Genomic DNA, 60,948 nt, shown 5'->3' with positions numbered 1-60,948 from the left:
AGTTGCTACAATAGAGGCATAATTCTTTAAAATCTTCCGTTCTGCCTGGTTGGAAGTGGTGCCAATGACTCAAGAGCATCAATAGGCAATGATTGCAAAACTTATGTAAACAAGTAATCATAGCCATTCATGCATTTGCATAGTGGGGGAAATATAATTGGGGGCATATTTTTGGGTCTAAAATCTTTGATGAGCTTTTGAAAAAAGCCTCTACTGTGAAAAAACCTTTCACAACTATTTTCCACCCAGAAACCTTTTTAAAACAGACATAATGCCTTGCAACTTGTAGATCCTGTCATACTATGAATCATTATTGTATAAAACTATAACACTTTATTTTAGGGACCAGAAATTAGACAGTAATTAATGGCTAATAAGTGCAACTACTTATTAAATCTTTGGCATTATAAGGCATTTATTAAACCTTTATTTGCTTAATTCTTATTCTTGCCTTGTAGCCCCTTTACATATGTTTTCTTAATAATGAACTTATTAAGTTAAAAACATAAGACACCAATAGCCAGTATTGTGCAAATTACATCCTTTACAGGTTCTCAGTACACTGTGCGGCTAATAAGTGTAAATAAATATGAAGTGCATATTTCAACAAAGGCATTCAGAAAAGCTGAAGAGCAAACTCGGCTTCAACACAATACAAAAACAAAGACAGTAGTTATTCTAGATGTTTAGTCTTTACATATTGATCAGTAATAGCAAAAAATTATTATTATTATTATTATAATGGATTGCTTTATAAATACACAGCTCCATTAAACATCTAGAATAGCTAATGTCTCCAATTCTGTATAACAGCACTGTGTTTTTTTCAGCTCATTTAAATGGCTTAAAGGAATATTGCGGGTTCAATACAAGTTAAGCTCAATCGACAGCATTTTTGGAGGGTTTAAAAGCTGAAATGTGAAGCTTATAATTGAAGCCTATAATGAAACCAGAATATTCCTTTAAACTGTTGAAATACCAAAGCTATATTTATTTTACACCTATAATCCACACAGTGTACTGAGAACCTATAAACCTATGTTTTTTGGACAATGCTATCCACTGATATCTTTTGTTTTAGCTAATCAGTTCGTTAGGAGAAAAAATAAAAATGTTGAAGGGTTATAAGGCTTGAATAAGAAATCAGTCAATAATAAATGCCTTATAATGAAAAACAAGTCCATAGCTAGTGCAATTATTAATCATTAATTACTGTCTAATTTCTGATACCTAAAATAAAGTGTTACCAAACCATATTATTATGTTCAACTATTGGCACAGGGAGAATGGATGTCAGTGAGAAACGTTCAAATCGGTTGCACTTCGTAAAAATAAATAAATAAAAACTTTTGTATCCAAAAACTTTTTTACTGTCACGGTCCTGTCAATCTGTCAGTCTGGGTTTTTGTCTGACAGGACCGTGGCATCATTGTCCCATGTCTGTCTTGCGTTTCATGTGCTGTCTTTGTGCGAGCACACAGGTCCACTTGTGATTTCCCGACGAGCGCTATTTGGTCTGTCTTGTTTCATGTCTGGAGCATGGTGTCTGGATCCTGACTTCATGTCTGGTTCGGTTTTCGGTCTGTGTCAGGATCAGGACACTCATGCATCATGTTCTGTCTGTCTTTGTTTGAGCGCAGGGCTTCGGGTTTGTATTTTTCTGCTGTGCGCTCTACAGTCGGTCTCGTTTCTCATGTCCGGAGCATGATGTCTGGATCCTGACCCTTCTGTCTGGTTCGGTTTCGGTCTGTGTCGGGATCCGTACACTCATGCTCCATGTTCTGTCTGTCTTTCTTTGAGCGCACGGTTTCGGGTTTGTATTTCTCTGCCGTGCACTCTTCAGTCGGTCTCGTTTCTCATGTCCGGAGCATGGTGTCTGGTTCGGTTTCAGGATCCAGACACTCATGTTCCATGTCTTGTCTTGTATTGGTGTGAGTGCATTGCGCTTATCATCTTGGCGGCATGCACTTGCGTCAATAATCTATGTCTGTCTCTCATGACCGCGCGTTGCGCTCGCTTTGTGCTGCGCGCCTGGGTCTTGAGCTGTATTCACATTGTGCTGAGGTTCGATCACTTCAGTCTGAGGTGTCGGGTGTGTGTGGCCGAACTCTCGCAAAGGTGTCCTGTCATTTGTCGCCTGTCGCTCAGGTTTTGTCTAGTGTGGGAATGCGTGGCATCGCTTTGTTTGGCGTTGCTGTGCTTACTCTAGTCTGTTCTGTCGGTTGGCATGAGCGTATATTGCCTTATTGTCTTGGCGATGTGCACTCATGCCATTTGGGTGTTTTGTTGTCTTGTGAGAACACGTGGCTTTGTTGTGTGTCTGATGTCAGTTGGCCCATTGTTTGCCCATTATTAGTTTATTAGTCTCACCTGCCGTCTAGTTCACCTGTTGATTTCTCTCCCTATTTTAGTCTCCTCGTGTGTGCTGTCCAGTGCCAGTTCGTCTTGTGCACTTATGTTTACAGTCGGCGTTGGTTCGTGTTTTTGTTATTCCCTTTTCCCGTTTCCAGTCCAGTCGGTCCTGTTATTCCCCTTTACTCTCTGCCCCAGCCTGGATACCTTTTTCCCCTAAGTGGTAGTTTATGTTTGTTTTTCCCCCTTGTGGGAGTTTTGGTTTGATATTTGCCCTTTTGCTTGTATTAATAAATTCCTTCATTTTTAACTCTGCTTTTGGGTCATGAGCCTCTGTTAATCTCTGCAAAATCGTGACATTTGCAATATTCTTGTCAAGACCTTCAGCTGTAAATGAAAGATCTATTGGCAAAATAAAGTTTGCCATTCTTAAAAGTATATTGTTTTATTTAATTTACGCAAGCAAACACTTCCCGAACAGCATTTTTCAAAAAGGACACCGGAATAAATATAACAATGAACTGTGGGTAATGCAATCCATTGCAAGGAGTTTGGGATCAAACCTTTATTGTTTTGAAAACTCTAAATTCTTTTATAATACAGTCATTTTTTTTGTTACCGGTGTGGTTTGATGAATAATATACAATGTCATCATTTAATTCAATAAAGACACACATTCACAAACATGAAATATTACTTTCTATATCTCAACATCCTACAACAGCTTGTTTTTGACAGCACAAATGCCTCCCTTTTGAATCAACAAAAGCATCGTCTTTTTTTTTTGAAAGTGCATCTGAAGGATTGTGAAGCCTGTCGTCTGTCAGGCCATCCAAATGTACTTCATAATAAACAGGTGGGTCATACTGTGCCATGAGTAACAATCAGCAGTTTTTTTTACCAATACCTCCAACTACAATGCATATCCAGACAAGTAAATCAAAGAAAATATATCTATATGCATGCCATGACCATTCCTCTGGTAACATTTACAATAAATGCATATTTTCATATCCCTCTGAAGTAATTAAGCTGATCGTGATAGTGTTTTATTTGTCAACCATAATATTGATAAAGATGATGCACTAATATGTAACATCCAAATACATTTTGTTAATTTTACAGACTTCTTGTAATGGCTTTGGAGCCATCATACACGGAGCAATGTCCCAATAAAGTTATTATCATTTGGTCCACATATACAAATCCTCTGCATATAAAAAAATGAGATAACATGAGTTGCAACAAGGCAAAAAAAAATAAAAATAAAAAATAAGGGGAGAAATGGTTTTGTCCTCTGATATTGACAAAATGATAAAGGTTGAGTGAGATTGCTTTAAAAAACAAAAAGGAATAAAAACATAGTGAGCTAATTACAATATGATAATTATACAAGGTTACACTTTCTTATTCCATGGCACGGCTTTTACTCTGTAGAATTTGGTGCCGAGAGGAACTTTGAACCGGTTTTGGGCCTGCAGATAAACAATAACAAAAGAGACACGTTCAAAGCTATGTAATAGGATATCACATGAAATCTGAATGTAACCGTACTGCCTGCAGTAATGATTAATAGTTAAACATACATTGTTTTCTACTCTAAATTTACCCTAAGAATAAAACTATTTAGTGCACAATGTTTAATCAACCCCATAAAGAAAATAGTGAAGTTGTTATTTGTGCACTCTTCCACGCGTGCTTAAAGTTTGCATAAAAAGAACTTAAGTTTAACTAACTGGATTAATGATAATTATCTTAAAAAATAATGTGTTTTATAGTGGGCACCAAACATGATAAACATCACTAAAACAAATGATCATAAACAGAAAATAGCAACAATTTTAGGATTTTGTCAGAAAGTATGCAATCTATTAAGAGTGCAAAAAAAGTGAATGATTTACCACACAAGTCCAAATTAAACGTAATTTGATTTGATTCTGAAGTAAAATTGGTCAAACTTTACAATACTATTGTATTCTATACCATTAGTTAATGCATTTTTAAAAACACAAATAATTAACAATAAACTACACATTTACTACTGTATTTATTAATCTTGTTTAATGTTAATGCTAATGTTAAATATTTTTTTTTACATTAAAAGTTGTATAAGCTAACATTAAAGCAATATAAACTAACATGAACAAACAATGAGCGATAATATTTTGACCAATTAACATTAATGAAGATTACAAATTCTGATGAAAAATAATTGTTCATTGTTAGTTCATGATACCTAATGCATTAACTAATGCTATAATAAAGAATCTTATTGTAAAGTGTTACTGTACAATTTTTAGTAATTAGGTAGAATTAAAGAATTATTATTTTTTTATTTATTTATTTATTTATTTATTTTTTTAAGTAAAATCAAATCAAATGTATATTTGACAAAAACCTTGTAAAAAAAATAAATAAAAAAAATAAAAAGCACTGCATAGGCAGCAGTCGCATCCAGGAAAAATTGTATATTACCGTTTACCTTTTTGGCTTGGCAATATTCCTTCTCCATGACTTTTCCTAGAACCCAAGGCCGCCGTGTGGCTCCTGTCGCTAAAGAATTTGAGAATTTAGTTATGACAACATTGTTTTCACCATATAACATAGTACTTCTAAATACTTTATCAGAAGCCTCTAGATGTCATTATCTATGTTATCTGAAAAAAAAAAAAAAAAAATCACAACAGCAAACATTTAGAAAAATCATTCCAGCCTGTTATGATAACGATACCTCTACTTAATATCTTTATTATTATTATATAAATAATTACGTAGAATCTGTACTTTGGGCATGATTAATTATAGAACACGGTACGAGCAAAACTATTATGTTGAAGCAAAAATTGTGAATTAAATACATTAGATATATTTGAAAAATGTATCCCTAACTGGTGTGTGTGTGTGTGTGTAACTGACCTGGTTTGAGGTCCAGTGCAGTAAGGGACTCTGAATGCAGGAAATAAAGAGTGGGACCAACAGTGAAGAGAACGTAATTATCGTGCCTCTCGTCCAGAATTATGAGAACCAAGTCACCCACCTGAAAACTAGAGTACAGGGCTTTGAAACAATGCAACTGGGAAAAATAGCAGATTAGATCATTAACATTACTATGTAAGGATGCTTACTCTCGGATGGCGATTTTCTCAGTGTGCCTTGATGACACGGACGACATACTCTGTGACATCTGTTAAAAAAAGTTATAAGGTTATGATGTTTATTCTTACACTTGCAAATGTTTGAGTTATGTTGCTTGCGAACACTCTCAAACCATTTTAAGATAAAAGTGAATGCAACATATTGCAAGAAAAAAAAACATTGTGGTCATTACATGTAACATTCTTGCATCAAATAAATGCTTGAGTGCGCACATGAGAGAGGTTCGTACTTAATACAAATGTGATATGTCTGCCATCTAGTGGCAGGGAGTACAACAGCTCATTTAATTGTATGCATTGACAGCAAATAGTCTACACACACTAGGGACAGAGAAAAATGTGTTTCTAAAAATGCACCGTAAGTGCATGAGATAATACATGAGGTCTTGTGGATTTTATTTAAAGCATGTCTGTAGTCATTTCCATTTCATTTCAGGCAATTTGGAAACGAGGTGAAATTCAGTCCTTGTCCAAATACACTGGTAGATTTCAGAGCAGGTTTTTTCAGATTACAGAATTTCAGCTCAGGAATCTCCACATAAGTCTCACCCCCATTAAGAAGCGGTTTGTAATTTTCATAAAGAGATTAAACCTATTTGCAGCAATAGTCTCAGGGGAAATGTAATTAAATTACATGAAAGAGTCTCATGTTTCAATTAACTACTGATAATGAGCCATTTGTTATTGCCATAACAACAGTAAAGTAATGCGGTCGTGATTACTTAAAACTGCGAACTATACAGTAATACCAAAATAACTACATGGACACTACTTGTATATTGCTTATAGTTTATATAAAAGACATTCATTTGGGTATTACAATGCATTTTCAAAACAACATAAATATATTTTTGATCGTTCCTGTGCCAATCACTAATTACTGTGTCACTTGTTCAAGTGGTTGATTATAAATAAAGACCAAGCACAAGGGGCACAAATATTAATGAACAATTTAAATGTTGTTTAATAATGTTCCCAAACAATTAGCATATTTTGATTCAAAGCAATAAAGCCAAAACAAGCACTGAAATGTGTAAACGAGCATAAACACACAACAAGAAACATATTTACCAGTCTCTGACTAAGTCTTTTGTTCTCTTCTTCCTTCATATGTAAGGTCTGTAACACAATACAAATAATTACATATAATAACATTTAAAAAATTAAAATAAAACACATCAGCAAAAATAAACTATATGAAATACAAAAACATAAAAGTTTGTCCATGAAAGTGATTTACCCTTTCCAAAATCAGTATGCGCTGTTTCTCTTCAGATAGCATAGTGTGGTCACTGCAACAAAATACGCAAAATAAATGTCAGAAACTATGCAGATCATACACACCAATTTCCCACAGACAAAACCATTATAGAGTACTCCATTAATAGTACTGACCAATTTTGAGGACCTTTACAGATTATTTTTTGCTGTAAAAAGCACAAAAACGTTTCTTGCTCATTAAAGAGAACTCCGCTGTAAGAGTTCTTACCTGCAGCCAATGCACGGCTCATCTCTTCTCTTCTGTCTGATCTACACTGCTGTCCTGTCTCATCCACATTCATTACAAAGCAACTCTTTTAATCATGCAAAGTTCTCCTTCGTCTTGCCGCTGTCTATCTGTCTTGAGTAATTCAATCGTAAATTGTAGCACAGTTGCTCAGGTTGGTCAACAGAATCTGGTTTATTGTTTGGCACCATGTTACGATTATCGTCCATGGGGTGTAAATCGTTATGGCGTTGTATCTCCAGAACTGAAAATGTCAAAACCTCGAATTTGTAATATTTCCTTATTCTCAATAAAATCTCATTTAAAAGTTCACATTTTGGGGGCCTGGGTAGCTCAACGAGTAAAGATGCTGACTACCACACCTGGAGTTGCGAGTTCGAATCCAGGGTGTGCTGAGTGACTCCAGCCAGGTCTCCTAAGCAACCAAATTGGCCTGGTTGCTAAGGAGGGTAGAGTCACATGGGGTAACCTCCTTGTGGTCGCTATAAAGTGGTCCTCGCTTTCAGTTGGGCACGTGGTGAGTTGTGTGTGGATGCCGTCAATCCGCGCATCTTATCACGTGGCCTGTTGAGCGTGTTACCGCGAAGACTTGGTGCGTGTGGAGGCTTCACGCTATTCTCTGCGGTAACGCGCTCAACAAGCCACGTGATAAGATGCGCGGATTGATGGTCTCAGATGCGGAGGCAACTGAGATTCGTCCTCCACCACCCGGATTGAGGCGAGTCACTACGCCAACACAAGGACTTAGAGCGCATTGGGAATTGGGCATTCCAAATTGGGGTTGAAAAGTGGGAAAATAAATCCAAGTTCACATTTTCTCACAATCTTTTGGTTCTCCTTTAGCAATGGACCGATATGTCCGGCAAGCAGATTGATTGTGACATTTGACCATTTTGAGATAAGCAGCATTATCCGATAACTGCATTCGATATATCGGTATTATATCAGCCACTCAACTCTAGATATTGTTGTCGGCCAATGAAAAACCCATATCCGTGGACCACTACTCCTGGTTGTTTATAATTGCACCCACGAGTAGAACTGGTACAAATAAAAGTCTTCAAGAGTTATAAAACACCAATTCTGTTAAAAAACTACAAGCTATAAAACTTATGAAACAGGGCATTATAAAGATAATTTTACTGGAAAATGTATTGAGAGAAATAAACTCCGAGTTGTTCACATTTAATGCCAATTTAAGTTGCCATGTATGTGTATTTCTGGAAATAACAAAAATCAACTTTTTCTTTCATTGTAATTACTCTAAAACTTTTACACTGTCTAACAAATTGTCTCAGTAAAACGTTTGATTTGCTGTTACGAATCAAAAATGTTCAACCGTGCTGTGAAATCAAAGGCATCGTTAGCTCTGTTGTCTTATATAGTAAATCTTGTTTTATTTTAGTGTAGCCTTTTTATTTATAATCTTTATAATATTTTCATATATACTCTTTTATACATTTATTCTACTTATATACAGGGTGGCCCAAAAAAAGGGACCATTATGTTTGATTGCTCATATCTTAAAAAAGAAGATTTTTCTGGCGTATTTCTACAGCTTTTTGTAAACAACAAAATGACATCACTGTGAAGTCATCATAAGCAACAACTTGCTACAAATAAATAAGTAAATAAATAAGTTTGGCCCAAAATAAAATGGGGCCACATAGCAAAAGAGAAGCACCTAAATTTGCTGCCACTGAAAACATTGAAAAGCTAAGCAATTTACTTATTTGTTTGTAGCAAGCTGTTGCTCAGGATGATGTCACAGTGACATCATTTAGCTGTTGCAACAATGAAACATAAGAAATTACTCTAATCTAAATAACGATACAGGGTGAGAAATCTGAGAAGGCTAAGAGGAGCTGGCAAAAACTAATCCAACAAAAGACAGCTTGTTGAATTGTTAGTATACAAATTGGATTAGGGCTGCAACGACTAACTGATAATATCGATAATGGAAATCATCGACAACTAATTTCATTATCGATTAGTTGGATATTTGCGGCACATACAGAGAAGCTCCGTCAGTGACGTCACTTCACAGCACAGTGAAAATGTGTTGCATGATGAAACTCGTGTGAAAAACAATGGAGACAAGTTGAAGAAGAAGAAAAAGAAAAAAAAGACCCATGATGTCCATCGTACGAGAGAACTATGTAAACACAAAGAAGTTCATAATAACCATACAGTTTAATGTGGAGCGGTTGCTGCTTCAGGTGCATTGACAGATTGATTGTGCTGTTTGTTTGATGCACTTAAGAGTTGTTTCTCTCCAGTGCATGACTTACATTTTACTGCTGTTTTCTATGTTTTATAATGTATTTATGTTATGAATTCAAAATCAGGCACGTATTTCCAGGTATTTCAAAACTGTTTGTTTTTATCACATGCGAGTCTCCGTTAAACTTCACTGAGCGAGCGAGGACGCGCGCGTGTGCGCATCCACATCAATCAAACCGATCATAATGGAGAAAGGGAGCACAATCTTTTCAGAGCGAGAGTGAACCTGAACCGTGTTTACAGATGACTGCACATTTTTATTAATTAGGATTTTTAGTTTTTTGTATTATGTTGCTTATTTACTCTTATATTTACAGTGCATCCGGAAAGTATTCACAGTGCTTCACTTTTTCCAAATTTTGTTATGTTACAGCCTTATTCCAAAATGGATTAAATTCATTATTTTCCTCAAAATTCTACAAACAATACCCCATAATGACAATGTGAAAGAAGTTTGTTTGAAATCTTTGCAAATTTATTAAAAATAAAAAACGAGAAAAAAAAAAAAAAAAAAAATCACATGTACATAAGTATTCACAGCCTTTGCTCAATACTTTGTTGAAGCACCTTTGGCACCAATTACAGCCTCAAGTCTTTTTGAGTATGATGCTACAAGCTTGGCACACCTATTTTCTTCTTTGCAGGACCTGTCAAGCTCCATCAGGTTGGATGGGGAGTTTCGGTACACAGCCATTTTCAGATCTCTCCAGAGATGTTCAATCGGGTTCAAGTCTGGGCTCTGGCTGGGCCACTCAAGGACATTCACAGAGTTGTCCCGGAGCCACTCCTTTGTTATCTTGGCTGTGTGCTTAGGATCGTTGTCCTGTTGGAAGATGAACCTTCGCCCCAGTCTGAGGTCCAGAGCGCTCTGGAGCAGGTTTTCATCAAGGATGTCTCTGTACATTGCTGCATTCATCTTTCCCTCGATCCTGACTTGTCTTTCAGTTCCTGCCGCTGAAAAACATCCCCACAGCATGATGCTGCCACCACCATGCTTCACTGTAGGGATGGTATTGGCCAGGTGATGAGCGGTGCCTGGTTTCCTCCAGACATGACGCTTGCCAAAGAGTTCAATCTTTGTTTCTCATGGTCTGAGAGTCCTTCAGGTGCCTTTTGGCAAACTCCAGGCGGGCTGTCATGTGCCTTTTACTGAGGAGTGGCTTCCGTCTGGACACTCTACCATACAGGCCTGACTGGTGGAGTGCTGCAGAGATGGTTGTTCTTCTGGAAGGTTCTCCTCTCTCCACAGAAAAATGCTGGAGCTCTATCAGAGTGACCATCGGGTTCTTGGTCACCTCCCTGACTAAGGCCCTTCTCCCCCGATCGCTCAGTTTGGCCGGGCGGCCAGCTCTAGGAAGAGTCCTGGTGGTTCCAAACTTCTTCCATTTACAGATGATGGAGGCCACTGTGCTCATTGGGACCTTCAATGCTGCAGAAATTGTTTACTGTACCCTTCCCCAGATCTGTGCCTCAATACAATCCTGTCTCGGAGGTCTACAGACAATTCCTTGGACTTCATGGCTTGGTTTGTGCTCTGACATGCACTGTTAACTGTGGGACCTTATATAGACAGGTGTGTGCCTTTCCAAATCATGTCCAATCAACTGAATTTACCACAGGTGGACTCCAATCAAGTTGTAGAAACATCTCAAGGATGATCAGTGGAAACAGGATGCACCTGAGCTCAATTTTGAGTGTCACGGCAAAGGCTGTGAATACTTATGTACATGTGATTGTTTTTTTTTTTTTTTTTGTTTTTTTTTATAAATTTGCAAAGATTTCAAACAAACTTCTTTCACGTTGTCATTGTGGGGTATTGTTTGTAGAATTGAGGAAAATAATGAATTTAATCCATTTTGGAATAAGGCTGTAACATAACAAAATGTGGAAAAAGTGAAGCGCTGTAAATACTTTCCGGATGCACTGTATATTTTATTATTTTTGGTGTTGTTTGAATGTTGTTGTATTCAATGTTTATTTTATGCTTGTTGCGCTTTAGGTTTGAGAAAAGCGCATTATATATAAAATGTATTATTATTATTATTGTACTATATTAAACTGTATATACAGTATATAATGCTAAATATAATGTATATTAATGCTAACACTCCTGATATTTGAAAGTCCTCCTGAGAATGCCAAATGAAATGTCTGATATCACCAGTAAATGTATACTATGGCAAACATTATTTTACTGGATAAGCATACACATATTTTTGAAAAGAACAGTTTAGAAACATGTGATCAGTGACAACACTATTTTAAAACCTGCAATATTAATTTATAATACTTAAAATGTATGTAATCAGTGACAGTGTACAAGCTTATGTATCTAACATAATTATGGATTTTTCAGCTGATCAGAATAATTAATATTTCTATTATTTCTATAGCCCTCTGCTGGGATGATTTTTTGTCCCACTCCATCTCTGTGGATCACTTTACTCTTTAATTAACAGTACTTTTTGTTAAGTTTTACAAGTAAAGGAACTGTTTTCCATATGTCCTGAAAGTAATAATAATAAAAAATAAAAAAAATCAAACATAACTTTTCACAATTCAAGTTTTTTTGAGAGCATAGAATCGTGAATTCAGTACTCTAAATCGAGCCAAATCCTTACGCTCTTTATAATTTCTGTTTAAAAGAATAATAATATTTTAATAAAATACAGGAATTTTGTTTGTTTTTATCTGACTAATCGAAGAAATAATCGAAGATTAATCGATTATCAAAATCGTTAGTTGGAGCCCTAAACTTGATAGTTTCAAATTTACTTCACTACACTTCCTCATAGCCACAATTCCACCTAAACTGACATATACTTAGCATGCTGCTTTAACAAAGAACGTTTGTTAGTTAAATTAGTTGTTCATTTGCAGTTAAATATGCCGTTTATTGGTCGACCTCAGAACGGCATTCTGTGAGCACAGTAAGCTGCGAAAACCTTTTTTTCAAAAATGCACAATGTTCGTAACACAAAACCCTAATGATGCATCATGTCAGATTACATTTCATGCTGTACAGTGACGTTTATTGGAGCACATTTAGAGTGTACTTCATCATGGACGCTTACTGCACTGTCATCAAGCTGGCCTCCACTGCTGACTCCACCCTCTCCTCATCCCTGAACGCAGCCAGGGATGCCAGCCTCTCTGGGTCAGGGATGGTGGGTGAAAGGGCTTCTGCGTTGGCGGGTCCACAGGCACCTTGGGCTTCTGCAGCGACCGGGACGGGATTGGGTGGAAAGAAAGACGAAGAGACGAGGACGGTGTTTCGCAGGCGGTTGAGCTCCTCCTCCAGCTGTTTCTTCTCCTGAAGGATGCTTGCGCGGTCCTCAGAGAGCGTCTCAATCAGGCCTCGAGTGTAACCAAAAGAACAAAGAAATAAATTATAATGCCTGTAGCAGGGATATCAAAAGTACTGGTACTTCAGCACCAAGTCAATCACTGGTTCTTGAGATAAGGGACAAAACATGTCTTACATACAAAGGAAATGTGTATACTCAGGGCATTTATTACTTGTATTTTTTTATAATTTCATTAGAATTTTTTGAAATGCATGCTCTACACTGAAGGTCACAAATGTTAAACTGCCAAACAAAGTATTTAAAAATGCAACAAATCCATAAATATAAACATCAAATGAAAGGTAGGGATCTGTAAGATATCAAACAATACAAAAAGTAAACTTTAAATTATATTTTCCATAAAAAAACTGCCTATCAAAGTTGTGTCCTCAATGTTTTGTGTCAACTTTAACTTATTTAACTTATTTCCTGAATAAATAAGACAATGTCATGTTCAGCTATAACTCTGAGTCCCACTTCCCGCTCATGGTGGATGCAACAATAGGACACATGGTCTGTTAAATCTGTGGTCACAGCTTCAACATGTCAACTCTGTCATTCCCATTGTGATAATTTCTGTTAGAACTGTGGAATAAATTTGGCATTTTAGTTTAGGTTATAGAGGCAGCTTCAGCTAAAGAAAAAAAAAATGGCTCCAGTGTACAACACATGGTTAAGATAAAAAAATATTCAATTTTGTGAACTCTGTCAGAATTTTTTAGAATAGTGTGAAAACAGAAAAAAATAAAATAAATAAATAATAAAAAAAATATATAGGACGTTTTTAATGACAACTACTTTCCAGAACACTATTATTAGATAAAGACTTTACATTCTTGTTTGATGGATCAAATTAAAATAGACAAAATGACAGTAAGATGTAAGTTATGAAGTGAATAAATGTAAATTTTCAGAAAAAAAAAAAAAAAAAAAAAAGTTTATGAAAACCTGCTCCCTTACATGGTTCGTTAGCTGAAACCTTTGTCTACAAATAATTCCATTTCAAATTAATTTAGTATTAAAAAATAAAAACATGTTTTGTCCCTTATCTCAAGAATCAGTGCAATACTAAAATAACCCACAATACAAGTCTTTGTAAAGCAACGGTGGTAAACACCACTCACTGCTCTTTATTTAAGTGTTTGTTCTATTACAGACTATTCACTTAATTAATTACTAGAAAAGCTTAATTAATTTAGAAATACTTGAATGGCTACATGCTATTGTTTTTGTTAAATTTGGTAATTTGGTCAAATTGTTATTTGTAGATGAATATTTCAATAGCATATTAGTTTTTGCAGCTATCGAACTGGTTTCAAGAATTGTGAAATTTCAGAGGTATTGGTATTGACCTCTGAAATTTCGATCTTGTGACCAAAAAAAAAAAAAAAAGTGGGAATTTCTATACCTTTATCTTTCTCTTGTTGCTGCATCACATTGTTGAGCTTCTCTGTAAGATCATTGATTATTTGCTCTTTCTTTAGTTTCTCCCGAGTCAGAACAGTGTTGAAGTTCGTCTGGGGTTGAACAGGACATTAAAATTGGTTATTTTCAGGTACATTTGTATTTAATCAGACATTATTAGGACAAAAAAAAATCATTTTTATTCAACACATGACCTTAACAAACAAAAGCCTCAGGACCAACTGCAAAACTTAGTATTTCACATTTGATGGAAACAAAGATTAAAAAATACAAAACCACAATATCAAACCACAAAATCTCTACTGAAATGCTGCATTCATTGTAACTGAATGTGAAAAATTTGATGTAACTTCATTGTAACAAATGGTCTGTCAGTAGCTGAATTTAATTTTCAATTGCAATGTGGGCAAAATATACAGTTTGTTAACTTGTCACTGTGTCTTGGCAATTTAAACAGAGCCAATGACAAAACTGGCCTAGTTAGTCTGTAGAACTAACCTGCTGCTCAGCAACAAGCGAGGTCTTTAAGTTCTGCATCTCCTCATTCTTTGTACGTTCCAAGAGCTCCAGCTTGGCCAAGAGGGATGCCCTCTCCTCCGACCATTGGCCACTGTCCAGCGGCGACCCAGCACCGGCCTCCACACCAGCCTCTGTCTGCTCTACAGGAGCTGCCACTCTGAAACACAGAGTAAGGTGTGAGAATAGACCTTAGCATACAGGAGATCAACCTGCCTTTTCACCAAGTTACTACCACTAATTACATTTAGCTGAAGCTTTTTTCCCAAAACAAAATACTGTTCACTTGTTATTACTGATACAGTTCCCCTGAAGCAACCTGGGTTTAAAGTCGACAAGAAATGAGAAAAGAAATACATTTTCCTTCCATATCCTGATGCATTTTTGAGTGAAACAGGATCATTTAAAGTTTAAATAGTGCTTTAAAGTGTTTCTTATGGGTAAATGAGAACGGCCTTCTTGCACACCCTCATCATGGCTTGAAACTATTTAAAAACGTTGTGTCCCACATCTGGGAGAGATCTCAAGAGACCTTAATCATTTCAGTGTGTTAAATTCAACATAAAAACTTCCAATTTACTAGGATTAGCCTAAGATTGAACACATACATGTTTTCTGTTTTCAATGAATCCCTGTTTTAAGGGCAGAAGTAACAGGGTTATCACATTTCTTACAAACTTCTACTTAAGAAATGCTTTAATGATTTTTTTGTTGGGTCCTTCTGATATTCTAATTATTCAAACAGGTGAATGAGGAAATCAGAACGAGTATGTCAGTGCTTGTAGCATGTTTGTGTTTTTGTAGCTTCTGGTTTTAATTAACAGTAAGTTTAGGAAAAAAGTATAAGGTTTAATTTAAATAGACTAGAACAGCATTGTGTTCATTTCATTCATACCTTTGGCAGATGCTTCTTTACCAAAGACACTTGTACAAAAGTGCAAGCTAATTTTTTTTTTTTAATGACTGCATTAACAAGAAGTGGAGGATAGCATTTAACAAAACCAACACCAAGGTAAAACCAACATGATTTTAAAAACTAAGCATTGTTTATAATTAAGTAGCCATCTTTCTATTAAACTCAATGCTTTAAAAATGGATCAAACACCATGCTTTTCACATGGAATGTCTGGCAGCATCTCATGGCATAAATTGAGGGCCGTGCAGACCGAACACACTCTTGCGCTAAAACAAAGCTAGTATGCAGCGTAACGAATATGCAGCATAATGAATATAACAAAACCCAGTTTGAAAAGTTGAAGTTCTTTTTACTTGAAATGGCATCTGAAAACACAGCGCTCCTGCGCGAGACACTGAAGAAACAGCGAGATGCAGCCCAGCGGTCAAAAACTTCCATCTAGCGCATGTTGACATAGAAAATCAATTAAAAAAACAGCACAGACGCAAAAACGCATTCAGTGTGAATGACCCTTTAGTCTGCACTGGAAGCGTTGAAGCTGTACGTCATCTCTGAATGTTCACTAACCATAGGATCAGCTGTGAAAAAAAAACTACATTATTTTTAATATTATCTATCTTACTATTGTTACAAGCTGAAGTATTAAAAATGGGGCAGCTATGCAGTGCGACAAAAAAGAAAAAACAGAAGGTACTGCAACGGGCTCGTCCAGTGTAAGCAGCTTTGCAGATTATAATGGAAGCGATAAAAATTTGTATTGCGTGCAAAGTGGTACACGTCACTTAAAGGCCAAAGCATAAATCAGGTGTCGGCGTTGCGGATCGCTCCGCGCACAGTATGTGTGACACAAACTGCGTCATCAGCACAGCTGCGTAGATTTTCTTGACCCACACACGCGGTCCTCGACTGTGCGCATTGCTGATGCATATGCCTGCTATTGACTACTAAAAGAGTATCACAAAGAAGTTGTAGTGGGTATGCGTCAAACAAGTTCGTATTCGTTCGCGATCAGAAGAGTATACTCAAAAAGGCAACGCAGCCGATCCGGAACACTCAAAAATTAAGTATACCTGGGCCTTTAAACACAGTACGAAGCTAGCTACTTGCGCCTTTTTGCAAAAAGAGGGAAGATTTTGATTTCACTTACGTCTCAGTGGATTGTCTGTCTTTGAGCTGATTTTCAAGTAGTTCAGTTTTTTCAAACAGTCTTGTCTCAAGCTCCTCTTTTTGGAGTTGAAAATCTCTTAAGGCCTCTTGTAGTGCAGTTTTAACTGCCACTTCCTTCTCGTCCTCCACCCTCTGTAGGGCTTCAGTCCTTTCCTGATCCAGCCTTCCCGACAATAGAGCGTTTTCCGCCTGCAGGTCACTAGTAATAGTCCTTAGATCTCGCTCCTTCTCTTGGAAAGCTCTCCGTTCATCCTCCATCTCCGTCTGTAAGGCAACAAGCTGGTCCTCGTAATCTTGCTGCATCTTCTGGAGACGTTCCTCGCAGTCTTTCTCCGCATCCTGCGACTTTTGTTTGAGCGCTGAAAACTCATGTCGAAGCAAGGCGCTCTCCTCTTCGTGCCGATCCATGAGCTCAGAAATGCAGTGATCCTTCTCCAACCTCATGAGTGCTCGTAGCTCGGCCAGCCCCATCTCATACTCTTCATTTTTCTGCTGGAGTTGCTGGCTCAATGTCTCTATCTGTGTCTGTAGGGCGGCTGTTTGGGTAGTCAGCTCTGCTTTCAACATTTCCTCTTGGGAGCTTTTGGCCTCCTCGTACTGCAATCTGATATCCTCTGTCTCTGCATCCTTAAGAGCCAGCTCAACTTCTAATTTACAGCGAGCATCCGCAAGATCCGTGACACGGGCTTCCAAGTCTTTCAAACGGCCTTCACGTTCCTTGAGCTCAGCCGAGTGAGAATCCATCAGCTCTCTTAGCTTTACCAGGTTCTCCTGGGCAAGGTCATCAAGTGCACTTTGTTTTGCCAGTCTGACAGATGCCAGCTCTGCTTCATGTTGTTGGCTCAACCGTGCCCCCAGTTCTTGAAGGTGCTTTTTCTCCGAGTTCTCCATCTCCTGTTTGATTTTCTGTTGGCTACGCTCAATCTCAAAGTGAAGGTTCTCCAGTTGCCCTGCAAGTTCGTCCTTGGACAGCAAAGCCGCTTTCAGCTCCTCACTTTGCTTCAAAATCTTTTCCTCAAGGTCCTGCACGGTCTGTTTGTGAAGATTCTGCAGATCTTGCATTGAATGATCCCTTTCGCTCTCCAGCTGGGATATTTCCTTCTCCTTGCGCTCTACAAGTCCCTCAAGGTCCAGCATGGCCCTCTGAACATCTCTGACAATTTTCAGATTGCCCTCCAGCTCTTCAGTGAGAGTCTGTATCTGTTTTTCATGATCAACCTTCAAAGTCTGGAGACTGGTTTGCTGCATTTCTCTTAGTTCCTTCTCGTGATAGTTTCCGATACTGTTGAGAACGTTTTGGACCTCAATGATCATTGTTTTCAGGGCAAATCCAAAGTCCCGTTGCTCCTTCAAAACAAGACCTCGAAAGTGGTGAAGGTCATCTTTGATTTTCCTCAAGTTGTTCTGGGACTCTTCGGCAGCAGAACGGTACCTGTCTGCTGACAGCTTGAGTGCTGCAATCTTTAAATTTTCCTTCTCGAGTGTAGTAGTGTCCTGGATCCGCTTACTGTCGATTGCATTTATGACAGAAGAGTAAAGAGACTCCACCATCATCTCTGGGCTTGTGGGATCACTGATCGGATTAGGTGACATCAAATTCTCCTCAATAACAAACTCATTAACAGCTGACATGAAGTCAGACTCTGGACTTTCAGCCAATGAGTCCAAGTCCAACGAGCTCTGCTGTAATACCGGATCCATGTTAGGGTGCCCAATGGTTTCAAAGTCAAAGGTCTGGGCATCTATGCTGTCCGGTGACAGGTCCTCCAAGGGACCAGGGAGGGACAGGGGTTGGCAGTCCGGTGCTTTCAGACTAAGAGTGGACAACATTTTGGTGGAGATCGTGGTGTTTTCCATTGTGCTTTCAGATCTGGGTGTTAATGCAGTGGATCTTTGAGCAATCTGGCTACAGCAAACCTACAAAGCCAATATAAAATGTTACAATTATATGGCAAATCACATTGCTATACAAGTCAAATTAGACCAGCACAGTCATTACATGACAGAACACAAGTCCACTACATGATTTTTACAATTAAATCTTTGGATAGGCTTGTGTATTTAAACTTAATGTCTAACTTGCATGGATATACAAAGTGTGTATCAGGCTGTATCAGGTGGTTGGCTGCTGTAGGACTGTCTCTGTGTACCTAAATGATGTTCAAGGAGGAAAAAGACTGCAAATGGAAATATAGCTCTGATTGTGTCAGTAATATAAATTTATGACAGGAAGACAATTATGACTTGAAAAAACTGTGTTTAGTGCAATCCATTCATGAAAAACATCTTCAACAATACTAGAAATGTAACCCTTCCTACTTATATTTCTAAATCTGTACCAGACCCAAAATGATCATCTCTGTGGGCTCTGTACCAGAGCTTTAACCATTGGGCTACCACCACTCACGATGATGTTGATATTTTTAACATGTTGTGTTTTTTCATCCAATACAACGAACGGCAACAATTAACAAAATATAAGTGTGAACCCAAAGCACCTTTTGTTCATTTAATAGGTCTGTGACAGTTTGTGACATCTCATCCACACTCTGAGCAGCCTGAACCAGTTGATGGAGAACCTCAACATGCTGGTTGAGAGGCTCAAAATCACACAGTGTCGGGACCCTGATGACGAACACAGACATAATTTATCATTTGCACACACCCTCAGTATTTAATAGTGACCACTGAATGTTCCAGATATATTATATAGATACAGTATATATTCAAGCTATATTGTAAGCATTTGCTCCAAGAACAGCCAATAAAATGCAGTTTCATTTACAAAAACACTTTTATAAACAAAAACACTTGGTTCTGAGGTCTGATGGCAGAAACATGGGTATTGTGACTTGATCTAATGCACTTTACCTGAGATAAGGTTGAACATCGGAAGGACAACAGGTCTTGAGATACTGTAGATCACTCAGGGAAATATCTGGAAGCTCAAAGTCAAACTTTCGAGGCTTTCGGGTCTGAACGGCAAAACAAATGAGGAATGAAAAATGGCTAAAATATCTTGATAAGGACCATTAAGGTGAGTGTGGAATCTGAAAGATTAAAGACAAGTACTCACACAAAATGAAGAAGATGGCCATGAATCCAGTCCTCGAAACAACCGATTTTTGAGAAACGATTTCCCTGAAAAAACATAAAAGTACTTTTTTTTTTTAAACTCATCAAACCATCAGGGCTCAGAAGGCATTTAAGTACAATAACAAAATGGACTTACTGAAGAGCTTCCCAAAGCTTTCCCTTTTCACTTTTTCGGCCTCATAGAGGTTCTTCCCATCTTTAACAAGAGCACTGGCCCACTGAATGAAAACAATTGATGAAACAATAATAATTAAACATGAAGAAAGATTATAAGAAAAAATTTATAGTTCATAGTGTACAAGTTAGTAGTCTTATAGTAAACAGACCAAGTTACTGGTCTGCAATTTCCAACAAGCGAAGAATTTGTTTCTGTATCATATTTATTTTATGAGGGGAACCACAATTTAACAAAACATTACAACTGTGTGATGTGTAATCTGACACAATCTGTGAAACTGTCTGATACATTGCTGCATAATCTGCTCTCTGAGACTTGGACTATCATTTTTAGAGCACAGAAAATGTTTCACTTAACATCCTTTCAATGGTTTCAAATTAACAATGAACTAAAGCAGCTAATACTCACCTGTCTGTAGTGTCCTACGAACATTTTGCGCCTGACCACCTCCACTACGGCGAGACAATACATCTGTGGCACTGTGCTGAGCGCCTCCACCACCCGTACACGCTCCAGCAGCTCCGTTAGCAGCCTCAGCAAAGCCTGCAGCCTCTTTCCATCCTGATCAGCGTGAAGCATCACGTAGCAGCACCATCTGATGAAGGAGGCACCATAGTGCAATTAGGACACAACTCTACTATGGGAAATGTTGATGCATTTGTTATTTTTTTCAAAGAAGTTCAGTTAGTTTGTGTGATCTTTCTGGATCACACTGACAGTAACTTAATTCCACTATGGTACAGTTGAAGTCAGAAGTTTACATACACCTTAACCAAATACATTTAAACTCAGTTTTTCACAATTCCTGACATTTAATCGTAGAAAACATTCCCTGTCTTAGGTCAGTTAGGATCACTACTTTATTTTAAGAATGTGAAATGTCAGAATAATAGTAGAGAGAATGATTTATTTCAGCTTTTATTTCTTTCATCACATTCCCAATGGATCAAGTTTACATACATTTTGTTAGTATTTAGTAGCACTGTCTATAAAAACTTGGGTCAAATGTTTGGGGTAGCCTTCCACAAGCTTCTCACAATAAGTTGCTGGAATTTTGGCCCATTCCTCCAGACAGAACTGGTGTAACGGAGTCAGGTTTGTAGGCCTCCTTGCTCGCACACGCTTTTTCAGTTCAGCCCAAACATTTTCTATTAGATTGAGGTCAGGGCTTTGTGATGGCCACTCCAATACCTTGACTTTGTTGTCCTTAAGCCATTTTGCCACAACTTTCAAGGTATGCTTGGGGTCATTGTCCATTTGGAAGACCCATTTGCAACCAAGCTTGAACTTCCTGGCTGATGTCTTGAGATTTTGTTTCAATATATCCACATAATTTTCCTTCCTCATGATGCCATCTATTTTGTGAAGTGCACCAGTACTTCCTGCAGCAAAGCACCCCCACAGCATGATGCTGCCACCCCATGCTTCATGGTTGGGATGGTGTTCTTCGGCTTGCAAGCCTCACCCTTTTTCCTCCAAACATAACGATGGTTATTATGGCCAAACAGTTCAATTTTGTTTCATCAGACCAGAGGACATTTCTCCAAAAAGTAAGATCTTTGTCCCCATGTGCACTTGCAAACTGTAGTCTGGCTTTTTTATGGTGGTTTTGGAGCAGTGGCTTCTTCCTTGATGAGCAGCCTTTCAGGTTATGTCGATATAGGACTCGTTTTACTGTGGATATAGATACTTGTCTACCTGTTTCCTCCAGCATCTTCACAAGGTCCTTTGCTGTTGTTCTGGGATTGATTTGCACTTTTCGCACCAAACTATGTTAATCTCTAGGAGACAGAATGCATCTCCTTCCTGAGCGGTATGATAGCTGCGTGGTCCAATGGTGTTTATACTTGCGTACTATTGTTCATACAGGTGAACATGATACCTTCAAGTGTTTGGAAATTGCCCCCAAGGATGAACCAGACTTGTGGAGGTCCACAATTTTTTTCTGAGGTCTTGGCTGATTTCTTTTGATTTTCCCATGATGTCAAGCAAAGAGGCACTGAGTTTGAAGGTAGGTCTTAAAATACATCCACAGGTACACCTCTAATTCAGTACACCTCCTATCAGAATCTAATTGTCTAAAGGCTTGACATCATTTTCTGGAATTTGCTTAAAAAGCTGCTTAAAAGCACGGTTAACTTAGTTTATATAAACTTCTGACCCACTGGAATTGTGATATAGTCAATTAAAAGTGAAACAATCTGTCTGTAAACAATTGTTGGAAAAATTACTTGTGTCATACACAAAGTAGATGTCCTAAACGACTTGCCAAAACTATAGTTTTCTAATATGAAATCTGTGGAGTGGTTAAAAAAAATAGTTTTAATGACTTCAACCTAATATATGTAAACTTCTGACTTCAACTGTATGGATCATAACTCTAACTGTACATATTAGTTATAAATTGTTAATAAATGGAGTATAGATGCACCTAATTTAAAAAGCCAAAGTTTAAGCCTAAGTTAATCAGTTTTGGCAAAATGAAAACAAAATGTTTATTTTTTTGGGTCCACTTACTTGAGACGAACTTGAAGGTTGTTGGCAAGCTCCTGTTTGGCAGTGGTACACTTCTGCTTGATGTCTAGTAGCTTCCTGTGATTGGTCAGCATGATCATCAGCTGGTTGGCGTGACTCAGACACAGGTCAGGCAAAACTGAGGTGTCCTTCAGGTTTTCAGCCCTCATCTGATTGGCATGAAATCCCTAGAGGAATGTAAAAGAGTAGTATAGCTTCCTGAAATTTCTAGAGTCTGCACACATCACTGTCATTTTTTTGAACTGCTTTTGACTGATATCTTACCTGAGCAAGTTCCTTCTGTTCATTGACCAACTTTTTACAGCTTGCAATCATTTGGTCAAGTGCATACAATCTGTCTTCAAGACCTTTGATGGCCTTCATGTTCTGATTATCCAGTTTGGTAATCGTCTCACGGCATTCAGATAGAAACGGTTGGATAATTCGGGGATCAAGCTATAAATATAAAAACAAAGCTTAGTGACTGTGAAAGATAAAATAGGAGTAATTAGTGTCCTGTAAAATTGAAATTCCTGTGAAAAGTCAAAATTCAACTCTGCCTCGCATTACACCCCCTTAATAACAAGTGCTTCCCTTTTTGGGACATGTCCCACACGGTCTTTCATCTCTCTCCATATTTCTTAGTCACTTTCTCGTGCAAATAATGTAAAGCATTCCTGCCCAATAATAGCCATGAAAATATATCTATTGCAGTATGAACTGTTAAGAAATATCTCTATATTTTGTGTAGCGAAGAACAATATTTGTTTATTTACACAGATGTTTAAATTTGTATTTGTTACCAACAAATACTAAGAATGAACAACACTGTTTACATCATGGGTTTATAAACCATTTACACCTCATGTTACAATGTGAAAACAATCCCTCCCAATATGACTGATGTATTACCCTGTTGATTGAGTCAAAACACTTTCTCACTACCGACTCCACATCATTAGGTCTGTCCTGCACATTGATCCAATCCAACAGAGTGACATTGAAAGTGGGCGTGGCTCCCCTCTCCGGAGATTCCTCCTCTTCCTGTAGAGCTGCTTTTAGACTACAGCTGCCCTTCAGTCTGTCCTGAAGAGAGGAAGACACCTGGGACGATGCTTCTCCTGATGCAGAGATTGGCGAAGGCGACTTACGATTCTTCTGGGTGGCAGTGGGGCAGAGGATAGCGGACTGGGTGGATGTTTCTCCTGCATCTTCCTCATTATCGTCACCTTCATCAGTGGTTCTTGGGTGTGGGGAGCTGGATTTCTCCAAGCATTCTCTGTAGCTATTCCGAGTCAAACATTCCAGCAGCGGGATCTTTGCCATGACTGAAACAGCAGTGCCAAGTCTGCAAGACAAATTGGTGAATGAGTTAGGGAATCAGTGCTCTTACACACCTCAAATTTCAGAATATCTGATACAAGCTCAAAACAATCTATACAATGAAGATCACATGAAGTAGTTTGACGAATTTTCATTTTATTTGACGAAGCATTATATTGGACAAAAATTGGTATACACCCCTGAGCAGGAGATGACATCATGAAAATCTTTGGTCTATTTTCCCAGAAAAGAACGTTTTTTTTTTATGTTTATTTTGTCAATGTTTAGGGGTACACAAGCATATAGATAGCCTCAAACAAAGCCAACGTACATGGACCACAAGTTCTAATTTTGATTTCATGGGGTCTTCAAAGATGTCCAGTAAAAATGTGCATACTTGGTAAGTTTTAATTTGATGTCTTCAAAGTCATGTTGGTAATCTGTATAAGCACTGTCGAATTTCAAGAGGAGTTTTTGATAGGAGAGGGTGCAATCATCTAGGTTGGCCATGATGGCCGCCCATCCCTGGTGCTGAAGGTGTTCATCATGGACCAGACGCTCACAGAAGGAGCTCAGCTTCTTGGCAACCTCAAACATTTCCTAAAAAAGGGCACAACATCAGACCTTATGTGAGTCAAATGCATTCAAACTGAACCATGCAAATAAAACGTTTCCATCCAGGCCTTTGTCATTTACAAAAAGGCCTCTGTTCCTTTCAATCTAATTTGCATTTATGGTCCTGGCAGTTTTTCTCCCCAAAGTGACATACACAGGATGTACTTTTATGGTAATTACATTATAACAATGTTACTAGTGCTGCTGTATGTCACAAATCTAAGTGACTTAAGTGCATTTGATTGGACAAAAATCTGAGTAATATTTTTTGAGTCCATTTTTTGGTGCATTTTTAGAGAGAGATACATATATCTGCTAGGTTCATGTAATTAACTTATGAGAACATTAACATATAAATTAAAGCTTCAAAGCTAACAGACATGGACTAACAGTCACAAAACTGAAATTTGTATTTCACTGTGTCTTTAACCCTATAAAATATGATACACAACATTTGATGGCTCCTGCCTCACTCTCTGTTCAAGCTGAAAAGCAAAAAAATGTATGGTATGTCATTTGCACGTTTATGGCACCATCTATTGGTTATTTGTGAAAAAAGTGGTTTCATTGTTTATACCGATCTATTTAAAATGGCGGCGGACTTCCGCAAAAATGACTTATGTTGGGATAAATGACAGCTTATTTTAATAAAGTAAATGTGACAGTAATGATTATATTGTTACTGATATTTTAAAATGAGTATTTGCTGAATATAAGCAACATATGCTTGGTTAAAATTTTGTATATTATTTTATTGAAAGAGTTCATGTATTTATGTTGAAATTACATGTATCAAATATGATAAAACAGGCTTTTGAGGTATATCTCTCAATCAACATTACATTACATTCATGCCCACTATAAAAATAAAAATCACAGAGCTTTGAAAATTCTGACATATACTTTTTATAAGATATCTTTAAAGTGTGAACTAATATTTGTGTTTATTTTCATATATGCAGCCTGCTCTGTCATTATAAACATCTCATTATTTTTCATTACAAGCTATTATGATGTCATCTTACCATAAGTTCCTGAGACCAGCGAAAAATGTTTTACAATTTCCCTTTTTTAAACGTCAATACAGTGTTTGGTGCACAAAATACTTATGATAAAAATTGTTTATTGATAAAAAACAAATATTTTATTCATATTGCATTTGATGTGCTGAATTGAACTGTGATACATTTCAATCCATATTTATAGACCAAGGAGAGGAAGTTGTCATGGCCATCTCTGAAAAGCCCAGGGAGTCCTCTACCCAAGATTTACCACTGTAAATTGTTTTTTTATTTTTAAGATATATTTTTATATTTTGTCTAATTGTACTAAAAACAGTTTAATGTCAAAAAAAATTAATTTTCTGACAATTCAGGCTTTATATGTCAGGCTTTACAGGGTTAAATAACTTCAATCGCATTGCAAAGTATGGATGAGCACAGTTGGGTAATACTGGGTAATTCCAGGAGAACAGAGGTTGATCATTAAGTCAAAACAGAAAGAGGAAAGTACCACAGCAAGCTGAGTGCGGGAGGCGACAGTGTGAAAGACAGCAGGCATCATGAGCGACTCCTCCACCTTCAGCTCCATCTCATTCTCAATGGAGAAGGTCGTTTTGGGGATGGTTGGAGCTCGGTCACACAGGATCATCTCTTTGTTGAACAAGAAGATCGGGTTGGTGTCCTGAAGCAGCAAGAGACAAACATTACTTTGTTACATCAAAATTTAGGCTTCAACCAGTTCCATTTAAAAACGATCATGCATTCAAATTGGCACTTGTAATATTCAAATATTTTAAGTACATAGTTTCGGCTCTAAAACTTGATTGGATGAGTCACCTCTGAAGCTTTTGTATAATAGCCCATATACACACACTGCAATCTTTATAATGCTCCAAGTTGCAACAAACCATTAAGCAATGTTTACAGCATTGATTACTGAGCATTTGATTAAACTTATATGCATGCATAAAAAGCACTGGGAGTTATACTTTGGGTGTGTTGTTGTGGAGTAATTTCGCCTGTTACTCACCGTTCCAGCACTGTAACTGCACACGCGCCTCTCTGCCACCATACACTCCCCTCCATTGACCACCAGCACCTGGTGCTGGATTGCAATCTTATATTTGGCCTGAATGGCATGTTTAAGGTCCAAAACACTATAAAGAACACAAAGCAGCAAACATTTGATTTTGGACTTTGCAGTAAAACAAATCAGGCAATAATACTGACAACACATTCAATATTTAATCTCACTGAGATTCTAATTATACTTTTATAGTAAATACCAAGAAATACACCTTATATACAGCTCTGAAACAAATGAAAAGACCACTGCAAAATTATCAGTTTCTCTGGATTTACTATTTATAGGTATGTGTTTTAGTAAAATGAACATTTTTGTTTATTCTATAAAGTCCTGACAATATTTCTCCCAAATTCCAAATAATAATATTTTCATTTAGAGAATTTATTTGCAGAAAATGACAACTGGTCAAAATAACAAAAAAGATGCAGTGTTTTCAGACCTCGAATAATGCAAAGAAAACAAGTTCATATTCATTTTTAAACAACACAATACTGATGTTTTAACTTAGGAAGAGTTCAGAAATCAATATTGAATATTGAATATCTGAATATTTTTATTTGGAATTTGGGAGAAATGTTGTCAGGACTTTATAGAATAAAACAAAATTGTTCATTTTACTAAAACACATACCTATAAATAGTAAATCCAGAGAAACTGATAATTTTGCAGCGGTCTCAATTTTTTCCAGAGCTGTACATCAAATAATTTTCGACATATGCTCCTTAATAATTACAGCACCCTAATTGCAATATAATACAGATTATAGCACTGGAATTGTTCAAGTGTTTTTTATTTTCCTTCCATAAACTTTCTCATATTAGAAACACAAACTAATGTAAAGCCAAACTTATTTAAATGATGTCAAGATGTCAAAACAATATAATATTTCAAAACAATATAAATATTGCCAACAAATTTATTAACACTATATGTATCCACACTGTAAAAAATGTCCATAATTTTAATGGCAAAAGAATGTTAAAATTAAAAAAACGTTAATTGGTTTACGGGTAGTTTCTTTAACATATTCAGTAAAAAAATGATTGTATATAACTATATAGTATTTCATATATTTACATGTATTAAAGTAATTTATGTTTTTAGATGTAAAAAGTATGATTTTACTGTATAATTAACGATAACAAATTATATTATGTTTAACCAAAGAATACATCTACTTTTACGGTAAACTATTGTTAAAATTACGATGAAAAACAATAATTGGGCGTTCCCAGTACTCCCTGCGTGACCATCACATTTCTTTATATTCTATGGGAATGGTTGTTCCTTCTTATTTTTAGTAGCAGTTATGAACATTGGGGTGTTCTGTGATTTATTTGATGTAGTTTAGATAAAGGTGCACTCGGCAATTTTTTGCTCATTAAAAAAGTTTAACTCCAAAAGACATGAATTGTAATTTTGCAATATATGTAGGAAATCATGAGCACTCACATTAAAATGAAGACTCCAGTCATATCAGTAACCTTATAAAAGCTGTTTTTTTCCCATGTTAGAATCACATGACCAGCCAAATACTACTCACTTAATCTCAGTAACCGTCCTGTTATTTAACACTTTCACTGATAAAGTAATCATGGCTGACTGTGAATCCCTACTTTCTACAATGGCATCTGAAAATGAAAACTACTGATTTTAAATGATGCTGCATCCAAGCCTCTAGGTGTCACTGTAAGTCCAAGATGACACAAAGACAAAAGTTACTGAGTGCACCTTGAATATTTATTGCATTACTTTAGTGCCACATGTGTTCCCCTGATGGTGTTTTGGTTTTGGATGAGATAAACTGTGCTCTCTCTACATGTGAATTAAATAAATATTCCAGGTTCAATACAAGTTAAGCTCAATCGACATAATTTGTAGCATAATATTGATTATTGATAAGTAAGTGCTTTTATAAAATTATAAGCTTCATTTTTCTGCCTTTAAACCCTCCAAAAAAAAAAAAAAATGGCCAACATTCACTTCCATTTCATCCAAAATACATCAAACTCTCAAGAGAAACTTAAGATCTTACGTTTGGACAGCAAGTTCAGTGTCAAACGTCAATGTGCTTCCGTTGTTGACTTGAAACACATACAACTTCATGTTGAATTCTCCGCTGAATCTCCCTCCCGCTTGATTTGTTCATCTAGTCAATTTTGGCTGTCAAGGCAAAAAATACAAACACACACAGACAAAAACACAAAACAAAAGTAATGTAGACAAATGCAGGCTATTTGAGTCAAGAACTTTTTATTGGTGTCAAAAGACTTCTTAGTAAATGCATATATGCATTAAGTAACGTCATATACACTGGTGGCCAAAAGTTTGGAATAATGTACAGATTTTGCTCTTATGGAAAGAAATTGGTACTTCTGTTCACCAAAGTGACATTCAACTGATCACAATGTCAGGACATTAATAACATGAAAAACTACTATTACAATTTGAAAAAAATGTTCAGAACTTCTTCAAAGAGTTTTCATCAAAAAATCCTCCACGTGCAGCAATGACAGCTTTGCAGATCCTTGGCATTCTAGCTGTCAGTTTGTCCAGATACTCAGGTGGCATTTCACCCCACACTTCCTGTAGCACTTGCCATAGATGTGGCTGTCTTGTCGGGCACTTCTCACGCACCTTACAGTCTAGCTGATCCCACAAAAGCTCAATGGGGTTAAGATCCATAACACTCTTTTCCAATTATCTGTTGTCCAATGTCTGTGTTTCTTTGTCCACTCTAACATTTTCTTTTTGATTTTCTGTTTCAAAAGTGGCTTTTTCTTTACAATTCTTCCCATAAGGCCTGCACCCCTGAGTCTTCTCTTTACTGTTGCACATGAAACTGGTGTTGAGCGGGTAGAATTCAATGAAGCTGTCAGCTGAGGACATGTGAGGCGTCTATTTCTCAAACTAGAGACTCTGATGTTTAGTTGTACATCTGGCCTTCCACATCTCTTTCTGTCCTTGTTAGAGTCACCTTTGTCTTTGAAGACTGTAGTGTACACCTTTGTATGAAATCTTCAGTTTTTTTTGGCAATTTCAAGCATTGTATAGCCTTCATTCCTCAAAACAATGATTGACTGACGAGTTTCTAGAGAAAGCCGTTTCTTTTTTGCCATTTTTGACCTAATATTGACCTTAAAGGTGCAGTGTGTAAGATTCAGAAACCCTTGTTATTAATGACACCTGTGGCCATTAAGTGAACTGCAGCTAGCAACCTGTTGCTCGTGCTCATGCTCATGCTCATGTACACACTCCATAGGGACGTGAGCATTAGACAAAACAATGACGTAACATACAAAGAGACTGAACGTGATTCACCGGCATCATGCTGACAGATGAGGTAGCATAATTAAAATTACACAGTTATGATTGTTTTATTACAGACTTTGAGAATGTATATTATATTTGACTCTCCAGTGCTGGAACAGGGCTAAAACAAAGTGTGGATATACAGTAGGTCTGGCTATGCGAGACTGTTTTTTGAAGTAATCAAACTGGTTTGGAAACACTTTTTGTTGAGAAAATTGGCATTAACGCAAAAATGTAGTGTCACATGACAGAATTTACCCCAATCGTTAGCCTGTGTTAATCATGATGACAAGGTATAGGATCCTTGAAAGCCAATTTATTTTATGTGATTATGGATTGATCTGAACAGCATAAATATCCGATCACTGCAAACATGACACTTCCAGGAGTGCCAACACAAATATCTTGTATCAAGACATGCACATTGACAAGTGCACAGAGAACAAATGAATGGCCACTGTTTGTGATTAATGTAATCGTGGTAACCATCCGTTTATTTATTAAAGTTGCTTTTCCACACCATTCAAAATAATAGATGGCAGTCACGGAATTAGCCCACAATACAAAAAGCATGTCATTTCTGTGCAAAAAGATGTTTTAAATTAAAAATAAATACACAATACTAGAAGAAAAGCTTCAGTGTGCTTTTTTGGAACACTAACATATAACCCAATTCTATAAAAATATTGTTTAGCTTACTTTTGAAAAAATGCTGGCAAATTCCCTGTATTAAATTAAATAAATTACCAAACAAAAAACGCATCAAATTAAAAAAATAAATTACCAAACGAAAAAAAATATATTTTTAGACCTATATATGCCTTTTCTTTACGCAAACTTAAATTCTGTCGAATAAAGTCGGCTGAATGACATTTTCTACACTTCAAGACTATAAACTATCATAACTATTTGTCCAATGCTGAGTTCACTTTCAGAAAACGAGCTTTTGAACCCTTTAAAACTTTTAAATATTTTAAATCTAACCCTCTTGACCTCGGATTGCATTTGCTGAGCTACTTCAGAAACTATCAGTTGCAATATGATGCTAAAATTAATTTTAGATGACAATCAAGTCCAGTTGGTCGTTAAAAGTTGTGGAACAAATATGCGGGACATAATGCAGTTGTGATGGCAATGCTTTAGATTAGATGATTGTTCAAAACAGCCTGTTGAATATCAGGAATGTATCATATGCAAACCCTGATATTACACCGCATCATTTTTTCTTAAATAGCTGTGCACACAGCATATACACATCGATGGATGGTTCTTACACTAAGACTGAAAGTTTTCCCCACTACTTGGTGCAGGTTGCCAGCTTGAACAGGGCGATGACAATTCGCTTTCGGGTCAGAACCGGTGGCAACCTGCGATAGCACAACATCAGGACCAATATTACAGTCCTATCAGAAGGGCAACTGTTGCCTTTTGATTACAATTCCTCCTCTTCTGATTTCATTTATTTGTGAAATTAAAATGACAGTTATCTGGTTAATTTCAATGAATTGTCTCAATACTCTCCCCATTTTACAAAGACTTCTGAGGAAAAAACATTAGGGACATCTGGGAGGCGAATTAGCGATAAACACACATTTCTGTATGGAAATGGCTTACGGGTAGATTTCTTTTGCGCTAAACCAAAACTTATGCGACAAAGTGTTTTTTTAGGCATGACGCCATCACACACACCATTTTTATCAATAAAAGGCCATTTGAATGGAAACAGGCAGAAGACAGCAAATTTCGCAAACATTTTCACTTTGTCCATAACAAAATAGCACAAAAGGTGGATGGAAACTATTGTTGTCAGCTGAGTGGAAGCTAATGAGTAAACATGTATTCACCAAACTGTTTTGTTCAGGATTCACAGTTTGGTACCCCCTTCAACCAAACAATTCCAGTCGTTTCATTTATAAAATGTAATATTTAAAAGTCTGGTTTTCCACCACTGAAAGTTTCCCCTGAACTTGTATAGCAGAATACAGTGTAACACCGCTGCCACTGTTTATCTTGACTCGGCAGTATTTTTTTTGGGGGGGGGGGATTTTTCCCGTTTTTCTCCCAATTTGGAATGCCCAATTCCCAATGCGCTCTAAGTCCTCGTGGTGGCGTGGTCCCAATGTGCTCTAAGTCCTCATGGTGGCGTTGCCTCCGCGTCTGAGAAAGTCAACCCGCGCATCTTATCACGTGGCTTGTTGAGCACGTTGCCACAGAGACATAGCGCGTGTGGAGGCTTCACGCCATCCACCGCGGCAACCACGCGCAATTCACCATGCGCCCCACCGAGAACAAACCACATTATAGAGACCACGAGGAGGTTACCCCATGTGACTCTACCCTCCCTAGCAACCGGGCCAATTTGGTTGCTTAGGAGACCTGGCTGGAGTCACTCAGCATGCCCTGGGATTCGAACTAGTGAACTCCAGGGGTGGTAGCCAGCGTATTTTACCACTGAGCTACCCAGGCCCCCCACTCGGCAGTATTAACATAGTCAGCATTTGACTGTTACTAAACAGTAATACTGATGTTTACTTAGCTATTTATTTTATTTTTATTTATTCTTTATTATAATGGTCAGCATTTGACTGATACTAGTACTGATGCTTATTAAGCTATTTATTGTATTTTTATTTATTCTTTATTTTCTCAGTGTTCATTTCTAGAATTTGTTGACAATGTATTATAATAATAATGTCATATTCTTTGATAAAAATATTTAAGAAAGCAGCCTTCTGAGTACCTTTGCATAGTCATATCGGTACAAAATCAGTGGTCTGTTTTCATTCCAGCTCAAAAATTTAATATATCGGCCACCATATCGGTAATCATTGAATTTTCCCTCTCTAAAATCAGCATCAGTCTCAAAAATCCTATATCGGTCAGGCTCTAGTTACAAGCCATTCACACATTGGCAAAAAAAAGAGCGAATATTACATGAAAATTGTTACATATTGCACCTTTAAGACATGCCAGTCTATTGCATTCTGTGGCAACTCAAAAACAAACACAAAGACAATGTTAAGCTTCATTTAATGAACCAAATAGCTTTCAAATGTGTTTGATATAATGTCAAGTGATTTTCTAGAACCAAATTAGCAATTTAGCATGATTACTCAAGGATAAGGTGTTGGGAGTGAGGGCTGCTGGAAATGGGGCCTGTCTAGATTTGATCAAAAATGACTTTTTTCAAATAGTGATGGTGCTGTTTCTTTACATCAGTAATGTCCTGACTATACTTTGTGATCAGTTGAATGACACTTTGGTGAATTAAAGTACCAATTTCCTTCGAAACAGCAAAATCTGTACATTATTCCAAACTTTTGGCTGCCAGTGTATATACATTTGTAGAGAAAGCTTTCCATGAACACAAAAGATTATAATGTTTAACTGGTTACACCCACCACCCTATAAAGGGATCTGTACAAGCATACACAACCTACAAGACATATCTAGTCCAACATAACTGAAACACTTGTTATGTTTCAGTAGATAACAAGCTGGAAAAAACATTCCATAAAGCTAAATGGTTCATCACAATGATCAGGGACATCATTCCAGACCATGACTTAAAAGAAACCTTGTCAGGTTATTACATAAAGATTACGCAAAGCTCCTAGGTTGTTTGTGCTTTAACAATGTTGTTAAAAATGTTAAATTTCACACAGATCTGCATGACCATGTGGGCCAACTCTGGAAATATTCAGGCTGAGTCATGTTGTTGCCTGTGGGTAAACACCATCAATAAAACTAAAAGACCCCTTTTGCCCTAATGCCCCATGAACAAATGTAAAACTTCGACAGGATTCATGGTAACAACTGTTCAGGCATCAGGCATGTATACCAGTTATAACACGTGATTTGTTGCCTGGGCTATATGTGGACCACATGGGTAACTAATGCTATTTAATGAGGTGTGAACATGCTGAACAGAGCAAACAATCTTGTGATAAAAAAAACATAATGTGATCCACAAGATCACATAACCTATGATGATCATAACTTATTATGAGTTTATATTTACATGTATGCATTTGGCAGAGGCTTTTATCCAAAGCGACTTACAGTGCACTTATTACTGGGACAATCCCCCTGGAGCAACCTGGAGTTAAGTGCCTTGCTCAAGGCTGTGTGGATTGAACCAGCAACCTTCTGATTACCAGTTAAGTGCTTTAGCCCACTACACCGCCACCATCACTTATATTGACTGACGGCTTTCCTCTTGGGTGACCAGTGGAAACCTTATCCCTGCGGGTGATAATGCGACCAAAAAAAAACTATTTCCTAAATTAGGTGTTTGATAAAGTGTTGTCAGAGAATTCAAAAGACTCCTGAAGCCTGTAAGTCACTGTTTTGGTGTTTAAATGGCCTGATCACTTTAGGGAGTGTGACACCATGTCCAACTATCTGTCACACAATTACCAAGATACCAACCAAATCAATATCATATTACATGACATCTAACCCCCTCATTCTACAACCTACAGCTGTTTTGTATTCATTACGTTTTATGTATATCTAAGATCCGCGTAGAGACCAAAGCTGTCTCAAATTGACCCATATTTGAAAATCCTAGAATAGATGAAGCCAAATCCATATCAAACAGCCTTACCTGCACTTTCTTCAGTCCATTATCTGCATTAAAGCAGAATATTGGGTTGATTTGGGCTGAAATGTTAAGGTTTCTGTCAGTTAGACGTTGAAGCTGTCGTGCTAACAGGCTAACGCTCATCACGCCAAACACGGGCCTTTATTTTTAAATCCCATAAAACGTAGAAATCCAACTACAATGAGCTTGAATACTTTTATAAGTAGGTCATCTTTAAAAACATGTAGGTCTGGATGGATGAGTTCTGTCACCGAGGTTTTTGTTGTGTATTGCTCCGCTAATGCTGCTGCTGTGTTTTGTTATTGTCGTCACTGCGCAGCGCGTGCATTCTGGGAAAAGTAACGGTTCGCAGGACAGTGCTGATCTGGGATCAGTTTTAAATACCCGTGTGTTGCTCTGAACCGTTGGTGAAAAAAAACAGAAAGGATGTTCTGAGATCAGCGAGTCGCTTAGCGCAACTGTATGAAAAGCTGGGGGAAAAAAAATCTAAACAAATGTTAGGCTAACATAAATCTAAACAAAATATAGCCTGTTTTAAGATTACGAAAATACTAAAAGTTTAAGACTGTGAATCTTATGTGTGATGTTTTAAAGTGTATTTATCCACTTATATACTTGTAAAATAATGGCAAAATTAAGGAACCTAAAATCATGTGAGGTTATCTCTTACAGTATGTTTCACCTTCCATGGTTCCCATTGGATCATCAATATTTGTGAGATTTATTAAATCAGAATGTCTCCATTTTTAACTTGGGAGAAAAATAAATCATACGGGTTTGGAATAACATGACGGTGAGTAAATGATGACAAAATTCGTATTTTTGGGTCAAATATCCCATTAACATGCATAAATAAATAAGCAGATTTGTTTTATAAAAACATTTAGATAAATATTGGCTATTAGTTTAATATTATTTTACACATTATTATTATTATTATTATTATTGAAATACAGTACATACTTCGAAGACTACATTCTGTAAAAACTAAATATACACTGGTGGCCAAAAGTTTGGAATAATAATCTTCATGTCTATACATATGAGCAGTCGCGTGCACAGACCTCATCAGGGACAGGGGCGGAAGGATAACAAAAAAAAAAAGGGCACTGATATTTCTTCGAATGCGACTTTCTTTCACGGGAATTCGGAGGATGCATGAGGCGTATCCTTCATGGGCACTCACAACCCAGAATTCTTTGCTTCAACGGAAATGTCCAAAAACAAATAACGCCAATTTGATATTAAATAAATATTGTGTATGGTTTATGACTAGCACAGTCTCAAACACGGTTAACTATGACATTTTGCACATATTTTTACCTGGCAAACCAACTCGTGCACTCACAATCTCCCATGCTCTGGATTTTTATTTATATCACTGTATGAGATTTTTGACGTGTCATACAACTCAGGAAATTCCATTACATTTAAAACGATCTTCTCCTCCATGTTTTCAGCACTCTGATATGAACTCAGTGAAAAGTTCGATGATTGGTTAAAGCCGATGCGGCTGCCGTTGCCTCTCACAAAAAGATAAAATATTTTTACTTCTCGTGGCACCTGTCGCGAAATGCAGTGCATGTGAAAGCGGCAGGATATTGGGTGCATGAGCACCGCTTGCACGCCGCCTTCGTGCCGCTTGTAAAACCGCCCACTTTGTGCCTTTCATTGAAAATGAACTAGATATTCGCACTTGCCACGTCACGTGTGAAATGGCCTTCAAGGCGGCGCACGGTCAAGCTGCGCAGCTGTGCTGTTAATGCAATTTGTGTCACACATAGTACTGTGCGCGGAGCATTCCGCAACGTGTACACCCGAAGTATACTTTGGCCTTAACTCGTCTGAGGTAAATAACGGCACTTCAGTGTTCTGGAGCGAATTCCAAACTGCATTTATTGCTCTCTTGCGGGGTACTGCTGCAGGAAGGGACGCCACTGGAAACTTGTTTCAAACAAAAGTGAGAAGGGCCCTTTCCAAGGGCATAGATTTGGCTTGAAAATTGGGGGGTTGCAGTGTGAAGCATCTACATGTTTCCATTGATCATGGTATAAATGTTGGGGGGGGTTACCTCCCCCCATCTCCCCTGGAAACTACGCCCCTGGCACTTTCACAAGACTAAATACTATAAGAGATCTATCTATCTATCTTTCTATCTATCTATCTATCTGTCTGTCTGTCTGTCTGTCATCTAAACTTTCTAAGCTTTGAAAACTTTTTTAAACATTCTAAGCTTTTATAAACTTTCAGACAAGGCTACAAACTTTACTTTTCTAGTTATCATTACAGTTTTTTTCAATCGCTTTGGCTCATTTTTTGAAACAGTCTTAACATTCTCTAAACTGTAAGTGCAATTGTCACAACTGTTTTATGTGACATCACAACTCTATTGCATGTCTGCAAATGTCAACCCTGGAAATGTTTGTTATATACAATTTCATTTTTGTTCTACATTTTGTTGACACTGACTGTTTACTTTACTATACAAGAATGTCAGTTTTGTCTAGCTGAATGCTATTGTGTATCACACTTAGCTTTTTAGATATTGATTTCAACAGTAGGTAAAGAATGTTTAGAAGTTGTGAAGAGTATTACAATTTCGTTGAGAATCAACTCATCAGTTTTGATGAGCAAGCCATGTGCATTTAGTTATTGTGCAAGTTGTAGACAATTGTACTTACTCTTTTGCACACATGTGCCAAAACACGTGCAATTTTCTTAAATGAATAATGAATTGAAATCTGGTGTGAACAAGAAACTAATTGTTCAGAGATTTGAACTTATTGTTTTGAAAAAAAAAAAAAATTATTCTCATTCGAGAACTGAGCCAAAGCGATTAAGAAAAACTGTCAAATGTCTCCCCTTTTTCTGGATGACCAGAAGGGCACCTTTATTTTGTGAACGAAAACCTGCTGCCCTTCTTCTGTGCACGTCACTGCATGTGACTATAATAGAGGTTAAAAAAAATAATACATCTGTATACAGTAAACATCAAGTAACAAAAAATATCCACGTTACATAACATGGGAAACCATCAAATAAAAGCTTTCCAAAAAAAGTTTTACATTTGGAGATGGTGACTCTTTAATTCCTCTGCAAGAACAATAAATTACATACTGTATACAGTATGCATGCAATATGTGATATGCATTTCAAAGGGTTTTAATATAACATGATAAAATATGTTCAATCATGCTCAGTCAAAAACACGAAATATTTACTGGATAATATTTTAATCATTTAATTTGGCTGTATTACGATGAGAAAATAAAAGCCAATTACTTAATTTGGCAAACAACCTGCTATCTGTATAGTATCACACTTACTGTTTTTCTCACACAATATAAATGAGTCTTTATACATTCAGATAGTTGCCTTGATTTTTTTACATACTATATGGGGTACCTCGCAAGGCATCATCATATTTGGGGGTATTTGTTCATCGTATTTGGTCTCTCTCTGGAGAACACTTTATTTGAAAAAATAAATAAATAAATAAATAAATAAAAATGGATACACTCATGATTTCAAGATGCATAATCAAAAGGCTGCAAATTGTAAGTGCATAAACCAAAAGACATGCAAAAGACACAAAACTCCTGTTTAGATTTCACGGGGTCTTTCCCTACTATAACTATATTATGCTGTTTTGGCAGCAATACGTTAACATTATAAATGTTTGTAGGGAATGTGTTGGCTTCGGTTTGGGATATGTGCAGGGGAAGGGGCTGCATTTTATGCCATTATTTCTATTAATATACAGTATTTTGGCAGGCCAAAGAAGAATTGACAGATATTACTTTGCTGAAACCCGGAAGGACTATAAAGGTGATAAGCAATCAGAGAGAGCAAACCAACAAACCTCACACAGCTGCTATACTCTCAGTCTATCCATCCAAAAAGAAAAAGAGTAAGTCAGAGGACAAATGCACTTCTCACTCTCTCATTTTAGATGGACTAATTTAGATTGTCAGAAAGACATGAGGATGAATATTCTCTAGAAATTTTTAATAAGCATTGGGGCTTTAGGTCTTTTGCTCAGCGAAATGCTGATCCATATGGGATTATAATATATTATATTCATGGCAAATCTGTCTGCCTTGTGCTTCAGGAGGCTTTCTGAACAAAAACAGGATGAAGGCCAATTTGAGAGTGATGAGGACCCACGAGCTATTACTTTGTATTCAGCACACCAAGAATATGTAGCAGGCAGAGCAATCATAATCAGTGTAAAATATTTGCTGGTGTGTTTTCTGACATGCATACTACTCCCTAGTTTTACAAATGCCTGTAGGTCTAATGATGGAAATAAATGCACCAGCTGTGCAAGTACAAAATCCTATCTGTGGCCTTATGTGTGATACTCCACTCTAACACATGTAACGACCTGTTTGGGGCTAACCTCAAGATTACAGTAAACACAATGTTACTTTGCAGAAGACTTCATAGCTTACAAGTGGATTGATATGCAAAGCACTTAAAATATAGGCAGCAAATGCCTTGAAGGTCTTAGGTGCTGAAACTCAAGTCAAGTACTTTATTGCCAGGTGCACAGAGAAACAAGTTCCACTATCAAGCGAAATTCCTACTTCCACAAAACACTGTTGAGTATGAAACAGTAAATCTGCAAATACTGTATACAAATAGAAATTATAAAGAAAAAAACTATTAAAATAAGAAAACTATTTTATTTATGTGCACTTAATAATAATAATGTATTATTATTAAATAATATTTACTCTTCCAGTCAAAAGTTTGGAAACACTTGATTAAATTTGTTTATGATCTTAAAAAGCTTTTGAACAAATGCTTGAAATTAGTTTTGTAGACAATTTTTTTTTTTTTTATTATTTGTTTAACATTTTGGTCAGAAATATATAAGTAGAAATTATAAAGAAGAAAATTAGAAATAAAAAAAAATATTTCAAAAAATATAAATACATGTAATTCATGTGCACATAATAATACTACTACTACTACTACTACTAATAATAATAATATATTATATAATATTTACTCTACCAGTCAAATGTTTGGAAACACTTGATCCAATTTGATCTTAACATGATCTTAAAAAGCTTTTGAAATTAGTTTTGTAGACAAAGATTGTTTAACATTTTGGTCAGAAATATACAAACAGAAATGATAAAGAAAAAATTATAAAATAAAAAAAAAATATTTAGAAACTCTAAACAATTTTTTAAAAATGTATGTGCACATAATAATAGTAATAATAATAATAATAATAATAATAATAATGTGTGATATGTCTTACAAATGGTTTTAAAACTCTCTAAAACATGTCTAAAATATTAAAAATATTTGGATAGTTTATCATTTGCACAAAGTTACCTGGCTCATAAAAAGGAAGTAACAGACAGAAAGAGATGTTGGGAAGGGCTGTATTCAGAACAGGTGGTACACTGCATGCAAGTTAATCAGAAAAGCCCTGCAGATAGTTGATTCCCTCCACCCTCCCTTGCTAAAAAAAAAAAAAAAAAACTGAAAGAAAAAAAGGAGTATCTCTACAGTAAACCAAGTGCCAGTGATGCCATCTGCTCTGATAAAAATGGCAAAGAGAATAAGTGTAAGTGTCACACACATAACAACCATAAAAACTAAATATGCATGATATAAATCAGCCATCAATACATTTAAGTTCCCATACAGGAAGCACAGCTTGAATGTAATACTTTCTCTCTCTCTCTTAAAAGGAATAAATAAGCAGAACATGTCTTGCAGTTCCGCATTTGACCAACAGATAGAGACACACTACTTTACATCACTCTCTATTGAACCAGTCTTTTTACATTGGTATCTGTGAAGCTTCTGAATCAAGCAGTCTCTGGACTTAAGTTTATCAGAAAGAAATATGGCCCTAAAATATCATGCCTGGCTGTTTAATGACAGTCAAAATGGAGTTTAGGTCATTTTATGAATTTTCTCATGAATCCTTCATTATGGAGCTTATGAAGCCCTTGATTAAGAAAAGGCAGGATATTATTTCTCTCTCAGAACAATCTTAATTTGAGTTTAAATAAAGTTTAAATATAAAGTTTCTCCCTGTTTGAATCTTAAAATTGATGCATGACCAGAGCATTATCAGCACTTTTCTCTGCTGTTAAAATGCTGAAAGCAATGAGCAGGTTTTTTTTTTTTTTTTGCCCCAAAGGAAAGGTTGGTCTGTCTCCTCTTAGTTTCTGCCATGACACTGTATTTTTATTTATTTATTTATTTATTTTTTTTTTTGAAGTAAATGTTTTGGCATATTTTGCAAGAGCATCATCTGTCCAACTGTATGAGTAATGGAAAATATTCAGGAAGAATAGCAAACCACAGTGGTCATAAGAAGAGGAAGAAAATATTAACAGAACACAAATCTTGTGGAACTGAGATCCAGAATTTGTGTCGATTTCACACCAGACTAGAAAACTGTACTTAACATATGACTTTGACTGTTCAGCAAAACAGTGTGAGAATGGATCTCCTAAAGTCTCAGGAAGAAATAATCAATGCTGACAGCATGTGGTTAAACTGCAACGTCTCAGTTATTTAATGCTTACACAGGTAATTATTTAATGTTTGGGATTGCACTAACAAAACAGTTTCATGGAAATACCGTGTTTTTGGCCATGGTAGTGTCAGGAGATTCTTTGAAGGACCATAGGGTACCTTGTAAGTGCCATGGTAAATAAATCCAGTAATCATTCAGTACCATCATATATATCAAAGTACCATATTATCACCTGATACCATCACTGTAAAAAAAAAAAAAAAAAAATAGAGTTTTTTTTTTTATGTGTTTTTTGGACAGAGCAAGTTTGTAACCCCGTATTCAGGATTGGGGGGGTGGGGGACAGAGTATCACATCTTTAAAGATATGTTTAAAGTAAGCCCAACAATATGGGATGTCAAGCTTGAGATGTATTATAGCCTACTCTAAATTATGGTCTTTTTAGATTCCTAAGGCTGGATGTAACCCTTGTTTAGAGTGGTAGTCAATGAATATAGGCTATTTATTGTGTGTTTGTGAAGGAGTGAGCCATTATAAGCATTAAACCGTCAAGCACAATATCTGGTTGCATAATAGTGGAGCATCAATCGCTTTATACTTACACCACCCAAACATCCAATCGAATTTCACCTCCCCCTCTCCCCCATTTCAAACGCAACTACGTGATGTGTGACGTTGCAGTGGATGGTAGTGATGCCCTACTCGTTTACAAATCGTTCTTTTGAACCGACTCTTTTGAATGATTCAATCGGCGAACACTTTGACTAGAAGCAAAATTGTGAGATGGGAACAATATTGTTAACAACAGACCTCATTCAAAGTACTAGTGTCATACACAATTTTTGACGGTAATGAAAACGAGGCTGCGATGGACAGACTTTACAGTCTCTTTAATGGGTTGTAGGCCTGCTGTATAAATCGGTGTAAAAAAAAAAAAAAAAGAAAAAAAAAAGAAGAGAGAAAAAATAATAATAAAAAAATTATATATATATATATATATATATATATATATATATATATATATATATATATATATATATATATTGTCTAAGTCAGTAGACAAAAATCTCGAGTTGTGAAAATTAGATATAGGCCTAATCTAGAACTTTTACAGTAGGTAGTAGGACTATCCTAAATTTTGAAGAGACCCTCACAGCCTCGTTTTCATCCTGTCGAAAATTAAATAGACCTGTGACACTACTCTGAATATGGTGTATATCGTGATTATTTAATATGTATATTAATAGTAATTAATATGACTAATATCGCTAATAATATTGGAAAAACATTTTAATATAGTTAATTCTGCTTACTATATTGTTGGAACTCAACTCAACATTTGAGGCAATTTAAGCTATAACAAAACCGAAAACAAATAGAAAGGCCAATTTTATCATAAAAATGAGACGTAGATGCCGAGCGAGCATTTCTGGAAACACTTTTGAACGGGAACTCAAAATAATTGGTGAATCGACTCTTTGAACAGGTTCACTAAAGCGAACCGTTTGAATGAACCGATTCGTTAAAATGACTCGGATTTTCCACTGCTTGTGGATGTGGAGGTGGGGGCCTGGGAGGGACTTCTAGGACCAAAAGGGAATTCAAACGTGTTTATGACTTTAGAGTAGAACCGTCGCGTTCAGTCAGTCAATGGACACGGACGCATTGCGATAACCGGCCTCATTGTGCGCGCTTCAGGCTGGGAAGCAAAACAGAGAGCGATTCGGTCCAGAAGAAAGCAAGCGCAGATCGCCCCAAGAACAAAGGTGTGTCCAGTTGAAAGACTATTAATTGTCAAAAAGAAGGACAGGACACGCGACAGAGCTCATCGCTGGGAACAATGATCCACGCTGAAGTTTTGGTATTATGAGCAAGCCGCGCGGATTGTCGGAGACCCACTGATGCGTCATAAAGGCTGATTGATGCGTCACAATAGTTATTATCATTCTTCATCAGATTAGAGTGTGCAGTGCGGATTGCTCCTCGCGCGCCCTCCGAATAATTCCAAACGCGTGTAACGGGTATTTCTTTTATTCCTGAGAGCAATCTTTTCACAACGATGAATTACCAATCAAGCGTCTCTGTGTCAGTGTCCGGTTTGTCCCAGCAGTCTCAGCCCGCCATGCCCACCCCGGGGACGGTACCCGCGCCGGTGCCCGTCCCTCAGACCATTCCGCCTCAGTTTGGATCCGGATCGTCCGGGAGCTCCGGGGCGGGTCAGTTTGGATCGGGAACCGTGTCGGGCCCTGCAGCACAGTCCGGCCCGCCTGGCTCCCAGTTCGTTTTGTCCAACTCAGCAGCCATCAGAGCCGAGATCCATCGGTTCGAGTCCGTCCACCCGAACATTTATGCAATATACGACCTGATCGAGCGCATCGATGACCTGGCCCTGCAGAACCAGATCCGCGAGCATGTGATCTCAATTGAAGGTAAGCACAAGGCTAGATCAGAGGCAGCCTCAGCATTTAATTGATGCCTCAATACAACATAGATTTGTCTGTCAATGTATAGAAATAAGCAGATTGTGCAAGCATAATAGGCACCATATCTGTGACAGGCAAAACAAACTAGTCTAATTAGAGGACTGGCCATTCTTTATCTACAACCCTTGTAGGGTATGATCATTCTAATTGAGGGGCTTCTGAGAGTTAGGGACCACCAAGATGACCTCTGATAAACAAATTTGCATAAAATTGAGTATTCATAAATATGCATTTATGTTTGCTATGAAAATTAGTAATTTAATTAAAAAAGTGAGTGGTGGTTTCCTTTAGAAGATACTGTAAGCTGTATGTTGCCAAAATCATGTTTAGACAACTTAGTTGGTTTTTTTGGGAATGAAGAGCTGAGATCTTCCATAACACGTGAGCTTCCAGAATAACTTACACAGTTGCAATCGGAATTATTAACCCCCCCAAGACAGTAAGGATTTACAAAGGTAAGCTTTTCTGATGACCCAGAATTTTTAAACTTTACATCTATATCAGTTGAGTGACACATTCAAAGTCATAGTGTGAATATATAACCTAATATTTCTAAATACAGCCATGTCATAATTATTCAACCCCTATTGCATGTAGCTGTTTCTTAAACATGTAAGGCTACACAAGTAATTTTTTAAAACAAAATTGTCATCCATCTGCAATGGCACTTAAATATTTAAGTTTTAAAATTTAAGTTTAGCGTTGTAAGCAAAAATGTATTTCTATGCAAAAAATGCAATTAAAAATAATCTGTCTCAAAAGCTAATAGAGGAGAATATTTCATTACACAAGAAAGGTCATGGCTAAAAGCACATTTCCAAGGCACTTCAATTTCCAATAGACAAAGTTGGCAGCACCATTCATACATTTTTTTTAAATATGGTACAACAGCAACCTTTTTGGGGTGAGGAAGAAAGCAAAACTTCACCAAGGGAAATGTTGACTCCAGTTGACTGAATATTCAAGAAGTAATTATGAAAGACCTGTGGAGTCCTGGAAGAAGGTTTTATAGAAGTATGACACTAAACTGAAAATGAGTTTTAGACCCATGGGTCAGCAGTACATCTGGAGTAAGATGACAAGGTGATGACAAGAACGACACCATCCCCACAGTCAAACATGGAGGTGGGTCAGTCCTGTTATGGGGGTGTTTTGTGGCTGCAGGAAACAGCTATCCTGACTATGTGACTGACACCATGGATTCTTTCAGGTATCAGGCCATTTTGGCATGAAAAATGTGATGCCTTCAGTGTGTAAATTGAAGCTCGGTGATCACTGGACTTTCCAGCAAGACAATAACACTAAGGATACATCCAAGTTGTCCAAAATCTGGTTCAGGGATAGGTCGTGGAATGTCCTTAAATGGCCCTTTCAGTCCATCATTAAAATCCCATTGCAAACCTTTGTTGGGGTTTCATGAAAGCAGTGGCAGCACAGAAACCAAAGAATGTCAATGAACTGGAAGCTTTTGCTCATGAGAAATGCGTAAAAATTCTAATAGAGAGGTGTCCGAAGCCTGAGAACACTCACCTGAAACATTGATTTGCTGTTTTTAAGGGTAAAGGATGCTCCACAAATGATTGACTTTGGGGGTTGAATAGTTTTGACATGACATTTGTGGAGAGAATTAGTTATTGTTTATTTTAGAATTTGGGTAAACTGAACTCTTTGTTCTCAAAATCACTGAAATGTGTATTAAAAACTTACTTTGACTGTTTACTGAGGTTTTAGTTGATGTGTTTTAATTCACATCTCCAGAATGTATTGCTGGTCAGGGGGGTTGAATAATTTTGATAGCAACTGTATATGTGAAGTAGCTGGATGTAAATATGCATCAAATCATGTATCAAAGATTTGCGGCACTTTGCATTAATATTGGCATGCCAAGCAGATGTAATGGTTCTCAAAGTGGACACTAATGTTAATTTGAATGTTCTATTATCTGAAGCTCCTCTAGAAATGCTAGCTGCATTGTGATCCTCTGTTTGTCAGCATCAGTCACTCACCTTGAATGAAGCAAGTTTTCAGGTTTTATAAACACCATTATGTAAGAGACATTGACTCCAACTTGCAGTTTTATCAGTTTCCACAACAAGCTTGACCTCTTGACTTCCATATTAACGGTCACGGTGAAAGTTCAGATTAGATGAGCTTTAGTCATAGGTTATTTATATGCAAATCAAGCCCTTTGCTGCTATAGTCATATAAAAGACACAGATCTCTTGCAGAACCGGAGGATATTAAAGTGCCCGCTCAGACATTCTTATTCTGTTCTCAATGATTTTTCAAGGATTTGAAATCCTGAAGTTTCAATAGCTTTTGCAGCACACATGTTGAGCTAATGTGGGCTATTTCAGTGTTTTATTAAATGAAATACAGTGCCTATAATGAAATATCGCAGTTAAATATATAAAGGTTCCCTGCTTAAACACAATAAACATGAAAATGTCCAAAGCAGGTGAATACTTTTTAAAGACATTCACATTAAATGTTCTTGGCTGATCATTTCTAACAATTTCTCATTAAAGATTCTTAACTTCAAAATCCTCAATGTGTGTAGGTAATGAATTTAACTATTTCTTTATAATAATGCTTTCATATCAAGATTGACAGATAATTTTCTTTATGACCAATACCGATTAATTTAATGTCCGATAACCGATATGTGGATCCGATTTTTAATAGTGTTATACAGTATTTCTGCTTTTTGACACAATGAAAACTAAAGTTTTAGCCTACATTAATAAAACGCAGTATGAACTTAAAATATTCTAATAATAATAATTGAAATTATGCCATTTAGAGACCCGATATTAAGCAACCGATAATCGATTAAGTAGAACAGTGTCTTTATAATAATGCTTTCATGTCGAGATAGACCGATAATGTTTTTTTATGAATTATTATTTTAATATCCGATGACTGAGATAACCTATTTTTATAATTTTTGTATTTCTGCTTTTTAAAACAGTAAAAGCATAATATGCACTATAAATATTCTAATAATAACAATTCTAATTATTCCATTTATCGGTATACCCAATAATAAGGAACCAATACTCGGTTTAGTAGAACAGTGTGGGTATCTGTAAAAATATATTGGTCCAATCAATATTCAGATAGATTATTATATCTAGTGTCATATAAGATGAGATGATTTTGAATGATGTGGTGAATCTTGTGGTTTCATGAATGTAACTGGTGATTCAGTGAACACCGTGAGGAGAAATTTCTGGAAGAACAGAAACCCTTTTGATGGGGCATGTAGGTGGGCAGGAGTGGCACATCTCAGGAACTAGGCTGGAGTGTAGAATTTGAAGAAGAGTTTAAGGTAGCCATATCTACTGTAGTTTACAAGCATTGTCTGAATGTAATTCTATAAGTCACTGACCGCCGGCACCTGTGTATGGTCAGGTGCATAATATTTATCGTTGATAATTAGTGTAGGTCTGCATCTTGTACTGTTTAGAGTGTGAATAATCTGTCTTAATAGTATAATCCGACTAATCCTCTTTACTTAGGGTAGGGTTAAGTAGCAACCCTGGCTTTGGACCAGCACACCGGCGATTTCAACTAAATATGAAACCCGTATGACTTTCTTTCTTCCATTGAACAAAAGGAGAAATTTTAAAGAACGTTGACGCTGCTTTTTTTTTTCAATACAATAAAAGTGAAAGACAAATGGGTTTAAACAGCATGAGGTTGAGTAAATAACAACAGAATTTGAGTCATTTTATATTAGTTTTACCAGTTTACTCCTTTTCCGGAAAGTTCCAGCTTGCATCGCCATTGACAATAACAGGCAGACCTGAAATATACATGCCCTGTCAGACAAGCAGTAGTTAGCCTTTTTTTTCCATAATAAATGTCAATAACGACTAGTGGTCGACCGATTTTTTATTTTTATTTATTTATTTATTTATTTTTTTTTTTTAATGGCCAATGCAGATACTGATATCCAGAGAGCAGGGTGCCTGATATATCACACAATTTAATAAAGTAAATAATAGTGGTCGACCGATATGGTTTGTTTAATGGTTGATGCGGATACCAAAATCCAGAGAGCATGGTGGCCGATACAATGCCGATATATCACACAATTTAATGTAGTAAATAACATTAAAATAAAATAAAAAAATCAATACAAATATAAACTCTTATTTAGCACTATATTTACTCAATTTCACACAAAACTTTGTAAAAAATAATCTAAAAAAATAATATTGTATTTTAAATGGTAGATAGCAGTTTCTTCTGATTTCTGTTTAGTCATAACATTTTAATAATTTATTTGCACATGAAGAAATTGTTATTATATAAGAAATAGGATAAGGAAATAACAGTACACACAGTAGTCCAGCAACCATGGATGGCATGTGCGCATTAACAGTTGCATTTACTCAAAAAATACAGAATCAAACCAACTGTACATACAGTGCATAGTGAATAAGACATTTACTTATAGCACACGTGAAGCGCTTTTACCTTGAAGTTGCACCAGAAACTATTTAGCAGAGATGGGCCACTTCCATTAAAATTAATGGGAGAAATTAGAACGCCCAACTGCAACCAACAGTCAACGGATGTAGATAGGAAGTCCCACCTTACAGGTAAAAGAGCCAATCACCTTTTAGATATAGACATCGTCTATCAATTAACCTGAGCACGCACCTGCACATTAGCTATAAAAGCTGGGAAAATTGTGTTTTTTAACGCTTGATTGCACTCAAGCTCGTGCGGATCCAGCGAGCAGCAGCAATCCCATGACAGTTTAAACAGCCTGGATCGGCTCATGATTGTGAATCAGAGAAACTTTTGATCCTGATCCTGAAGTTTTGATTCTGGCTGAAAGAATACGCGCTTCAGAGGAAGATATTAGATGAGAGCTCGACGGGAAGAAAACGCTGGATTTTCGTGAAGTTTGTGAATGTCATCTGTTTAAACGAGATATCTTCATATTTACAAAAGGTTTATAATAGAACTTTTATTGATATTTGCCTTTTATCATTAGAAAAGAAAGTTAAAGGGAGCTGCTGAGGAGAGACTTTTAGAATACGTGCTTTAGAGGTACGTAAATAAATGAGCGCTCAACATGATGCTGGATATTATCAAGTTTTGTGAGGTTTGTTTATTACATCTGTTTAAACGAGATATGCGCATATTTGCAGATGGTATATGATATTAGTTTAATTGATATTTGCCTTTTTAACATTAGACAAGACAGTTAAAAGTTACAGGGAACTGTTGAGGAGAGAGGGGGAAAATGAAACAGGCGAGCACTTTAACATTATGAGCTCAAACGCTTCCGTCGCGGCTCTGATATGTGGACCGTTTAAATGAGACTGTGATGCACACCGGTCTGTTATTGTAGTAACACGATGGCACGTAACAACAAAACAAACCATGACTGATTGTTTCGTGTCTCAGTCGCTTCACATGCAAGCAGGTGATTTTCGGCGCCCTTAAGAAACAAATCGGCCAAACGGGAAAATGTATCGGTCTCGTGATATATCGGTCGACCAATAGTAACGACCAGTGTCTATCACCCTTGGTTGATGCTGACTCATCCGATCTACAAAGATGTCCTCAGAAAGCCTGTTACACCTGAGTAAAGGCTTACTTGCTGTTGCCATGGTAAATATAATAGTGTTGTATCACTGGCAGAATGTCTAGCCATCGATTTCCAGTTGATTAACCATAGTCATAGCTTAAGTCTGGAAAATATCTCCATCCATGACAGTATCTAATTTGGATTGGTTTGAATCTCACAGCAGATGGAATGTATTTATTAGTTTATATTAGCATGCAAATCTGTGCCCTTGACTACTGGATGTTTCATTGATGGTTATGAATCATATTATGGCAATCAAGAGCTGGTGACTGGGGAAATATTGTGTTGGGGTATTTTGGCATTAGTTAATGTCGATGTAATTGTCCTTGTGCGAAGCAAATCCTCTGTAGATTTTAAGACTGGAATTGGTCCAAAACCAGGAGTTTTGCAAAGGATGAGTCAGTTTATTCACAGAAGAATTAGCCCAGCTCAAAGACTTCATGCACCGATACCAAGAAGACCAGGGAAAGTCAGTATGGAATCAAAATTTGCCCTGTTTGCTTTCTTAACATGTTCTATTTACTTTTCCTACACATTTCTAATTGTGAAACTTCACCAGTGCCCCAGTGTTAATCCAAATGTAAAAAATGTGTCTCCGTGATCTTACTTCAAAATGTATTAACTAGAGTGAACATGGACTATTTTTGGAATTGCACTCTACCAAACTTTCAGTATGCAGTATGAATGCACATTATGCACATTTTCTTTAAACATGGAATAATGCAAAATGTTTTACATGCTATTTAAAAACAATCTGTATCTCAGTTTGTAAACTATGACCATGTTTTTTTTAGTATACAGAATGTCTTTTAGAGAAGCTATGAAGTGCATTCTGTTTTGGGAATTAAAAATACACCCCCATCTGTCCCGTCCTCTTTTATTTGTGCCTTCTAGTTATTAGAGTACAGAAAGTTCATATTAAATAACATGTTTTGTAAGAGAGCACAGTTGTGTCCAATTTTGTATTTCTTTTAAGCAGTGATAAGGCTTATCAGTAATTCATCAAAGGAATTACACACTCAAGCACAAGAGGCCTTCTGGCAGATAGCTATTTGTTTCTTTGGCTCTTCGTTCTCCCCCGTCATGCTGCTTTGGTTATAATATTTACATGGTATTTACATAATCCTCCCCCATTTTATGTCAATACCTGGAAAGTTCAAACTAAAATTATGTTGTACCACACACAAAATAAAAAAGATTTATTTTGCCTTTATTATCACATGGCTATATACAAAAAAGTTAAAAAAAACTCCTAAGCAACTGCAAGCAACATACTAAAAACTAGGGTTGTCACAATAACAATATTTCAGTAGTCAGGACCAATACCAGGAAAATTTCACGATTCTTGAAACCACCCAAAAATTAGGTAATATGCTATTGAACACACTCCTTTAGCCTGTTTAACAAAGTTAGATATATCAATGTAAATAATAAATTAAAACAATTGCATGTTTCCTTGAACATTATAAATGAAAACATTGATGAAAACTTCTATTCAGTACATACAGCACTCTTTCTTTTGAGATATTGCTTAAATAATTCCATATTAGTATTATTATTACAGTAAATATTACATTATACAATACAATAGTAATATTTTGTTGTGATTTCTTCAATTTCAAGCGTCAAGCTTTTATTTTGAATCAAGCTTTTTCTTTAGAAATTGTGAAAATCTAGTTATGTAAGTGTTTGCATACATGTCTGTGGATGGTGCAGAATGTAGTTAAAGTTCCTTAATGTCTGAATTTGTTTGGTGTATTTTGCTTCAAGTGCTCTCTGGCTTGTCAGCATCCTTTGGGACAAGTTCATACGACAGCGAAAATGTAATTTCTGTTCTTTTTATGCTGCCATCACCGCTCCAACCAATGCCATATCAGCAGCTTTGTGACTTTATCTCCTCAATAGCAATGGTTTGGCTGCTCTTTCAATTGAATTATTTTTGTCAGCAATAACTGAACGACCTTCAGCAGATGTTCTTTGGTGTAAACAGAATTCTAAATTCACTGTCATTGGGATTGACTGAAACCATAGAGCAAAATGTAGAAGCTCACGAGATTCAGACTGTATGAGAGCTGGGGCACAAATGTCTGTGCGCAACATGCTTGTTTAATAATTTCTTGCTGTTTCTATTTCTTCCTAGAGTCTTCCAAGATTCCTGGCCCAAAACCAATTTAAGATGTTTGTTAGTTACATATGCAGTTTGACATTTTATGATATTGACACCCTGCTGATGGTCATTATAAAGTAAATGAATGTGTTGCCAAAAATATCTTGTTTATGAGTCACGCAATGCAAAGTCATGCAGTGATTTTTACATTTCAGTACCTTGAGTTTAGCTGATGCACATCGTAGGCATAGTCAATAAACTGAAGTCTAATGCATTTCTAAGTTGTCCTTAAATTGATAGTTCACCCAAAAATGAAAATTCTCCCATTATTTACTCACCCTCATGTTATCCCAGGTGTGTATGACTTTCGTTCTTCACCATAACACATTTGAAGTGTCTTAGCTCAGTAGGTCCTTAATATGCAAGTGAATGGCGATTTCTCATTTCAAGGTCCAAAAATTTCAGACAGTCAGCATAAACATCATCCATATGACACCAGCTGTTAAATGAATGTCTTCTAAAGTGACACGATCGCTTTTGGTTCGAAAAGATCAATATTTAAGTACTTTTTTAACTCTAAATCATGCTTCCGGTACGTGCGTGTTACGTAATCGTATTGGCATTTGAAACGCGCGAGAACTAACACACGTGCGTCACAGCCAGAAGAGCAGTGCTGTTTACAAGTGAGAAGGAGGAACGCTGCACAGTAGCTTGGTTGATTTTGGTTTAGATCTGTTATAATCTGTTCTTTACTCACAATGGTGCGTTTGTGTGCTTATCCTGGATGTCTTAACTGAGAGGAGAACGTGAAATTACCTCGGTATCCATGGCAATACGAATACGCCACACAAGAGACCGCTTGAAATCTAACCTCTCCTGAAGTGTTGCATTATTGTTAAAAAGTACTTAAATATTGATCTTTTTTCGCACCAAAAACGATTGTATCGCTTTAGAAGACTTTCATTTAACAGCTGGTGTCATATCGATGACTGTCTGTGATTTTTGGACCTTCAAAAGAGAAATCGCTGTTCACTTGCATTTTAAGGACCTACTGAGCTAAGAAATTTTTCAGTTTTTCTTCAAATATGTTCTGGTGAACAAAGAAAGTCATACACACCTGGGAAATCATTAGGGTGAGTAAATAATGAGAAAATGTGATTAGATTTTCTGCATGTAATGCAGCTTTATCGCAGGGGAGTTCGAACAGGTGTTTTGACTGCATTTTAGTCCCCTTAGTTGAACTAATGCTCATCAAAGACATATTTCACTGCTCAAGTCTAGTGCATTTCTAAGTTGCACTAGAGCAATTCGATTTTTGTAATGCATTACTTACAATTAGGGCTGTCATGATTATGAATTTTAGCTGACAATTAATTGTCAAACAAATAATTGCGATTATGACGATTAATTGTCTGTTTTAGGGCTATCGTTAAGGGCTTTCACAATTAATTGTCATATAAATTGTCATATTTTTTCTGCATGTGTGCTTCATACACCTTAAGAAGTCATTTTTACATATTTAACTTAAAATATAAATCAAATAATAAAATAGGAATAAATTATTGTTTCCTTTTAAGGCTTTAAAAACTTATGAATGACATGAAAAATTATGATTTAAATATCAAAATATTCCTAAATACTTAAAATATGCCCCTCTTTTTGGTCAGCTTTAGTTTTGGTCAGTTTTACTTTTACCGTTGTTTTTTGAACTTATAATTTTTTAAATAAAAAAAAAGTATTTATATTTGATTTATATGATATTTTTATTATATTATGCAATAGTAAAACATTTCTTTCCTAATTTCTGCACTTTCTTCTTCTGCTCTGATTAAGCGACGAGCATTTTATCACTCCACAGCGCATTGAAGACATTTTCCACTGCACAAGTCTAGTGCATTGCTATGATGCACTAAAGCAATTTAAAGAAATGCATTGCATGCAATACATGATTAGGGAGTTAGTGCAGGTATTTTGACAGCGTGTAAGTACCCTGAGTTGAGCTGATGCACATCAAAGACATATTTCTCTGCTCACTCATATTGCACTACTAAGGTGCACTAAAGCAATTCAACATTTTTTTTGTTGCATATAAAGCATTGCATGCAATGCATCTTTAGGGAGTTAGTGGAGGTATTTTGACTGGGTTTAAGTACCCTGAGTTGAGCTGATGCACATTGAAGATGTATTCTGCTGTACAAGCCTTGTTCATTTCTATGATGCACTAAAGAAATTAGATTATTTACATGTACTGCATCACATGGGAGTTAGTGCAGGAATTTTGATTGACTGCATTTAAGTACCCTTAGTTAAGCTGAGGCACATCAAAGACGTATTTAACTGCTCACATCATGTTCATTTCTAAGCACTAAAGCGGTTAGATTTTTTGCATGTAATGCATCACATGCAATGCATCACAAAGGAGTTAGTGCAGGTATTTTGACTGCAGCAGGGCTTGTTCAGCTCTTACAGAGAAACGGTTGTATGAATATACACCTATGTGTCTGGACTGCAGATACTACTGCCATCGTCCTACATTATTGCAGCGCGCCTGTTGCTTAGGAACGGGAGCCTTATAGCTTTGCTGAAGATTAGAACAGAACAGGAGTTTAAAAAAAACACCTCCGATATTTGCTCTGCTTTTGAGAGCTTGAGGAACGGTGTTTTATGAATAGCACCGCCACAGATGTTTTCCATTTAAGTAGTGAATGGATAATCAATAATGCTGAAAGACAGAAATGCGTGGATGCTGCTTATTCAATATCTTGTTTCTTCATGTGTTTGTTATATTGATGGTTATGTTTAAGATATTAAAGACACATTTGTTGCATGCTGCAACACCAAGGAATGTACTCTGGGGCGTAAAACATGTTTTTAAGGCTGAAAACGTGGATTCTGCATGGAAGTGGTGTATATGGAGGGATTAGGATTGTTTGGAGTGTTTGGAGTATTGATGCTTTGCCAGCAGCAGTGTAGACTAATTGGACGTTAAAACTCGAGAGCAGTATGTATGCACTGCACAGTAATGTTTCAAAATAATGACATAAAACAGAATGGATATTCTTACAATACATCAGTTTGTTTTCTTAAAGTAAGCAATTTTCTACCAAGGTTCCCATTATATAATTTTTCTCAAGGAGTTTGAATTGAATGAGGATTTGCTGAAAGTAATTTGGCTTTGAGAATTTGCCATCTTAAGGGATAAGAGCTCATGTTAAAGGGGAAAATCTCATGTTATTAAAGGAGAAATTCACCAGAAAATGGAAATTTGGGAAAATAATTTTCGCATGCATGCCATTCCAAACCCGTATCCTATGACTTTCTTCTGTGGAACATTAAAAGAGATGTTGGGCAGAATCACTTTCATGTTATGGGAAAAAAGATCCAATTAAAGTGAAAGGTGACTGAGACAAGCTTACTGCTGAACATCTCCTTTGGTGTTCCACGGAAGAGTAAATGATGACAGAATTTCCATTTTCTTGGTGAACCATCTCTTTAAAAGGAAGTATTAAATGTCACAGTGTAGTCAGCCCTGAAGGTACCATCTGTACAATCTACAAATTCATCCGTAATTAAAATACTGATACTTTTTTATGTGGATATCTCTGTCATTGGTTTTTCAGCTTTTGTTAATTGCGAGAGATCGCCATTCAGTCTGTGCATCTGTTTCGGCTTTTCGCCAAAGAGATTGTTTGGAACAAGATATGCTGAAGAAATCAAATGAAAATCCAAAACAAGAACATAATGCTTTGCTCAGTAGTGCGGGCTCTTCAGAATCCAATGGATTTTTCAGATCCGCGACTGAAGGAAGATTATGCACATGGTTTAATCTCAGAAGCTCTTTGTCTGAAATCTTCTGATGCTGCATCAAATTCCAGTTTCTCAGTAAGTGGTTCAAAACCATTCTGAACTTGGCGCGTTCTGGACACTCGGAAGAGGCCGAGCTCAAGAGAGGTCATAAGTGCAAGAGGTCACGGGTCACTTATGAAGAGTCTCTTTTCATAGTATGGCTCCACAGCAGTGACAATCTGGAGCCACTGCCTATCTCTGGAACAGAATGTAGGCCATTGTTCAGGCTAGACAAAGGTGCTCTCTCTGCTTGTTTGCCTGCCTTTTTTGTACTCTAAAGTGAGCACACATGTTCTGGTCCACAGAAGCAATAGGGAATTCTGTTTTGATTGTGGTCAAGGGAGCGTATGTTGAAGAAGCACTCTTGTAAACACTCTGAAGTAACTAGATTTTTACATTTTCTGAAGAATGTGAGAGTAGTCCTTACCCAACTATTCTGAGTGGTTGCTATGTCATTACTACTTCATTACTCACTGGCTTAAATAAAAAAAACCCACCCCCAAGTCTTTATGATATTCTATAGAATGTATAGGTAATTCTCTTCTTCTTTCAATGTTTTGCATTTAATTTTTTTTTAAAGTCAGATTGTTAGTAGGACACTTCTCAACAGGCCGCAAGATTACAGGTAGCACAAATGGTACAGGATGAGTTATGCACCGAAACTGAAAGAAATGTTCAGGGTTCAATACCAGTTAAGCTCAATCAACTGCATTTTTTGCATAAAGTTGATTACCTCAATAATTTCGACTCGTCCTTCCTTTTCTTTTGAAAAAAGCAAAAATTGAGGTTACATTGAGGCAATTGGGGCCCATTTTTGGAGGGTTTAAAGGCAGAAATGTGAAGCTTATAATTGTATTAAATACTTTTAATAATATATTATACTTGCATTAATTCTTCTGTTAAAACTTGTGTGTTATTTGGGCTGTAAAGTTATTTAAATCACTACAGTTGTTTTAGGGTTGTAGGGTTTTTCGGCGTTACATCGTCATGGCAACGAGGTTGTAAAATTGGATATATATACTGTAACTTTGCACAGAAAAGTTTAGTAAGTGATTTTATCGCACTAAAATCATGTTAACACACATATTGTTTTCATCTTGTGCCTATACATTTGAAACAGTGAGTGTTTTAACGTTTACGGATTGGCCCCATTCATTTCCATTGTAAATTTCTTACTGTAACCCATATTTTTGCTTTTTTTCAGAGAAAATTGTGGTAATCAACATCATTCCACAATTGCTGTTGATTGAGCTTAACTTGCATTGAACCTGGAATATTCCTTTAAAACTAAGGGTTAGGGTTTTTTCCTAATTAGGAGCAACAGAAGATGCTTGACTTATGCTAGCACCACTAATTATATTAGGAACATTTTAGTGGTGGTGTTGGGTGGCATTGTGCCCTTGAGCAAGACTCTTAACCCCAGGTTGCTTTTTGGGGTCTATCCTTGTAAAATAAAAGACAGGCTTTTTATATAAAATGCTGTTGATAAAAGTGTCTGCTAAGTGCCTACCGGATTTGTGAGATTAGTTTTTTTGATGCATTTTGCAATCCAAAGTGATTTGGATCATTTTCAGTGTGGAATATGACATATGTCTTCTGAGATCTCCTCACTGAGGGTGGAGGTGATGGATCTGACTTTCCGTAGGTACAGTCGAATAGGCATCTGGACCAGAACAGTACGCCTCATCTCCGGTGACAGCGTGGCTGCTGAGTAGCAGATGGTCTGTGACATGATAGGAGGGTTTGGAGAGCGGGGAGTGAAGCCTGCCAAAGACCCTGGTTCTCCTTGCTGATGGGACAGGCACATTCAAACAAACGCTCCCAACACTGTGTACAGTGTGTAGACCCTCTTATTTGTATCTACACATGCTTACAGCGATGTAGTCTTATAATTCCTTGTGGATTATCATGCTCACAAACAAGCATACCCCAACAGGTCCCCTGGTTCGCCCCACCCTGGGTGCCACATGGTTGGGTACGGAGCCCCGTGACGCAAGTTAACTACAAGTGCATGACTGCCATGCAGTCCGGAAGGGAAATTCATGCAGTTTTGGCTGCTCTTTACGGATACACCCACCCCGTCCCCTAGTGATAGTATGGTCTTGGAGAAATGGAGCTTGCCATATGTGGGGGCATGATAGTTTCACAGCATGTGACGCTGAGCACTGCCTACAGCTCCTACTCCAAAGATTTAATTGGAGTTGCAAGGTCTGTTTGGGGACTTCAAGCCTGCAAAAGTTAAATTGAAATTTTTAATGACAATTATAGAACAAGGCCATGTCACAGTTTTTTGGTAATACATCAATCAACTTCAAGGACGTCCTTTTTTTGGCTTGGGGACCTACTTGTCTCTTCTCAGCGAGACAGGAAGTGTGTTGAGTTGTCGTTGTGTTTGTAAATTCATGGTTTGATGAAACTGTTTGTAATTTAGAATACTTGGCTGTCCCTTTTGGCTCTTGTCACACATACACATATACACGTTTTTCCCATGAGCACTTGCTTTTCAAAGCACAGTTCTCCCGGACCATTAGAAGCACTAGTGTAAAGTGATATTCTCGTAAATGACCACTGCTTTAGGGTACCTTGTGCCACTTACAGCTTTACACTACACAGAAGAAAAATGAGATGATTGCCTTCCAATCACCTGGTTAGGGCACTCATTCATTCTGGGGTGATGATGCATAGCCCAGATCAGGGCTCCAGACTTTAGGCTGGGCATCTGGTTTTTGCATTTCAGACCTATGCCCTAGATTTTAAGTCTAATTTATGTCTGTGCATGACAAAATGTTTTCTCCTGTTTTTCTTGTTGAAGCTGTTTAGACTGGCATACCGTTTATTATGGTTTTAAACAGGTTTAATTGCTGAGACATTTGGAGACTTCATATGGATTTTCAACAGTGAATTCTGTGCCAATTTCAAATATGTTCCATGATCCGTGTCACACTTCTCACTGGTTTTCACAACAACACAGTTCAGAGCTTGAAACTACTCTGCGCTTATGCTCCCTGTTCATTGATAATTGATCTGAGTATCGGCTAGCGTTTTTTGTTCTGCTTTTGTAACGTTTGCCATTTGATGTTTCTCAAACGCAACAGAAAATGGCTGGGCATAATCCGACAGAGAGAGAGCTGACCAACTTTGTAGTCGCAACTGTGTGACCTTTAACAAAATTTAGTCCCATCAGTGGGAAAATTGGTTGCAAAATGCGAATAATTGTTTTATTCCAAAGAGTTTTGAAAGGATTGCTTTCAGGAAAGGGAGGGTTTTTTTTTAATTTTTTAATTTTTTTCTCCCCTCTTTCCACCCCAATTTGGAATGTCCAATTCCCAAATGCACTCGAAGTCCTCATGGTGGCGTAGTGACTCACGTCAATCCGGGTGGCGGAGGACGAATCTCAGTTGCCTCCGCATCTAAGACCATCAACCCACGCATCTTATCACGTGGCTTGTTGAGCGCGGTACCGCTTCACACCATCCACCGCGGCATCCACACACAACTCACCACGCGCCCCACCGAGAGTGAGAACCACATTATAGCGACCACGAGGAGGTTACCCCATGTGACTCTACCCTCCCTAGCAACCGAGCCAATTTGGTTGCTTAGGAGACCTGGTTGGAGTCACTCATCACGCCTTGGGATTCGAACTTGCAAACTCCAGGGGTGGTAGTCAGCGTCTTTACTCGCTAAGCTACCCAGGCCCCCCAAGGGAGGGGTTCTTGAGCACATTATCATTTTTATATAATTTATTATAGATAATTATTTTTACGCAATATTTTCCTCTAGGGCTGGGTGATAAAATGATATTGATATTTATCAGAAATAAAGTATTTCTTCTTCATGTGATCTTTTTTTTTTCCGGTTGTCAATACAGTTTATGGTGCATTACTGCCACCTACTGAGATGGAGTATGGAGTGTCACAAGAAAGTCTTTCAGTTGAGTCAAACATCTGCTAAAGATGATGAAATTGGTGAGATTTCATCAAAAAGAGGTGACACACCTTATGTTGGATTAAAACTGAGTATACTTCTTGAACTTAATTGTAAACAAACAAGTGTTTTTACATTCATTTATTGGATCTTGATGCATTGTACATAGGTGTAGCCTATGTTTCATTTCATACCAAGCTGTAGGATGTCACTGTTTACATAGGACCAGGTATTGTTTATCTACAGTATGTAGTATGTACACACTTGTTCGGATTGGGTTATCATGTTTAGCACAAGCCTGGTTCCTACTTAATTTGTCAGTGTCCAACTCTTGAAAAGGCCAAAGTTATACCAAGGTCAAGCGTTTTACACAAAGAGAAAGCTTACATTTTACCTCTTTATGTAAGGTTGCAATCAAAAGAGGCACTTTGTAAGCAATTGCGCAAGATCATTAACTGTTCCTTTTAACCTCTTAAATATATTTGTGTAAATAATTTTATCAGTTCTATCACACATTTGAAAAATAATCTACAACCGAATACTAGAGGTGCACCGATCAGGAAATTTGAGGCCGATACTGATCACCGATTTTTTTTTTAACACTAAATTGACCGATACAGATTTTTAAGAAAAGTGCCCTTGGCCACACTTTTGCAAGTTATATTCTGCAGTTATGTTTATGCCCCACACAGTAAAATTACATTAAGTGTGAATTGCTAACATTTATTTGTATTGAAAACAGTTATGACTAGTTCTGTTGTCAATATCAAAGGTCACTGTGACATACTGGCAACCAGTAAAATTCATGAGGGCATCATACACAGCAGAGATACTTTCAAAAATAAGAAAGTTGTCTATTACTAGCTCCAAAACTGCTCCTGTGAGGAATCATTAGCATTTATGATTTGTTTACTGCCTTTGCCGTTTTGTTGCAATACAAATCTCTAATTATTGATATTAATAATATAATTAGCAAATGCGTGAAGATGCGGTGCCGTTATTTAAGGTTAAACAGCTATATCTGTTATTAGTGGCATTGCGACCAGCATCAGTCTGATTTAAATTGGGATCCTCAATTAAATTGGGAATAGCACTGAGATGAGTGACTGATGAGAAATTGAGAGCACCTGGAGAGCACTCAGTGTTGAAGGGGGAGAAGCTAATAGCGCTCATGATCGCTCAAACAGTCTCTATCGCTCCACACTGTCTGATTGTCATGACTCACGTTACATCACGTATACTCAGATTTGTATTTGCAAGTTTATTTGTTGTTTAATTCGTTTTATGCCCATTTGCAGTAGGAGTTTAACGATTCATCGATCTGGATCGATGCATCGATTCAATATGCAATGATCCAATGTTATCGATACAGCGCGTAAAGTTCGATATAGAATTTTTTTTAAGATGTACGTTTATTTTAATACTCTCATGTCAGCCATGTCCGTAGCAACCTTATTACATTCATTTCACTTTATGAGCACTAAATACGTTTTTGTCTTTGAAGCCAAATTGTGCTCTGCTATTCGTGTGGCGTGCGCACGCATCAACCGAGCTTCATTGACAGGATCCGTGTGAGCACATCAACTGGGCGCTCCTTAAAATGCGAGCTCTCGTGACAAATGCAGAGCAGCTCACATGCATGATTAAATCGGGCTTCCATCGATTTCGTTGCGCATGCGACACATTTGAATTTTACATGAGAATTTGCTATTTTAAAGTACCATGGAGAAGTTCAGCTATGTGAAACATCTTGACAACACCGACATTCTGAACAGCACTAACGAGGGAAAGAGAAACCACATGCTCAGCTCCAGCATCAGTTATGAGACTTTACACATCTACACATCAACACCCTTACATTTATCCCAGTTAACTGTAACATAATTTTTCATTACAACTGTGGAAGTTGTAGCCAAGAAAACAGCGGATAGCACGGATGGTTGGAAACAAGTCATGGGTATGTAAGTACTTTGAATTGGATTAAACTGAAAAATAAGCTGTAATCAAATGATTGATGATCACTTGTGTGTGATGTTATTTTTTATACTATTATCTGTATA

At 37.0% G+C, this 60,948-nt stretch overlaps 2 protein-coding genes across 2 annotated transcripts in view; one reads left to right on the top strand and one right to left on the bottom strand.

The window, feature by feature from the left end:
- Positions 1-2,854: 2,854 nt before the first annotated feature.
- Positions 2,855-34,716, bottom strand: rb1cc1 (RB1-inducible coiled-coil 1). The gene is made up of 23 exons (XM_051686600.1): positions 34,404-34,716; positions 28,518-28,645; positions 26,426-26,552; positions 25,907-26,077; positions 24,177-24,379; positions 23,369-23,804; positions 22,742-22,912; positions 22,460-22,644; positions 20,351-20,537; positions 19,901-19,982; positions 19,745-19,809; positions 19,540-19,643; positions 19,167-19,293; positions 16,649-18,585; positions 14,568-14,745; positions 14,053-14,161; positions 12,372-12,654; positions 6,748-6,799; positions 6,579-6,626; positions 5,478-5,536; positions 5,269-5,396; positions 4,835-4,905; positions 2,855-3,827 (listed from the first exon to the last, which is right to left on the bottom strand). The coding sequence occupies exons 2-23, from the start codon at positions 28,586-28,588 to the stop codon at positions 3,750-3,752; spliced, it is 4,872 nt and encodes a 1,623-aa protein (XP_051542560.1). The 5' UTR covers positions 28,589-28,645; positions 34,404-34,716; the 3' UTR covers positions 2,855-3,749.
- A 7,835-nt stretch (positions 34,717-42,551) lies between these two features.
- agap3 (ArfGAP with GTPase domain, ankyrin repeat and PH domain 3) overlaps positions 42,552-60,948 on the top strand; it is a 224,973-nt gene continuing 206,576 nt past the window's right edge. Inside the window, exon 1 of the mRNA XM_051686602.1 lies at positions 42,552-43,343. Within this exon, the coding sequence (XP_051542562.1) occupies positions 42,974-43,343 (370 nt within the window). The 5' untranslated portion in view covers positions 42,552-42,973. The remainder of the gene's footprint in view (positions 43,344-60,948) is intronic.

The sequence above is a fragment of the Myxocyprinus asiaticus genome, chromosome 44 (assembly GCF_019703515.2).
Source record: "Myxocyprinus asiaticus isolate MX2 ecotype Aquarium Trade chromosome 44, UBuf_Myxa_2, whole genome shotgun sequence".
Classification (NCBI taxonomy): Eukaryota; Metazoa; Chordata; class Actinopteri; order Cypriniformes; family Catostomidae; genus Myxocyprinus; species Myxocyprinus asiaticus.
This window is presented reverse-complemented; position numbering and strand designations above follow the sequence as displayed.

Coding starts and splice junctions, on each gene's coding strand:
- rb1cc1 (XM_051686600.1), bottom strand. CDS start 28,588: ATGAAGTTGTATGTGTTTCAAGTCAACAACGGAAGCACATTGACGTTT. Junction 19,294..19,539: donor GATGTTCAACCTTATCTCAG/GTAAAGTGCATT, acceptor GTTCGTCATCAG/GGTCCCGACACTGTGTGATT. Junction 14,746..16,648: donor GACAGACAATCCACTGAGAC/GTAAGTGAAATC, acceptor TCTGTGTTTCAG/AGTGGCAGCTCCTGTAGAGC.